Raw genomic sequence first — 72089 nt, forward strand, 5'->3', positions numbered from 1 at the left:
TGATGTTGGTATTCCAATTATGGAAACTTGCTCTAAACTAGAAAGGAAACTGTACCTAACTGAAGATGAGATTAGTTGAAAGACTTGGAGTATTATCTGACTTGGTTCGAAGGCATTTCTACACCCTAGGTAAGTCACTTGATGTGTGTGTAAAAGCCCTTTAGGTTTGGTGTTCATTTGATCCTCCAATTCCCTGTTTGGGCTTTGCTGATCTGATTGGTCGATTGATTGGTCGACTCGGCCAGTCGACCAACTGTGTGTTAAATCCGAGAAAATCCAATTTTAGGGTTTTTCACTCTCTATTTAAACACACTTCATGTTTCTTAGTGTCCTCTGCCTCCAAAACACTCAAAGAACGTGGGAAGACTCGTTTGTAACTCTCTTCGATGATTCGAAGAATTCTCCGCTAGATTTGAAGTCTCTCATCTCGGATCTGCCAATACAAGGTTAGTAATCTCTTCGGTGTTGTGAATTATCCTTCTTCAATCTTATTCTTGTTTGAGATTGGGAAGAAGATGATGTATTCTTGCAACCATCTCTTTCATGATCTCATTCCTTTCTTTAGGGTCTATGATCATCATAGTGATCTCAACCCTAACCCTGAAAATTCTTTTTGAAACCCTAATCCTTTTTATGGATCTAATTTCTTAGCCGACTGAATCTAATGTTCATGACATACTTGTATTCTGATTACCTTTTTCTTGGATGAGATCTAAATCATCCCTAGTCTTTTTCGTGATTTCATAGTATATTTTTCATCGAATTCTAGGGTTTTCACCCAATTGGGGAAACCATGATTTCAAATTGGAAGGTAGTGTTTCTAATCATTATTAATGCCTAATCTTTGCTCCCTTAGTGTTAGAATACTATCCTAAAGTTTTCCTCCAAGTTTCGTGAAATTTCGAACCCAGTAGATTGAGTTTCGAATCAAATTTCCCATATTTGCTTCTTACTGACTCTGTTGGTCGATTGATTGGTCGACTGGGTCAGTAGACCAATCAATCGACCAATGAAGTCAGAAGCTCTGTTTTTCGCTCTGTTTGATTTGTTTGCTTTCCAATCTTTTAGGCTTCTTTCCTAATGTTGTATCTATGATTGTTAGGGGTTTAATTGCTAAGTTTGGAACCTCTCTCTTTGATCTTTGGATTATCTTCGACGATAATTAAGGTAAGGACAGTTATTTCATAATAACATAAATTGCGTATACTTTGGATTCTAATTTAAGAAACTCTGAGTTTAACTATTGTTATTGTATTTTATACTTATGATGTACTACTGTAAGTACAATAGCACTTCACTTATGTTTTCTTTTTCATTATTCAAGCTTATATGAAACGCTTATTATTGCATATTGTTTAATGATTGGATTATGCTTTTACATTCTCTTTTGTATGATGAGGTGTTGATTTTGTATGCCATGACCGATCTGAGAATGTGATTGATTAAGTATGGTTTGGGATTAAAAGGTGTCATTTTGACACTTCTGTCCTTGGACATCAACGGAAATAGTATGGGATGTTTCCGGGGTTGCCCATTGACACCTTCTTGAACCATTGGTTGTCATATTTAGGGTTGTCTAGCAGTGTTTGGCTAGGATGTCCCCGTTATGTCAGACCCTAGTCGGAAGGGTATTGAGACCGAACGACCCGTGGTAGCAATGGGGATTCTTGGGCGCTCAAGATCGGTAACCAACCCGTGAGAAGACAGGAATCACATTGTGGGGGCCATTTATTGGGAGGGTTGCATATGGCTAGACTTGGGCTCATGGGCACTCAAGACCGGTAACCAACCCGTGAGGGGACATGAGAGCTTCCCGTTTACCATATGTGGATAACCAATAGGGTTGATGAGTCCGTAGTCAGGGACTATGAGGACTTTAGTGTGAAGGATATCGGAAAGAATCGCCAGGGGCAAGGAATGGACGTACCTGGAACTGAGTTGATATGACTGAGTAGATGACTTGCATTTGGCTAGGCTTAACCTTGATATGCGCTAATACTTAGACCAATGGTGATATGAGAGAGCGGTGACCTAACCCCCAGCCATGGAATGTCCCGAGAGATGCCGGACCCATTACCAACCGATGATGAGTGATTTGAGACCTTCCCAAAGAAGTATGGTGTTATGACTTAAAGCATGTCTGCCAATAGAGACCAACATACATAGAGTTTAGATGCATACATACATTATCTGTTTCATATTTCATTGCATCTTGTTATGTTCTACTACATGTTATTTATGTTGTTATGAGTTAACTTGCCTTGCTGAGTTCATTCGAACTCATTCCTTTTTTGTGCAATCTTTTTGTTAGATTATTCTACAGGTACTGACTACTATGAAAGACAATACGATGAAGTGCAAGCCGATGAAACATACTACAGCAAGGTGCTGGCAACAATGAAGATCACACTGATGATCCCATGAGGGATTACGTTGCGTACTACGATTAGACATAACGTAGAATGGGAACATCTGTGTTGGATTGATGAAGTCCACTATTTTGAAGATGTTATCTATAGAATAGAAAACTCATAGTTTAGTTTGACTTTCTTTCCTTACTTTCTTTTAGAAACAATTGTAATTCTTTTTAGACTTACGTGTTATATTCCGCTGCAACTGTGGAGTAAGGGTGTCACCCCCACCAACCCAACCCCCCCCACCAACACCACCCCAACCCAACACAACCCAAAACCAACAAACACACCCCCCCACCAACCCACCACCCCAACCCTTCAGTATACAACCAAAAAAACCAAAACAAACAAACAAAACCCCAAACAAAACACAACCCAAACCAAATAAAAAATTATTAATTTAAATTTTAAACACCTAACCCCTCCCCCCCCCCCCCCCCCCCCTTCCCTTTTCCCTTTCCCCTCCCCCCCCCCCCCCCCTTCTTTTATTTTCTTTTTTTTCTTCTTTTTTTTTTTTTTTTTTTTCTCCCCCCCCCCTTTTTCTCTCCGCCCCCCCCCCCCACTAAAGGAGGAGGGTTGGTGCGTCAGGTCGGCAGCCGGCACCGGAAAAAATCTAGCCAAACCTTTTTTCATGGATTCGACCCTATATGATAAAAGCTATGCTAGGGAGTTCCCCGACAAAAAAAGCGCGAGCGCTACACTATGGCCCGGGTGTAGTGATAAGTGGGCAAGGGTTAGCTAGGGCGTCCCCCTAGCGACGACGCGTCGCATCGGCGCCCGGATGCGGTGATAAGTAGGCAAGGGTTCCCGCGCCGTGGACGAGTGCGGGTAAAGAAGCTAGTCCATAAGCGTAGGATTCGATTGGCATCTTGGAACATAGGATCTTTAACTGGTAAGAGCTTAGAATTGATTGATGTTATGAGGAGAAGAAGGATTAATGTAGCTTGCATCCAAGAGACTAGATGGAGGGGTAAAAAAGCCAAAGAGTTGGATGACTTTAAACTTTGGTATCTTGGGGATAAAACAAATAAAAATGGAGTGGGTATAATAGTGGATAAAGATTTAAAAAATGATGTGGTGGATGTTAAAAGAGTGGGTGATAGGATTATTGCTATCAAGCTGGTAATGGAGAAAGAGTGCATAAATATAATTTGTGCATATGCACCTCAAGTAGGATTAGATGAAAGTCTAAAGCTAGAATTTTGGGAAAGTATGGATGGATTAATGCAAGGAATTCGTCAAGGAGAAAAGATTATCATAGGAGGTGATTTAAATGGACATATTGGAAAAGATCAAAGAGGATATGAGAGTGTTCATGGAGGATATGGTTTTGGAGAAAGGAATGAGGAGGGGATTTCAATTTTGGATTTTGCTACTGCTTTTGATCTATCTATATTAAATACTTACTTCAAAAAGAGAGATGAACATTTAATTACTTTCAAAAGTGGACAGCATAGAAGCCAAATAGATTTCTTCCTAACTAGAAGGACTGATAGATTGTTGTGCAAGGATTGCAAGGTGATACCGGGGGAAAGCTTGACTGCACAACATAGACTTGTGGTCTTGGATATGTGCTTAGTCCCAAGAACACATAAAAGGTCCAAGGTAAACTATCCCAGAATAAGATGGTGGAATTTGAAAGGAGAGTACTCTAAATCCTTCATTAATGAAGTAGTCAAACAAGGAAAATGGGATTTTAAAGGGGATACCAATGCAATGTGGAATGAGATGGCTATGTGTATTAAGAAGGTGGCTAAAGATGTTCTAGGTGAATCAAAAGGAAAGACTCATTCTTATAGAGAGACGTGGTGGTGGGATAGTGAGGTTCAAGTTGCCATTAGGAATAAAAAAGCTAGTTTTAAGGCATGGCAAAGAACTAAAGATGTTGAGGATCTTCATAGGTATAGGTTGGATAGAAATGAAGCTAAGAAAATTGCAGGAAAAGCAAGGGAAAGGAAATATGAAGAGTTGTATAATAAATTGGGCACAAAGGAAGGGGAAAAATCTATTTATAAGATAGCTAAGATGAGGGATAGGAAGAGTAGAGATCTTGACCATGTTAGATGTATTAAAAATGGAGATGGTAAAGTATTAGTTTGTGAGGAGGATATTAAGAAAAGATGGGAAACCTATTTCTCTAGTTTACTAAATGAGCATTCTTCAAGCACTTATGTTTCGGACGATTACACTTTTCACCAAGGCACCAAGGTCCGAACTTATATACGTAGAATTTCGATGTCCGAAGTAAAAGAAGCTTTAAGGAGGATGAAACTCGGCAAGACACAAGGTCCTGATGAAATCCCAATTGAAGTATGGAAGAGCTTAGGAAACCATGGACTAGTTTGGTTGACTAAGTTGTTTAATAAGATTATGAGCACAGGGAAAATGCCAGATGATTGGAGGAGAAGTGTTGTGGTTCCAATTTACAAAAATAAAGGAGATATTCAAAGTTGTAATAACTATAGGGGCATTAAATTGATGAGCCATACGATGAAATTATGGGAGAGAATAATTGAAACCCGTTTGAGACACTTAACTACGATTACGGAGAACCAATTTGGGTTTATGCCGGAAGATCTACAACGGAGGCTATTTACTTAATTAGGAGACTTATGGAAAGGTATAGAGAATGTAGGAAAGATCTTCATATGGTATTTATTGACCTAGAAAAAGCTTATGATAGAGTCCCTAGAGCGTTAATTTGGCAAGTACTAGAGAAAAGAAGTGTTGCAAGTAAATATATAGATATAGTTAAGGATATGTATGATGGTTCGGTGACTAGTGTTAGAACAGTGGGGGGACAAAGTAATGAATTCCCGATAACAGTTGGGCTACATCAAGGGTCAACTTTAAGCCCATATCTATTTGCACTAGTAATGGATGAATTAACCAAAGACATTCAAGATGAGGTCCCTGGTGTATGCTTTTTGCGGATGATATTGTGTTGATTGATGAGACCCAAGTGGGGATTAATACCAAATTAGAATCATGGAGATTAGCTTTGGAATCAAAAGGCTTCAAACTTAGTAGATCGAAGACAGAATATTTAGTTTGTAACTTTAGTCATGATCGGCCAGATGATGAGGTGGTGATACTTGACAATAAAGAGATTCCTCAGAGTGATTGTTTTAGGTACCTAGGTTCAATCATAAGTAAAAGAGGTGATTTGGAAGATGAGGTTTCCCAAAGAATTAAAATAGGGAGGATGAAGTGGAGAGGTGCGTCCGGGGTCTTATGTGATCGGCGTATTCCATTAAAGCTTAAAGGAAAATTTTATAGGACCGTTGTTCGACCAGCTATGATGTACGGTGCGAGTGTTGGGCTGTTAAAAAGAATCATATAGATAAACTCAGTGTAGCAGAAATGAGGATGCTAAGATGGATGAGTGGCAAAACTAGGATGGATAAGATAAGAAACGATCATGTTAGAGTTGGGCTGGGGGTTGCTCCCATAAGTGATAAGCTTAGAGAAAGTCGTTTGAGGTGGCACGACCACGTTCAACGGAGACCTATAAATGCTCCTTTACGGAGAAGTGATATAATCCATATTGAAGGAACTAGAAGAGCTAGGGGTAGACCTAAGATAACCTTAGGAGAAGTGGTGAGAAAGGATATGTATAGCTTAGGCCTTGTATCTAGCATGGCCTCGAATAGAAAAAACTTTTTGGGGGGGGGGGGGGCCTGGGTGGGGCCCCATTTTGTTGGGGCGGGGCTTATTGTTGTTGTTGTTGTTGTTGTTGTTGTAATTAGATTTACTTGTTTTGTCTCTATTAATTAGATTTACTTGTTTTATCTATGTTAATTTCAAATTATATCGATTGGTTGATCACAATTTCATTAGGATCTTAATGAACTAATAACAAAAGTGACATAAGTTCATTCGTACCAAAATTGTACCATACTAGATACCGTGTTTAAACCGTTTTCCCATACCGATTTAATACCTAAACCGTACCGTACCGTTTAAATTTGGTACGGTACGGTTCTGGTTTTCAGTATTCAAAGTTGGTACCGTACCGATTGACACCCTTACTAGTGGAATGAGATTCCGCCTCACTCTACTTCTCTTTGATGTGCTTATATCTGGTATCATTTTCCGCACTCTGATTATACTGATATTCATTTCTTGATTTAGATCTTTCATTTATAATATTAAAACGTTGATTATTTTCTGTTCATGATTATGTTATTGCATATGTGGGAGGATGATTTCCTCGATACTTGATCTTCGGGGTTGTGGATCACACACCCGAGTATGCCAGTTAGGGTACCGGTTGGGGGGATGTGACAGTCTCAATCTTGTGATGCTACCAACCCTAGCATCTGTGGTGCTACATTGGTCCCTATTGCATGTCTTGTGCATTAGTACAATGAAGGTTTATTGTCATCAATTGAATGGGAAACTGCATTAGTCTAGCTAGGTCTATTGTCATTTTGGTCCATTTTGGCTTAGTGTTGTGCTAATGTTGTATTTTCTGGTTTTATTGTAAAGTTATGTGCTTCTCATGTTGATGCTCTACGCTAGTTTTTTATTTAGCCTGTCTCTGGCTTTGTATTATTTTCTTTCCCTTTTTCTTCCATCGAGTTAATAAATTTATTTTTCCATCCAAAAAAAAAAAGAGGCACTTTCTCTCTGATGCGTATCAATTATATTTCTGGATCCGGCTGAGCCTTCTCTCGTATCCGGGGTGATGAGTCCTGCAAGAAAGGTTAGATGCGGGCCGGCTTGTGTGTCGGGCAGCCGCCTCCGATGGCAAAGTCAGATGACGAATAGAGTGAGGTCTCGTGCAAAAGCTACACAAGATAAAACTCAGAATGTATTGGATGCTTACCAGAGTGGTGTGTCTCTTATCTTATATTGATCAACTTACCTTATATGCGTATGGTAAGTCTATCCGACAGGGGTCGTCAAATCTCCTGAGATCACGTCTTCCTGCCATTAGCCCCATGCAATCGTCGATGGGAGTTGACTTTCTTAAGAGAGAAAGGTTACCATATTAGTTGGGTGTTCATTGGTCCATGGTCAACTTAGTCGCCTACATCCCGATAACATGCGAAGCCCTATCCGGGTATAACCCGATGGTCGATGAGACGAGTGCTTAACTAGATGTGGGGACCAGTTTGGGTCCTATCCCGGTTAGGTATAAAACTTCCGTATCACTCTCTCCAAAGAAGAGGGAGAAAATGTGTCACATTCCACGATTAACTTGCAATGCTTATGGCTTCCAACCAAGTCATCCCTGGAAGATACTTAGAATCCCCACCTTAAAATTAATCAAGATCCACTACGATGCACCCTTCCAAGAGATATGAATAGTTATTAAATCATTTTAAGGCTTCTCCATTATGCAAGAGGGTTTGGGAAAAAGTCTTTGTCAATAGTCCAAACTTTGATTAGGTGAGGGAGGGTTTGGGAGAAGTCTTTCTCAATAGTCCAAACTTAGTCCAAACTTTGATTAGGCGAGGGAGGGTTTGGGAAAAAGTCTTTCTCAATAGTCCAACCTTTGATTAGGCGAGGGATGTCACTGATCGCAATTATTAAAAGTAGAGATTTTTATGTGTGGGTCCTCTTAGCAGACCATTAACTAATGTTGGGTATTTTTAGTACAATATATTACGTGTGGGTCCTAATCAGACTAACATCGTTAATTGCCATCAAGTGTATTTGAATTTCAAACTTGTAGTGACCAAAATACCCCTCAGGTTATTTAATACAATATGTTATGACTAAAATGCCCTTTAACTACATATAGTACACATATTTTTAATTACATGTTAATTAACGTTTTTTTGTAGATGTATTATTTAATTAATGTGCTTTTGTCATTAAGATTTAATTATTATGTCTTTTAAAAGGGATAATTACTGTTGCCCCCTGTAGTTTGATTTTATTACTAATAAAACCCTGTTCTTTACGAAATTACTGTTGCCCCCTTCCTTATAACGGTGTTAAGTTGCCGTTAAGTTTGAATATGTAATGTCTAATTTACCCTTCATTAAAATTAAGAAATCAAAAGACAATGCTACCCCATTTATAAAACCAGATTAAATGTCAATTTTACCCTAAACTTCATTTATTTTGAATTAATTAAATGGGCAAAATCCAAATCCGATTTGGTTTCCCACCTTCACAAAACTTCATCTATTTTGAATTAAAGAAATGAGCAAAATCCAAATCCGATTTGGTTTCCCACCTTCACTAAACTTCATTTATTTTGAATTAAAGAAATTAACAAAATCCAAATCCAATTTGGTTTCCCACCTTCGCTAAACTTCATTTATTTTGAAAAATTTTTAGGTGATATTCAGTTTCCAATTTGAGTTGAATTCGACTTTCCTTTCTCTTTCGTTTCTATTTGAGTTTTATTCAATCATTCTTTCTTTTTCTTTTTTTCTTTTTTGAGAATAAACCGGATAATAGTTTTTTTTTCCCACAGTTGATTAAGGGTACTACTGTAACTTGACAAAAGGGTAAATAAGTAAAGAGATAAGTATAAGGGTATTTTAGGGTTTTTGAGAAAATATAAAGATGCCACATCATCAGTTAACTAACGGAACTTAACGGTAGGGGGGCAATAGTAATTATAGACAAAGTTGAAGGTTGGATTAGTAATTTTGAAAAGTACAGGGGATACAACAGTAATAAAATCAAAATATAGGGGGCCAATAGTAATTATCCCCTTTTAAAAATATATATTGTAAAAAGTTAAATGGCATTTTAGTCATAACACATTGTATTAACTAACCTGAGGGGTATTTTTGTTCTCTCCCAGTTTAGAATTTGAATACACTTAACAACGGCTAAGAGTGTTAGTCTGGTTGAAACCAATACGTAGTACATTGCACTAAGGGGACCCAACATTAGTTTATGGTCCACTTAAATGACCCAATGTAAAAATCTCTTTAAAATTATTGTTGCAAACTACCAATTCTATTATCATATTTTAAAAAAAAAAAAACATTAGTATGATAATTTTGAGTTAAACTTAAAAAGTAAAGAGAAGCAAAGGGGAGGGAAATGAAAAGAATTGTTTTTCTTTTTTTATATTGAATTATTTTAAGGCTTGTCCATTAAGAAAGCGAGTGTTGGAGAAAAAATCTTGGTCAATGGTTCAAACTTTTGGTTAGGTGTGACGTGTCGCAGATCTCAATTATTAAAAAATAATAAAAAAATTACACGGTATCCAATATTTCTTGAGTGAAACTAATGACGTTTCACTATTAACTCTAAAATTATATGTCCCTTCATGCATAACTACAAGTTATTTATAACTAAATTTGCTGTTTAAATAGATTATAAAAATTATCTAGGTGCCTTTACTTTTAAAATTTAGATTTTAAATTACCTAAATGCCCTCTAAGCAAGAAAATTACGTAATTATCCTATCTAACTTGCATCATCATCAGTGCTCCTCATTTCTCTTCTCCGATGACCCTCTCTCTCACTCTCCACCGAGACACCTCCAACTGCAACCCATCTTCTCGGACAAACCACAGAAACCCTAGTCTTAACCTTCAATCACAAAGCTTATAAGTTGCAGGTTTCAGAGCAGCAAAGATAATCAAAGATGAAACAACATTTAGTGTTTTTAATTGTCCCAAACTATAATTTCAAAATCAATCTAAGAAACCGCCGGAGCCCAAGAGGATTTTTCTCCTTTCAATCTCAAACCGCTCCATTTTTTAAACTACCAGAGCCGAACAAGGAGAAGGTGGAGGAGACTAGAGACGAAAGAGAGAAGACAAGATTGGTTAGAGCGGTGTGAGCACAAACCAACCAGGTCAGGAAGAAAAGATAGCTTTAGTTCCTACTGAAAAACTCAATCCATAACTAAAAGAAGAGCAACGAGATCCAGGAATCAAACTTCAACCAAAACTTGGCTAAGGTGGAATTTTTTTCTTTGTTTTTGTTGAATATGTTTCGTTTCCCAGTGTCTTAGACTTGGTTAATTAGTCTACGATTCAAACAGTTGTTCAATCATCTCAAATTCTTTGGGATTTATAAGCCAGAGTTCTGATGAATCCAATCTTCTCCTTCTCACTGCCAACAATAATAAAAATCAATAAGTAGATAAAAGCTTAGATCTAAACTTTTAATCACTATGAAGGATGGATAAAATTTATGCCTTGGATTTTTCGAAGAAGATAAAAATAGCTTCGTATCATCAAAGAATCATCACCTCCATCCATTCCATACGATCTCTATCTTTCATCCCAAATTAAACCAAATCACATACAGGTTGGAGAAGATAGATTCCATCGTAGAAGAGAGGTTGCAGAGAGAGAGAGAGGTTGGGGTATTTTTGTAATTTATCTGTCTAGAGGGCATTTTGATAATTTGAAATACAAATTTTAAATGACTTACATAAAAATAAAGATATTTAGATAATTTTATAACTTATTTTAACAATAAATTTAACTGTGAGTAATTTATAATTATGCATATGGGTATCATGTAATTTCGGAGATAATAGTCAATGAGCAATTTATAGTTTACTTTAACATAGTAGGTGCCGTGTAATTTTCTCAAAGATAATTGTTGTAAACTATCAACTCTATTATAATATTTTCGATTTGGGCCTACATCATATTATTGAGTTTAAGATCTAGTAAGTTTATCACGCATGTCAAGATTCTAGGCTTGCTTTACCAAAAAATAATAATAATAATAATAATAGGCCTGCTGGGTACCAGAAGATTTCAAAGGCTAGAAACCCCATCCGCGGAGAAACCAAAGCACTTGGAGCCTTAGAACATGCAAAGTTTGTTGAGGTATTTGACTCATACCCAATTTAAGTTGAGGTACTCAAGTTATACCCAATTTATTATTGAGGTATTTGGGTCATACTCAACTTATGTTCTAATATGAGCCATCAGATTAGTTACGATCTAACGATGTAATGGGCCTTTGTAGGAGAGTCCAATTACCAATAGAATTTAGTATTTATAATATAATACTTTGTAGGAGTCCAATTATCTTAACAAAGTTAGCATTTTTATATTGAGAATGAAAGGATTTTGAAGAGTGGCTATAACGATTACAAATTTGGCAAAGCGAACAATTATGCTTAGAAACCCAAGTATAAAGAGAACCAACCGACCCACTAGGTTGCCGGTCATTAGAACAAGAACGAAACCAACCAGACTACCGATCATTAAAAATAGAGGTTCTATGCAAGTGATCAACAGCACCAATCTTTCAAGAAGAGCAAATGCTAGAGGGCACCAAGGCAAGCTATGCACTCACATTAGAATTATGAAGCAAGGTAGAAGATAACCAAATCCTTTCACTCAAAAGGAGACATGAACATCTCTCGATCGCAAAGAAATAGAGGAGACTTGAGTGGTCATACAGGTTACAAATGAAGAAAGTCTTAGCACCTAAGACCCCCATGGTAAACAAAACTAGATCATCATCTGACACTGGCCGATGCTAACTCATCAACTATAATTTTGATTTTGAGAAAAGAAAAGTAGATAAAAGAATCAGATCCTTTCTTGATAGGATCTTACTTCAGTAGTGTGCTTAACATGGTGGTGCTTGTAGTGCCCATCGTTGGATGCACACCACGTTGATTATATTCAATCTCAACCATGAATGTGTGCAGACCATGGCTGTTGGATCTTGAAAATGCCATATGTCACATTCAAGAATTACACAGGAGATACCCAAACCACAGAAAATAGATGTTTTTTAATACTAAATTCAATGTTATATCTCGTTTTAAATGAGTGATAGAATTAAATCATATATAATTATTATTATTTTGATACTGGTGCATTTTTAATAGTGGAAATAAAATGAAGTCCGCAAGAAATCATATAAAATATTTTAATCTAAGGATTGGAAAAGTTCAATGAGCACCCTTGAATTATAATATTTTTTTACATAACTAGTTCATATTACTCATTGCCACTCATTCAAAGATTTATCCAGTGAGAGTAGCAATTCTTACTTAAAAAACAAAAAGTGTTTTGAAACCGAGTCATGCTTCACTGGTGTGCAAGCATAGGGAAGAATAGGATGGAGATCAAAACTTGTGGTTGAGATTTCGATCTTGACCACTCATTTCACATATTATTACAGGATAATAATATGGATCAAAAGATTAGAAAAAAAAGCATGCGAAACTGTCAATGGTAGGATAGTTGAGCGGTTAATAACCCAAACTCCCATGAGGAGGTCTCGGGTTCACACCTATTCAGCGACACATATATTAGTAAATCCCCCACCCCATTAATATTAATTTGCCAGCCAAAAAAAAATACAAAACAAGTGGTCTTGATCGAAATAATCCTCACCGTTGACTGCACAAATGCGCAGCACGGAAGCAATTCGCTGCGATACCATGGGCGAAATAGGCAGCCACGATTCCGAACAGGTGGAAGTAGTGACAGTTTTTTTTTTTGGTAAAGTAGTAGTGACAGTTCATGTGCTTATAAAGTCCATGCCTTCTGCCAGAATCCTTATAGGTGTTCAGTTGTGGGTTTTTCAGATCTTTTCGCTTGGTGGTTGAATCTATTTAGTCTGCTTTTGAGTTTGCGTTTCTGCTGTTTCTGGGAAAACCATGGCTGCCAATCTCATGCGTGCTCTTCAGTACGATCGCTATGGTGGGGGAGCTGCTGGATTGAAGGTGATTTTCATTTTCCTTTCTTTTCTTTTCTTTTTTTTTTTTCCAATTATTTCCATTTAATTTGCCCTGTAAATTCCCTGTGTTCATTTTTGTTCAATTTATTTATGCTTGTCCAATTTTCGTAAAAAGAGACTTCAATTGGTTTATATCAGGACGACGCCATCTTTAGTTTCATCGAGAAGATGCGATATATGACCCTTTTTAATGGTTCAGCATAATGAATTTGTTTTCGTAATTCTGAAACAGATCCTTCTGTTCTTCGTAGTGTTCATCCATGTTTTGGTTTAAGAGTTTTATTTTGCAGAAGATCATAGAATTGCTCTATTTTGGAAAAATTACCAAGAAATCAGTAGACACCTAGGTTATGTGGAAAAAGCACAGTGTGTGTCTGAAAAGATACTCCCGAAGTGCGCTTTTGACTAGAAATCTTCTCATTTAAAACAAATCCATGAAGAGAACACAGACCAACAGTAGTCAAGGTTATGTTATTGACCTGAAATTTTCAAAATTTTTAATGTAAAGGAGAATAAATCAATTAAAAGAAAACCAACCAACGGTGGTTAAGGTTATGGCTATCCAACCAGCATTGATAAATATTAAGCTTTAGAGAAAAAGATTCTTTTTGGTTTACGTTGCTTGTACCAGATTCCTCATGTGTATCCAAAGCCACACGCTGGAAGAAAAGATAGAGAAAAAAAGAAGTAGAAGAAGACAATTCAACTTTCTCACCCTGCAAACTCTTTAATTTATTATGTCTTTGTCATGCTTCACCTAACCCTAAAGGTTCATTAAAGAGCATTTCCATTGGGAAAGCCTCCTTAGGGAATTGCTTTAATGAGGGTGATTCTACGGCCATCCATTCCATTGTCCCTTCATGCATAAACTTGCACACATAAGAAAAAAATGGTATCAAAGATGAAATCACGGTAATTAACCAAGTAGCATGAAACTTTACACAACTTTCTTCTTCTCCGGACAACTGCTGCATATTTTACTGCTGTATTTTGCTTGGTAAAATTGTATTTAACCACTGGTTCAGATTGGCCAAAGAAACTTCAACAACCATAGGCAGTTCCAGAATGAGTGATCTTTCTTCCCTCACTTTCCTTCATCCTTATGTGTTCAATATGTAAGGTCCATCAAATCAATCTTCTCTAATGAACTGGAAACTTTGAGATCAAGTCTGAAAACATTCTTGAAGTTCCTCTGATGCATGGTTGATTTCATAGTGAGGAATTTAGGGATACATCGTACAGCTTACATCTTGAAGTTCATTAAGCACTGAACCTCCAATATTATGTATGATATATATTATTTAGATAGTGATAGAAGAGTCACTTAAAAGTCCATTCAAGATCAGCTGACCTAGAAGCAAGGTAATTTTTTCAGATTCTGGTAACAGTATGGTGATTTACAGAGTTGTCCTGATGCTGTGAGAAATACTGTTGATCAGATTCAGGTTGTAGTATGATCCAGAAGTCTAGAACGGAAAGCTATCTGAGTGCTAGTGATGGAACATAGCAGAAAGAGTAAACATTAACAAAATCATTAATCAGCACTGAACAGAATAACCAAAGTCTTACCAAAAATAAATAAATGAATAAAGAATAACCAAAGGTAAATGCATGTCCAGATCTGACCTTTATCTCTGATAGAAGGATACATAGTAGAATGTATGGAAAGCTAAAAGGTTAGAAGGCTAGGTATCCACCTAAGCCTCACCCAGGATCTACTAGGTACATTTTTGAATACAGATAAAGCTTTCTTTAGAAAATCTGAACTTCTTATAGCTCATGATCGATGGGTCGTGCTTGGCCCACTGATCAAGTGCTCACTTGTTAAATGTTGGAATGACTGGTCACAGATTCAAGTCCTTGAAACAGGGTTAAAGATGTGTACATTTGATCCTCCGCAGACCGTGGTGCTGAGTGTGGGTGTCTTATGCACTGGAGGTTAACATTCCTGATGTGACCAGGTGATGTAACCCAAAATTTAGGGTTTCTTTATTTGGTTAATTAGCCCTAAAATCAGGGTTACTCCAAGATCCTCTCCTTGTGAACCAGCAATTGATGACCAACAATTGTAGTTGAGGATCAAATGGGATGGCTTTTGGAGAAGAAAAGGGAAAGCTAAAAATTAACCACTTGGGATGGCTTGGGAAAAAATTGTAATTTGATTATGGGAAGGGGCTAGGGTAAGTTAGGATTTTAATAAACCTAGTTGGTAATAGATTTGGTGCCAATTAATGGCTGTGGGATACACAGGGGTACCCTAGGTAGGTTGTGGGGGAAGGGAAATAGAACTAGGATGTTGTGGCAATGGGAAGGGAATGTTTAGGGTTTTAACAAACCCAAATGAGATGATTTGGGTAATCGATATGGGACCTAAAGGGAAAATGGGGACCTAGCGGTTGCTTATAGGGACAATTGGATGAAGGTATGGGCTTCGGCTGAGGTTCTTGATTGATCTTGAAGAGGTTCTTCAAGCTCTTGCAAGAATATAGAATCTTTCTTGCTTACTCTTTCTTTTTTCTTTCTTTCTTTTATTTTCTTCTTGCTGTATTTTCTGATTTCTTTCTTTTCTAATGCTGCCCAAGATCAAGAAAAGGGAGAAAGAAAACCGGCGGGAGGAGGGGAAGGGCTGGGGAAGGTCCAACGCTGATAGGGGAGGGGTTCTAGGACTGCTGCAGGTTAGGGGAGGGGTTGGGGAGAGTCTGTGATTGGGGGAGGGCTGTTGTAATTCCAGAATTAAAGTTAGAGTGGGTCGGAAGGTCTTGCGGTTGAAGAGGAATGGAGGGGGAACTCTTGCATGAGCTACGGAAAGGGGAGGGGGCTGGTACTTAACTTGGAATGAGACTTGAGCTGCTGTAGTTTCTTTGACTAGGTGCTGCCGAAGCTTGAAGAAGGAAAAACTTGAAACGAGTTGTAGAATTGCATCACACTCAGCCGTGGGATTCCTCCTAGGAACCCACGACTTACTCTTCCTTCAATTCTTCGATTTTATTCAATAACTCAAGACTAATTCAATTAAATATATAAAATTGGATATGGACTCAAGAAAATATAAAGAAAATGTAGACAAAAATAATAACCAAAAGAAGTGGGAAAATGACCAGACCACCCCTTGTAGGGTTTGGCTGGCCCACTTGGTTCGCCAATGGGCTTGGTTCTTGGCCCAATTTACTGTTCCGGGAAGGGAGGTAGCCAGGTAGGCTTGCTTTCATCCCCAGGGATCTGGTATATGAAACGATACATAAACTGCAACTGCAGGTTTTCAGATTCTGTCAGTCTGCTAGGATCTAGAATCTGAGCTGGTCTCCCTCCTCCTCTGGTACGTCTGCTTATACCTTGCATCTGCATCATATGCTTATCTTGATGGTTTGCCTCTTTGGAGCCATTTTGCTGGTCAAAATGACCTTTATATGGAGAGTACTGCTCTTTCAATTAGGGACATTTCAAGTTTCAAAATCCTCCATTAAATGGCCCACCATTTTATGAATTCTGTCATTTGTATTTAAAGAGTTAATTGAGGGGCAAGCCTTGGTGCAATGGTCAGCTGATCACAGTGGTAGCCTGTATCAAGGAATCGAAACAGCCTCTCAGCAAAAATTGTTGGGTAAGGCTGCACTGAAAAAATGCCTGCTCAGACTTTGCTTGTGTGGAAGCCTTCAGCACTAGGTCGCCCTTTTTCCTATTTGAAGAGTTAATTCAAGTTCCCCTGAACTTCCTAAAGCAGGATCTTCAACCAAATTTCAAAGAATATAAGCTTATGTTGGGGAAATTAGACTGGCTGAAATTAAAAAGAGATGTCGAGAACTCACGTAGAAAAAATTTGAACGTCATCAGAGCTGGTAGGTGGCAGATATATGCATCATCAAGAGAACCTTAACCATAAAGCATTCATGTTTTCACGGCAACATCAATCGGTAGAAACATATGGTGGGGCCCTGGACTATCTGACTTGTTTTTGCAGAGGTTTGATGGATTTCTCAATTTTGGTGGTTCTTGCTTAGGCTTTCTAACTTTTGTTTCCTCCTTTCATAGCATGTGGAAGTTCCAGTTCCTGCCCCAAAGAAAGACGAAGTTTTGGTGAAGGTGGAAGCAAGAAGTCTAAATCCTGTTGATTGGAAGATTCAAAAGGGCATGATACGACCAATCATGCCAGGCAAATTCCCTTACATTCCAGGTAAATGCAGAGGACTTTTCTGTTATGCATTTGTTTTAGATTATTTATATTCTGCTACTAGTTTTCATGAGGGTTGGAATGGCAATGACTGTCAAATATTTGCCATTTGTAGTAAACTGTATGTTTTGTTGTGAGCACTAGAGTTAGATTTCTCATGCAGAATGGGATCTGCATGATTTACTTCCTTCAATTGTGCACCGATCTTGCTTCCCAACCATTACAGATGCTACATGTCTGACTATTTTGAAACTGTCCAATCTGATTCTTAATTTTTGATACTTGGTTTCCAATGCATCAATGCAAACCCAGTTACCCAGGTACATCTGTTGAATGAATTTCTGGTGAAACGCTTAGTGGTTTCTCTTAATTTATGCTAGTTGTACTTTAGTCATGCTGGACTAATTGCTTTTATTTAGTGGCTGAGAAATGTCTACTTCACAATGACATGCAAATGCTAGCTAGACCTAAGATGTGGAAGATAAAACCAATCCTGTTTGTCTGGTCATTTGTTAGCCAAGGAATAGACACGTTAACTCTTTTAAGGCTCAATGTATGGAATTAGAGGCAGTCAGAGATGCTCTTCATATAGCATGCTCACTCCAGCTCTCTATATGTCAATCTTCACAGATTGTCAGGTGGCTGTTAGGGCTCTTCATGGGCATGTGCAATCTCTTGATTTGCCAAGTGACAGCTTAGGGAGATTCTCAAGTTAGCTTGTAATTTTTAGTTTGTTCAGTTTAATTATGCATAGATCAAAACAATCTTTATGCAGATTACCTAGCTCGTCGGTCTAAACAATTCAGTTTTTCTAGAGTTTGGTGGCAGCCCCCCCCCCCCCCCCCAAAAAAAAATATTTAATAAATAAATAAATAATAATAATAATAAAAGAAGAAGAAAAGGAAATCTTTTGAGGCTATGCTTTATGTCATTTAATACATTCAACAACTTCCTCTGTTCATGGACAGGGAGGTTTTAACTGTTCAAGTGGACATGCTAAGTAAAACATATGATGGGTTAATATTCATTTGGATAAAGTGGATGTTATTAGAATTTCAGCCACAACATGATTACACTATTGGATGAGCATCTGAGACTGTCGGTACTGTTGATTTGGAGGATCTAACGTCTGTCTCCAGGGTCATTATGTGTTCACTACTACTCCAAATATATAATAAGCTAATCATATATGAAAATAAATAACATTAATATTGCTAGCTAAAGATTTTCCTTATGTGTGGAATTGGGGTTGGTTGTTAACCCCTATGAAAGATTAGACTACGCAAACTTAGAAAAGCTTTGAGACAGGGTATGTTACTCTATGATTGTATCAAATTAGAGTTGTGTAGGCCAAGAAATGCCATTTCACTGGCAAATGAGAAAGTAATATGAAATTGGATGATGTTTGTCAGCTTAAGGGAAAACTTTTGAGCTTAAAAGTAATTCATAATTTCAAAGCAGTTGCTTGAGTTGAAAAGTATCTATTTGGTTCCTTGTATGACATTTTATCCTTTTTATCCTGGCTTTTATTCTGAAATTCAAAAATGAAAAGCACCAGAAACTTTGTCCTGATATTCACTCTTGATGAAACAGCTACTGACATAGCAGGAGAGGTGGTACAAGTTGGTCCTGGTGTCATGAATTTCAAAGCTGGTGACAAAGTTGTAGCTCTGCTTAGTCACTCTGTGAGTAATCACCGTCATTTTATGTACAAACTAACTCTTCATTTTGGAAGGATCAATGTGTAGCTGTCAAGATGTTGACCAGGTGATGTCTTGGTGCCACCGCAACAAGTGGCCAGACACATCCAAGGCGTCATCTCAGGCATCTGGGATACCCAAATCAGATTGTCCACAATAGAAAGAAGGCATGGAAAGGGTGGAGAGTGGGAAGAAGAAAACCTGAAGGAGAAAATGAAGAACGAAAATACAAAACCTATTTAGAGCTGGAATCAGCACAAGGCATGGGTTTCGGGAATATGGTGCTAGCATTCATGACTTGGCCTTGGCTAGGTGTCCCTTGGGTATCCAGTTGCCTGGCAGCAGCCATGGATTACCATGGCACCATTGAATTACCAATTTAACTTCAAATTGGAAAGAGGAAAAAATAATAGTACTTTTAGCATTATTTACATTTGAAAGGTCACTAAATGGGTGGTCTTGAGGAATGTCATGGACTACCTGTTCGGGAATAATTCCAGATATACTATGTCTAGCAACTTGAGCAGCTACCAGTTGGGCCTCTACACCTGACAGCCTAAGCTTTTTGAGGTGTATATTTCAATACTACCCTACTGTATGTTTTATCTGGAGGAAAAGGGTAGTTGGCCTCATAATTTGACCTGGCTCTCTTTTGTTTCTTCCTAGTTTATTATGTGTTTCATCCTTGTTTTAGTCCTTCCACAATAAGCATTGGATTATGTTGTTATTATAGTATAGCTTGCACTTTTGATTTCTTTCATTTTTTTTTTTTTTTTTTGGTTGTTGTTGTTGTGGGGGTGGGGGGTGGGGGTGGGGGTGGGGGTGGGGGAAGGGGGTGTTGGTGTTGGGTGGAGGTGGAGGTGGAGGTGGTCCTGAACCTGTACAGTTACCTAAGGATGTTCTCATGTAATGTAATGATGGTACCTTAATAATTCATCCCTCATGAATAAGGAAAAAGGTCCCTTTTCAGAGAAAGATGGAAAATTGATCCACTTGGCAGCTATTCTACTTGTATACTTCACTTTGTTACATGACCCCCTGTTGTATTTCCATCGTGAGGATGGAATATAATTGAGAGGACATGTTCCACATGGATGGAGAGTAAAGCTCCTTCATGATTTCTTGTATATTTGATGATTCTTATGAATCTTTCTATTGGCAGACGGGAGGTGGGTTTGCTGAGTTTGCTGTGCCCAAGAACAGTTTGACTGTGAATAGGCCTCCTGAGGTGTCAGCAGCTGAAGGAGCAGGTTTACCCGTAGCTGGCCTCACTGCACTGCAGGCCCTCACCCAGTCTGCTGGGATCAAGCTCGACAAGAGTGAGAAGCCAACAAACGTTCTAATCACTGCAGCATCAGGTGGTGTTGGTCACTATGCTGTTCAGCTGGCAAAACTTGGGAACACGCATGTTACTGCAACTTGTGGGGCTCGGAACATTGAATTTGTCAAGAGCTTAGGAGCAGATGAGGTTATAGACTATAAAACCCCAGAAGGGGTAGCTCTAAAAAGCCCCTCTGGTAAGAAGTATGATGCAGTAATCCATTGTGCAACAGGCGTTGCTTGGTCTACTTTTGAGCCTAATTTAAGTGAACAAGGAAAGGTAGTAGATATTACTCCTGGTCCTACTGCCCTGTTTACCTTTGCAGTGAAGAAGCTAACCTTCTCCAAGAAGCAGCTGTTGCCTTTGATGATGAATGCTAAGTGTGAAAACCTTGAATTTCTTGTTGGGTTGGTGAAAGAAGGGAAGCTGAAGACAGTAGTGGACTCAAAACACCCTCTGAGCAAGGCTGAAGATGCCTGGGCAAAGATCATGGATGGCCATGCAACAGGGAAGGTCATTGTTGAGCCTTAGGAGGAATGATGTTTGGCTTTGTAACTTATGGTATGTCACTGTTTCTGTGAGTTGAGAGTTACTTGTGTAGATGTTGCGTGTAACAGAGTTAGGTTTGCACGAAAATACTCTTCACATCCTATTGTAGAAACAGCATGTGCATATGGGTTTTCCGAGTTAGGTTGTGTCAGACATGGTTGATTTATATTTTGTAATATTTTGTTAATGTATAGTATAAATCTTTAAAGAACTGCACTATCATGGCCCAAGTAGAGCTACCTAGTTGGAAAACAGAGATCTTAAATGTTCTGTCGTGGGTGAAATGCTATGGATGTGCATCAGCAGATGCATGGCAATGCATGAGATGATATTTGAACGATTTAAAACCTTGAAATCTCATCACTTGAGTTTTGTATTGATAAAGCAATTAAAAGCCTTGTTGGTCAGAAGAGATTTTATTGCTGAGAAAAAAGAGAAGGCAATACTAAACTGTGCACGTAGTATACTATCATCACACGGATTACAAATTCTCCTCCAGCTTATAAAAATGAGACTACAAAGTAAAGAAGAATATTCGATAGAACCCAAATGACTAAGAGCAAACCTTGGTTGCAGCATCTGTTGTTAACTCTCTTTAAAACCTGAGCAAGTCTCCTGGTTTCAGGTTTACTCTTTTTGCCCTGAACGTTTCTATTTCCTTCCGTGCCTGCCGTCATAAGCCCGTGATTTTCCACTTTTTGACCCAATAAAAGATCGCTTTTGGCTACGCGCATCAAGATCTTTGAGAACTACAGTTGGTGATGTGAACCAGAAATCCAAACCCGTGAGAACAGAAGAACCAATTACCATCCCATGATCTCTGGGAGTACATCATTGACCAATCAAGGAGTTTCAAAGACGTAGACGATTTTATGTCTAACGGTCAGAATTTAAATTATGGTATCCAGTAGAACACGTAGGTCTCCCAGGTTGATTCCAGATGAGTGACGGAAATTGCAGTTCATGCAGTTTTTAAGTCTAAACTCCTGGCGGGTGAATTCATTTTTGAGTTTCTGTTTCTGCCTTTCAGGGAAACTATGGCAGCCAAGGTCATGCGCGCTGTGCAGTTCGATAGTTATGGTGGTGGAGCTGCTGGTTTGAAGGTGATTTTAGTTTCTGTTTCAGGCTTCATTCTATTTCTTAGTTTCGTTTTGCCATTTTAATCCCTGGATTTATGCTTGTTCATTCTTATGAAGATACTGTCATTGACTATTCCATCTTTATTGCTGTGAGAAGGTGTAGCCAGATCAAACTGGTTCAGATAGATTATTACATTCCATGTTTGTCTATAGAGTTTTCTTGATCTTGTATGTTGTGGTTTTCTTTTCTTGTCTCATGGAATAGTTATTATTTAGATTTCACAAATCATGATCTTTACCACCTAATAACTTGCTAGTTTTAGCTGTGGTTGTTCTTGCTTAGGCTCTCTAGCTAACCTTGTTTTCTGCTTCTGTAGCATGTGGAAATTCCAGTTCCTACTCCGAAGAAAGATGAAGTTCTGGTGAAAGTGGAAGCAGTAAGTCTGAATCCGGTCGATTGGAAGATTCAGCAAGGGAAACTACGACCAATACGTATACCAAGCAAACTTCCTCACACACCAGGTAATCCATATGTTTTTATTTCTCAACTCTTCTTGAAGAATTTCTATATGGACTAAGTTGTCGTCATCCTCCCAGAGAGGAGCTTCATTTATCACCATTCTACAGTCCACAAACCGCTACAGGAGGTTTGCTACAACAATAATAAGAAGCCTTATATCAACTAAATGGGGTATGGATCCCATACATTCACGCAAAGTGGAGATCTGTCCCCATATATACCCATATGGGTAGCTGATCCAGATTTAAACATGTATGGGGACTCTTGCAAATACTGACTACATAAATTAATAATTAGCTGTTTGTATTTGTTTTTGAAGTACTGTTTGAACCTTATTTTCGCCTAAACCTTAACCCATACCTAAAAATTGTAATTTTGATATGAAACATAATTGAGGCCTATTACACTCTACCTGTTCATATTAGATCTTAGAATCTGGTTCTCACTGATTTTCCATAAATTCTGGAGTACATTATTGATGTTTGTAAGTTTAGAGGAATACTTTCTGAGCATATGTAACTCATCATTTCTGAAGAGTTGCCTATGTTGAGTAAGCATCCATCTGATACCTCATTTACATTATATTTTCTGTCCTAACTTTTTGTCATTAGTTCTACCCAAAAAAAAAAAACTTTTTGTCATTAGCATTCTGAAATCCAAAGTGAAAACTGAAAAGCATTAGAACTGTATCCTGATATTCACCCTTGGTGAGACAGGTATAGACATGGCAGGAGAAGTGGTAGAAGTGGGTTCTGGTGTCAGGAAATTCAAAGCTGGCGACCAAGTTGTAGCTTATCTTCCAATGGCTGTGAGTAATCTCTGAAATTTTCCCTTCCTTTTCGAATTATAAACTGATTCTTTAATTTGGAATGATCGCATGCATAGTTGTCAAGATGTTCCCTAGGTGATGCCGAGGTATCAGACACGTCCAAGGCAAACTACCCATCTTAACCACAAATGGAAAACTAGGCACTGAAAGGGTGGGCGAGGAAAAATGATGAACAAGAATACAAAACATTAATAGAGCTGGAATTAGCAGCTAGCAATAGAGCTAGTTTCAATGGTGCTTGACTTGGTTACATACTCTCGCCTAGGTCTCACTAGGACTCACAAGTCGCGATTACGACCATGAGTTTCTCCTGAATTCAGTAAAGAAACTACGTGTGGAAAGAGTGGATCATGCCCTTGTACAAGAACAATGAATTAAACATGAGGTACACTGGAATCCATGTGATCCCCAGAGAGTCGCAGATGTCATTGTGTAAGGACATGATCCGGATCCATCTAGAAACTTGGGTTGTCATAACAGTTGGGCTTCCCCATCTTGGCAGCCTAACCTTCTGGGACGGATGATTCAATGCCACCCTACCTCATGACTTATCTAGAGGAGGAAAGGGTAGTTGGCTTCAAAATTCGATCTGTTCTCTTTGCTTCCTTCCTGGTTGGTTCCTTTCATCTTTGTTATAATAGTCTAATTTGCAGTCTCTTCTTATATATGAATGTAGAGAGGAGGTGCGCTTGCTGAGTATGCTGTGGCCAGTGAGAGTTTGACAGTGATTAGACCTGCTGAAGTATCAGCAGCTGAAGCAGCAGGCTTACCAGTAGCTGGCCGCACTGCACTCCAAGCCCTAACCCAAATTGCAGGGATCAAGCTCGACAGAAGTGAAAAGCCAACAAATGTTCTAATCACTGCTGCTTCAGGTGGTGTTGGTCACTATGCTGTTCAGCTTGCAAAGCTTGGCAACATACACATTACTGCTTCTTGTGGTGCTCGGAACATTGAGTTTGTCAAGAGCTTAGGAGCAGACGAGGTAATCGACTATAAAACTCCAGATGGAGCAGCCTTGAAGAGCCCTTCCGGTAGGAAGTATGATATAGTAATCCACTGTGCAAATGGCATCCCTTGGTCTACTTTTGAACCTAATTTAACCGAGAAAGGGAAGGTAATAGATATCACTTTTGGTCCTAGTGCTATGCTCACCTATGCAATACTGAAGCTAAAATTCTCCAAGAAGCAAATCTTGCCTTTGATATTTGATGGCAAGAGTGAGAACCTGGAATTTCTTCTTAAGTTGGTGAGAGAAGGGAAGATAAAAACAGTAGTTGACTCCAAACATTCTCTGAGCAAAGCTGAAGATGCCTGGGCAAAGAGCATGGATGGCCATGCTACAGGGAAGATCATTGTGGAGCCTTAAGTAAGATGTTTGGTTTTTGTCTATGTTATGGTGTGTTTGTTGGTTGAAAGACACTAGTTTCTTGATATTGAATGTATGTAGGGTGTATTCACGAGATATATATTCTCCAGTTTGGTTTCAAATTTTGATTTCCTTTTCCCCCCTAAAGATCATTAGTATTAAGAAAAACATGAAAATGGAACCATCGCAGTCCACACTCCAAATCCTCTTTCTCTGCCTATGGCAATGCCATCAGCAGGCTCAAAGATTTGATACTACTTGTACCCAAAAAAATCTGCTTGGCTAGATATCCACATCCTAAGTGCATCATATGACATTTCCTGCACAATTCTCTACTGATGTTGTTAAGAAAATCAACTATCAGGTTTGATACTCTAAAGCAATGCCAAATCTTTCAAGTTATCATGTCAAGGAAGGCCTTTAGATCTTCCCATCTTTGTTGAACATACCATGGCAACATATGCGACTGAGCCATTAACACCAAAGCTATAGAATCAATTTTCTCCCACAATTTCTTTAGTCCTATTGAGGCCACCATTTCCAAATCATGGACCAGAGCTTCAACTTCAGCATAGAAATCTAATCTAATCCTTAAATGCCTCCTAGAATGCATCATCATCTATGCATTCTCATCTCGAAGAATACCCCTTGCACCTGACAACCCTAGGTTACATAGAGAACTGCCATATATATTCAGATCTGCCCACTCATGCATTGGCCTCATGAAATCTATTTCATCCTATTTCTGTAACTTACATGGCATAGATTGATGCTTCTAGCATAGTGGTGGTAGCCTCTTATATAGAGGCAGTAAGACCAAAGCAGTGGTGGGTTGGGACATTCGTCTCTCCATTCTATCCCTCCTCCCTTCTTCCCCCCTCTAGGCCCATAGGCCTTCAATAGACCCTCTGGACAAATCTGGAGACAAGAAAAGAGTTATTAGTTACAACAAGAGGTGGAGCATGCCACCAGACTTTATTAAGCCCAAACAGACGAGCACCAGAGCAATATAGTTAGCGATCACATTATAGGTTCTAAGATATATAACTAAACATCACAAAGATAAACAAAGAACTCAACAGTTTAATCTCCCAGACCAAGCTAAGACTTGCCCAATCTAAAGAAGAGTCCTGCCCTTGTAGGGCCAAAATGATAGCTTGCAACACGTGCAGCCTAGAGGTATGAGAGTTACTAGCCAACAAAAAACCATCTCGAATTGCTTCTAACTCGATCACTAAAGCTGATATTCCCCTTCCCACTTTCGCCTATGCCCCCACAAAATCTTCCGTTGGGTCCTAAATAATAGAGCTATGACCAGCCATCTAGTTGTTGGGATCCCAAGACCCATCTATGAAGAGTTGGAACCAACCTTCCTCTTCAATGTGAGTAGATCCGAGAGTAGCCTCATCCAAGGTAGAGTCAACTAACTTGCAACACCATCTTTGGATTTCAGAAATTAAGCTTGAACTTGATTTTAAAGTGGCTAAATAGAGGGAAAATAACCATTAAAAAGAGCAAAATTCCGGGATTTTGAGATTGCCCAGCATAATGAACTCCAAATGACATCTACTTCCTCCAAGTTATTTGAGTTTCTAAATCAAGTATGTACAAACTTCATCTAATTGAAAATAGAAGAACCCCTCAAGTCAGACGCATCAATTCTAAGAGATGAGAATCTCTAGCATGTGGGCACCTAAGTAATACATGTGAAAAAGTTCATAATCATTAGCACAGACCAGACATAAATGGGAGATTACACCTAGCCAAATAAACAAAGAATTGCTTGATGGAAGAGCTTCATGAGTTGCTCTCCAAAGGAAGTGTTTTATTTTGGGCTAAGTGGGGATTTTCCAAATCCTTTTCCATTGTTGGGATGCACTAGATGAAGATGCCACATTGCCTTGCAAGTGTGTAAGAGATGCTAATAATAGGCAATTCTAAACAGTGAAGTTTCCAGGTTTTGTCTTATCCCAAATCCAAAAATCCTTTGTAGATGAGGATAGGATTTGAATTTTGAAAATGGCATCCATTTCCCGATGGAAGAAATTAAAGAGCGTTTAACAAAGAAGTTTTCCATTGTAAGAGCTGCCAATCAATTAAGTCATTTTCCATTGCGGCATAGCATGTCATTTTGATATAACGGATGAGCCCAATGAGAATTATTCAAATGGTTTTTTTTTTTTTTTTGGATAAAAAACTAGAAACTTTCATTAAGTACAAAAAAATCCCACAAAGTTATCAATCATAAAAAAAGGTGGAACAGTCCACCAAGTCCTAGAAAGGAAAAGCCTACAAGCACCCTTACAAAGAAAATTAGCCCACAAATTCTGACATCTAGGACTATAGTGAAAGTAAACATAATTGAAGTCTAAAGATAAGCCAACTATCTCACGAGCTAAGCTAAGGCTCATCCAATCCAATGATGAAGGGAAACCTATAATGCTAAAGCAGCAGACAAGTAATTAGAATTGACTTGCATGTTTGAGATCCTCAATGACCAACCAAGAAATAAAGCATCCCTCATAGCCTCAAGCTCCATAACTGATGAGGAGGTTCCATAGCTTGGATTGTATTGAGCTACAACAGAGTTCCCACTCAAATCCCACACAATGCAGCCCCTTCCACCCTTATTTGTCTTACTATCCCACGACATGTCCACTTTAACCTCAAAAAGATCTATCTCCTCCCTCAAGTTGAAAGCAAGACTCAATTGATTTCCTCTCGTTTGGACTAGTTCATTCAAGACACTTTGAATTGCTACACAAAGGGGGGGGGGGAATTAGTCATGGTATATCTTACACAAGCCCCTAATCCCCGATATAAGGCCGCATTCCCAGTAATTTGTATGCACCAAACTAAAAGCAATCTATAATTGATCCACCCTATCTTTATCATCACATCCTTTAAATTTTTCTTGGAAGCCATCCAATCGTGAAAATGAACTCCCTAAAACTCCAGTGTCTCAATACACAAAGGAGAGAGTTTTCAACATTCTCATGCATGTGGACAAAAGAATAAAGCATGACTCACACTTTCAATACCACTTTTACAAACCAACTTGGAGGAGCTAAGGTTGCCCTTCTTGCAAATAAGTAGCCTCATGAGAGGATCTCCATAAGAAATGATTGATTTTTTAAAGCATGGGATGTGCCAAATTTGGTTCCAAAACAAACTTGAAGAAAAAGATGAAGCAATATTACCTTGTGCAACAACCATTGCAAGACACTAGAAGAGTATGCAGATTTCACAGTGAATTGTCCATTCTTGGTTTTATACCATATCCAAGAATCATGATTCTTGGGTGTCAATTTCAAGGATTGAAATGGGGAGGATAGCCTCAATTTCTTCCACCCACCCAGCCATGTGAAGAGTGATTGGAGCAATGGAAGATTCCATTTAAACTCCTGTCATTGTATCAAATCAAACACGCATGCCAGGCTCTTTTTTTTTTTTTTTGTTGGGGGGGGGGATTACTTATGCACTTGAAAAGTAACGATAAGAGCCAAAGGTCTCTATAAATTTGTATGTTTTTTCATCATTTGTTGGATTTTTGTTTTAAAATAAAATAGTAATATAATATACTATTTAGATAAGTTTCAAAACATTAAAAACTCTATCTCCCTAGTTTTGTTTTAGGATTCTTGTTTAATTCTTACTCTATAGGACTCTTCTGGATGTATAGATTCCAATCAAAGGGTTTTGGCAATTCGACATATATATTAGGTAATTTAATTTTCCATATGTATTTAGTCCCACATCAGATGGAGCTAATGATTATATGGTTTATATATACATATATAGCTCCTAAGTGGGGTGTATGCCGGTAGAGAGCTAAGTGTGGATCATGCGCATGCACCGAGCTGGACCGAGTGGAGCGTGGTTGCTGTTATGGTCTGTAGACCCTAGTCTAACTAGGCCATGGGGCACTATAATATTACATAAATAATATTAAGTGTCTATGATGGGACTTAGGACTTGGGGACGTGAGTCGTGGATCCTAAAAACCCGGTTTTGGGTTTTGTTGTAGGGAGGTGACTGATCATACAGTCATAACTCTCTGAAGGTGACCTTACGTACAAATATAGCTCTCTGAAGGTGTCCATGCGAGCCTATAAATAGAGGTGAATTTCTGAACAAAAGTCTCACTTTGATTTTGGTGAAAAAACAGAAATTCGTATTCTAGAGTTAGAAAATTTATGTTTTGTTTTCTTCATTCATGTGATGTGTACTACTTTTGTATCTCCTTAGCAAGTAGTATCTGTTGGAATGCTAGCCTTTAGATCTAGGAGTTGTTGTATCTTGGAGGTGAGAACGTCAAGGTCAAACCCAGTCTGTATTAAAGGGGGCGTTCAAATACCGTAAGGAAAAACTCTACCAATCTTCGGATACCCTAGATCCACACTTTATCGAATGCCTCTTCCTTAGAATGAATTCTGGCAACCTTCCGCTCTCGTCAATCCCGGATTTGTTAGAAATTAAGGAGGTAGTTTTTTCACTTGGACCCCACAAGGCCCCAGGGTTTGATGGTTTCAATGGAATTTTCTATCAAAAATCTTGGGATTTCATTCATGAAGACATTGTGAAGTTTGTTTCAGATTTCTTTGCCTCCGGAATCCTTCCCCACGGGGTCAACCACACATTGTTATGTTTTATTCCCAAAAAGGATAACGCTTGCATTGTGTCAGACTTCAGCCCCATTAGCCTCTGCAATACGTCTTATAAGATCATAGCTAAAATCTTGGCAAGAAGGCTGAGAGGCCTCCTTTCCAGTCTTATTTTTCCTTGCCAAGGGGCATTTGTGGCCAACAAACAAATCACTGACAATATTATGGTGGCCCATGAAATTTTTCACTTCATGAGTAATACGCGCAGTAAGCAAGGAGTCAACGCTCTCAAGCTGGATATGTCTAAGGCCTACGACAGAACTGATAGGACTGTAATAACCAAGATTTTTCAGTTCTTAGGCTTCGACAACATGTGGTGTAAACTCATCTCTGAGTTAATTTCCTCACCCACCTTTTCGGTCAAGATTAGAGGATCGCCTTTTTCCTGGTTCTCTAGGGCTAGAGGACTTAGGCAAGGATGTCCCCTTAGTCCCTACCTCTTTTTATTTGTGATGGAGATTCTCTCACGGCTTCTCGACGAATACAAATCTCTGAAGTTACTAAGTGGAATCAAGGTTGCGAGAGGGGCCCCAGAAATTACTCACTTATTTTTTGCGGATGACACCTTTTTGTTCTGCAAAGCGGATACTGAAGAAGTGTTGGCTCTTAAAGCGGTCCTTGAACTTTTTTCAAACCTAACTAGTTAGGAAATCAACTTCGAGAAAAGTGGGGTGTTCTTCAACCGGAATGTTTCAAGGAGTAACAGAAACACGTTACTTTCAATCTTGAAGGTCCAGGAAATCAAACGAGAAACAGTATACTTGGGATCGAATTTAATTCTGAGAAGGGCAAAATCTAAGACCCTACAGACGGTGGTGAATCGGATGTCTAAGAAAATGGCAATATGGAAGGCATCTAATCTATCATTTGCTAGAAGGGGAGTGTTAATGCAAGCATCAATCCAATCAATGGCGCTCTACCAAATGCAATGCTTAAGATTCCCCAAGACAATGTGCAAAAAAATAGATGTGATCTGTCAGAGGTTTTGGAACGGACATCCGAATAAAAACAAGCAAATGAATCTCATCTCGTGGGGGAAATTTTGTCAACCAAAAGAGATGGGAGGAATGGGCTTCAAGAAAATGGAGGATTATAACTTGGCAATGTTACTCAAACAGGGATGGCGATTAATCAACAACCCGGAAGCTTTACGGGCTAAGACTTTCAAAGCCAAATACTTCAAGGACAGAAGCATCTTTGATCCAATGATCTCAAAAAAAAAGGGGTCGTGGGTTTGTAACAGCATCGCCAGTGTTATCCCTCAGCTAAGGGTAATGGTGGTTAGAAAGATAGGGGATGGACGAAGTACTTCCTTCTAGTTCGATCCATGGGCTCATTCTCAAACACAAAGCACTGCAGCAAGTCAAGACTTTGGTAGATGGTCCAGATAGGCAACAGTGGCGGATATGGCAGAAGCATTCCAAAATCGGAATCAAAACAGGGAGATATTTTCAAATCCTTTATCCTCCTTAATCCTTTATGCTCCTCTATCAAACTCTGAAGACTCTTGGTCTTTGCTAATCTCTCCAAATGGAGATTTTACTGTTAAACAGGCCTATAAGGAGATAGTTAAACAAAGGTTAGGGAACCACGACCAACTTTCAGTGAAGTGGTGGAGACAAATGTGGAAACTCCCCATACATTCCAAATTTAAAGTATTCTTTTGGAGGGTGTTAAACGCAGGATTACCGGTCCGGGCCAAGCTTGCTCATTGGTCAAATATAAGGGCGGATTGTGCTATATGCAGAAAATCCAACGAAACCATATGGCATATATTCATCTCATGTGACTGGGAAAAGAATCCATGCGGCTGGACCATTGGGTTTCCGAATTGAACTGGAAAAATTCATCGCTCCTAAATCAATGCATCAATATGCTTTCACAATTGAGTAAAGACAAAGTGTGATGGCCATGGGTTATGTCAGTATTTATAATTACTTGTTACTTCATATGGAAGGCAAGAAATGAGAGGGTATTTAATCATAAACTACCTAATCCAATGGTAGTGTTACATAACACGAACCATTGGATTCATTGGATTAAGGTGTTGAAGCTACAAACTAATGAAGATAGGGATTCATTAAATACTCAGGAACACCAAAATAACAACACTCATTTAGTTGATCTAGAAGATAATTTGTGTATGCATACTTTACAATTTAACAAAAATATTCTGATATGTGCAGGGGTTCCTTACCAGCAGCTAAGAGTAACAGGTTGGAGCTTTGGGATATGCAGAGACGGACATCTACAATCAGTCAATTTTGGAAAGCGAGAATTTAGAGGAATATTGGATACTATGCTTTTTGGCCTACAGTTAGGCATGCATATTGCGAAAGAGAAGAGGATAAGGATAGACGAGATCTGGACTAATCATCATCAAATTACGAAGCTCTTATCAAGGCCTTCAACAGAGAAGTGGTCTCTAGAGAAACTACCAAGGTTAATGGACTTAGCTGACACAAAAAAATTTGTGAAATATGTTGACTTCCCTAACCCAGTGCTCCATCTGTATTTTGAAAAGTATGCATATTTTGCAACCACACAGCTGGATGATTGTAGTAGTATATCACGTACAATATGTAGGTGCTATCAACACTGACTTTCCTTTAATTAAAGTTTTTTCCTTCACCAAAAAAAAAAAAAAAAAACCTTAAGGAAAAGTATTGTACGTACACCTCAACTCACCTTATTCAAGTTCGTGCTGGTTTTCCTTCGCTTCTTCTGCTACATTCGGGTAAGTGATTCTGACATAAGGTATACTTTATATATTTGTTTCTCCTTGATTCTGTTATTGGTCTGTCTATACTGTGCCTCTGGTCTTCTGGTTCTAACATCATTACCCACAAGTTTAATAGAACTGTCTATATGGAATGAGAAACTGTCTATATATAAACAAATTGATCTTTTTCCACTATGCATTTGGTTCTGAGATGATGTTCTTTACATAATGGGGATGAGAATATATTTTTAATTATTTGATGTCATTTTTTACCTATTCAGAGGGGGGTGTTGAATTGGACATCTACAACTGGTTGATTACTTATTCTATAGAGATGAGAGAAATTCAACCAATCTATTTGACATGTATCAGACAAGGTCATCCAAGATAAGGCATGGGCCAAATCCAATAAAATATTAAAATTAAGGTTGTAAATTAGAACAATAACTAATAATCTTTGGGATACAAAACATGTATCCACCATCTGACGAGTAAACACTCGGACAAACATGAGTCTCGTCCCATTGATAATGCAAACCATTAGTTGATAGCATCTCAGGTCCCCACACTTCAACTTGCAAGCTTGATAGAAGTCTCTTGCTAATGTGTAAACAACAAGAGTCAGTTAATGGAGAAACAGATCGTAGGGTTGGAGATAGAATCCAATTGGCTATCTGCTTGGAAAACTTACAATGTCATAAGTAGTCGTTCTTCAGATTAGGGACCCCAAGCGACAAGAAATGTTGAATCAAATTTGATCCAAATTCCAAAGATAATCGCACTAGACCAATAATCAAGATTGGTCGGTAGACAATACTCACCTCAGTGACACACCTAGATTGCAATTGTATATCATCATTGAATTACCAAAACGGTAGAAGACAACTAGCTTTGGCCAAATTTGAAGAGTTGGCTGAGACCATTTGTGGACAAGGCAGCAAATGTTGCAGCTATCCAATGGATAGAGCAGCAACCGACCAAGCAAACTAGTAGTCCATCAATTAATCAACCAAGTACCCACTCCAAAAAGATGTTTGCGCCAAGGCAAAAAACCCACAACCAGTGCACAGACCCATTGCGCTCCATGGGTTTGCAAAAAACTCCCTAGAAAAAATTTTAGCATGATCAACTTCATATCTAATGACTTGAATCCTTAAAATGATGTAAAAAATGATAGTAGTTTTCGTAGGGAAACATGTGAAGACTTCAAGGCAACCATATCCAAGAAAAACTAGGTAGAGATTAAAGAGTTGATACAAATTTGTGTGCATAGCCCGTGGCTGGTAGGGTCAAAATCACGCCATAGAGGCGGAGATGCTACATTTTGTAAAATAGTCAGTCGACTCGTTAGGCTTTCCACTGCTTGTTTAGTGTTTTGCCTCCTTGTTCCTATTTAAGGCTACATGATCCAATTAGCTTCATTTTGCATGTAAACATTTGTAAAATTTTAAATATATTGTGCCCAGCTATTGTTAATAATATTTATGTCTCTGCAATTTTGTTGTAGAAGATAGAATGTGGCACAAGATGTAAAGGTTGTAATCATCTTGCAATTATTATAATCATAGTCGTTGGATCTCAAAAATAACACATGTCATCTTTTGAGAACTATATGGGAGACATACGCACAATAACAAACAAAGACTACCTATTATGGGTATTTTCTGTTGAGATGGAAGAAGTTTTAAGAAAATGAATAATAGGCAGGCAAACTGTTTTGGCATTTGGATGTGGCGTACTGAATAGAGTTTGTGATTTTATGTTGCGTTCTTTCAAAACGTCACATGTTTATTCTATGAAATCTATAAATTAACTCTCTTTGTATCATTATCACATGTATTTTTTGAGTTTTAAAGTTAACTTAATTTTTTGTAGTCGATACTTATGATTCCGAATGCTCTACTGCAGGGGGTAAAGGATTGTGCTCCTCCACTACATATTTAAGAGGGGGTCTACCTCTTAGTATTGATAAGGTGGACCATGGGGGCTCATTTCCTAAATATGTGGTTTAAAAATGTGAGGGAAACCCAACCCTCTACCATCGTGGGTAGACAATCCCAATTCCTTATCTATTTACTTTTGTACCACCATTAGGAATGATACCTATCTATGGATGTGTTTCTAGCAAAATAGTGACAATCTTTTATTTAAAGACAATAAGAGCAAAGAGGTCTCTGGTTCAAGCTTTCGTCCCTCTGCACTTCTCTTGTCCCCCTTCCCATCCACTAGGCCTATGGGCCCCTAATCTTTGTGATTGGTTTGATGATTACACAAAAAAAGGATAGTAATAGAAGAAGACCCACACTCCTAGATAAAATACCATCATAAAATATATATATATATATATATATATATATATATATATATATATATATATATATATATATTTATTGGTAGCCCACTTAAGTGGGGGTGGAACTCTAGTCTACCCACTTAAGTCTGAAAAATTACTGGTTGTCCACTTTCAACAGAACAAAAAATGATTTGTTACCCATTGTTAAGTTTTCTCACCTTTTCTGTTGACTTTGAATTTAAAACGACATTATTTCCTGAAGATAAATAATATTACCAATTTACCATAACTCATCCCTCTCACTCACTATCCCTCTCCTACATACCCAACCCTTAGGTGGGTGAAGGGATTCTCCCTTCATCCATCTTCTTCCTACACCTCCCCAGAAATTGCCCATCACAGCTGGAAACCATCACAAGCCCACCCCTACGGCAACCAACGACCCATCTTCTTTCTTCTATAGCTTATAGTTGTTGGTCGCAAGTCGCTGGCAGGAGGTGGTGGTTTCCGGTGGAGATGGGTGGTTTTCGGCGAGGCGTAGAAAAAAGATGGGTGAATCCCTTCACCCACTTAAGGATTAGGTAAGAGGGACAGTATGAGTGAAAGGAATAGGGGCATTATAGTCATATTACTTACCTTAAAGACAATAATATCATTTTAAATTCAAAGTTAATAGAAAATGTGAGAAAACTTAACAGTGGATTGTTGAAAATGGGCAACCAGTAATTTTTTCCACTTAAGTGGGCAAACCAAAGTTTCACCTCAACTTAAGTGGGCAACTGAAAAACTCTAGAGGAAAAGATCTATAAATAATATTAGAAAAAAATAATAAAGAATGCACTTCCCCTTCTACCCTAATGAAAGGGAATCATAAAGTTTTATTTATTTATTTATTTATTTCTTTATAAGAACAACACAACATAGACAGTCTTAGAGAGATACAAATTAAAATAATTACAACAGATCCAATTAAATAGGATCTCAAAAAAGTGACATGCTCAAAATCTATACAAAAATAGATTTTACTCATGGAGTTTAGCATATAGTTAGACATAGATAAAACATCATCAAAGATTCCACCACCAAGGCTTCGTTGGAATAGTCAAAAGAAACTCCCCATCTACAAACTCAAAAAGGACAACATATAACTGAAGGTGAGACACTTGTGCCTACTAAACACCATAATAGAGAGCAAGAGACAAAAATGTACAACAGATCATTAGAAGTGATAAAAAAAACCCCATACGCATTGCTCTAACTTTGGCTAAACAAAAAATTCATCCCTTGCACTTCCTTGCTATCCCTTAGGCACTTGCCAAGACCAAAGTTGGATTAATAAAGTTACTCCAATTCCCAACACCTAAACTTTGTATAGAAGACATAGTAGTACAAGTCGAACTCTAGTTAGTATAACCTAGGATATCAGATGTTAGGAAAGACTGCATATTAAGGGAGCTATCTTTTGACCTTGAAATTTACATTTTTTAGATAACAAGTAGTTGTTACTATCAGAAAGATCCGGCAACATGGGTCCTACTTCCAACCATACATGTCGCATAAATAAATACATAGATCTATAGGTGCATAGCACTGTAGGCGGCATAGATGTACGAGGTATGTGGTTCGATCATCCATTCCCTCCACATCCCTCCTCCCCTAAACCCCCCCCCCCAAAAAAAATCCCATTCCATCCCCAAAATGTCCACTTGGTCAAAAAAAAAGAGAGACATAGATGTACTCCCAATGGCCCCGAAGCCCAGATTTTACCAACCAAATCACACTCCAAAAAATAGATGCATGATTGTTTCTTTAGACTTATTGCACAAAAACTAGTGCGGGCTTGTATCATAAGGGTATTCTGATGAAGGCATTAAAATGGTAGAGGAAGTCTTTTACCTAAAAATAAATTCAAAAGAGAAATTTTTAATAAAATTTGCTGCCTCATCCCTCTTCTCATCCCTTGGGTTTATGGGTCCCTACTCCTTGTGGCGGGCTTAATGGTGACAAGAAAAATAACAATAAAAAAATATTTATGCTCCTAAATAGAATATCTCCTCTACAAAATAAATGACCTACAAAAAAATGCACTTTTCCTCTGGCTATAATGAAAGGGAATCATAAGGGTAATTTGGTGAAGACACTAAAGGCACCTATATAATGGGTAAGAGAATTGTTTGGCATTCTATCATTCTTAAAACACACAAAAAATACCAAAATGCTTTGGCAAATTAGGTTGTTATATCGTTCTCAGCAAACGAGACGGCTCAATTTTTGTACTTGAGAAGGTTTTTTGCAAAACAATTTTGACATGTTTTGTCATTCTCAAGATCAAAGATAATTCTCACTGGAAACGAAAAAATATTATGCTCAATTTAAATTTCCTTCATACATAATTCAACTCCTTCTCGCTTTCACAAATAAATAAAATATATCAAAGACTTTAAACAAGAGATAATTAATGATGCCCCCCTAAGCGATAGCTTAATTATTACTTTATCATTAAGCTTTACTAATATTACTATTAAGCTTTACTAGTTAACGATGGCATGGCATTTTCACTTTTTTTCAAAAACACCAAAATAACCCTAAGGTTTGTTACTATTTATTCATCTCATCAAAGATTCAACTCTATAAAATCCAAAATGAGAAGAATATAAAGGTAATATTTCATATGGTTTTTCTAAATTAGAGTGATTTCATCTTTTGTCTTTTGAATTTTAGTAATAAGGCCAAAATGGAGATTACTATCCAACCTTAATACCCTCTAATACTCTGAGAATGAGGGGGAAGTACTAATTTTATAAAGAGTAGTGTTTTATTAGTAATTAAGCTATAATAGAAGTTTTATGTATTTTAAATATTAAAGCATGACTTAGTATATTACAATCAAAAAGATTGGACTTATTTAATATAAGTTAGAGGAAGAAAATATATTTCCTGAAATTTGCTGGCTATGGGGTTCGAACCCATGCGCACTTATGTGCAGAAGATCTTAAGTCTTCCCCCTTAACCTCTCGGGCAAACCAGCTGAGTGATCAAAAAGCACTCTATTTATTTATAATTCATAATTGTCAACTAAATAAATCCCTAGGAAGAAAGATTCACTAAGGAAACACATAAATAAGTTTTTTTTTTTTCTTTTTTTTTCTTTCTCTAAAAGATCAAAATTAGAATTATATTAACCTCTCTAAAGCAAGTCTAGAGGTATTAAAACCTGTTTGAGACATCAACGGAGGTGGAGACAATCACTAGACATGATTTAACTAGAACTTTATAGCTCCCCTCACAAGATAATCAGCAAGAGGGTTGTCTACACGATTAACAAAACAAAAAATAGTAGACTAAGACCGAAATTTAAGAGCGTTTATATCACTCAGAAATTGTTGACTAGCCCAATTGATAGACTGGGTCATCTCACTGAGGGTTAATATTGCAACTCCACTATTCAACGCTACTAGAAACTTTGAAATCTAAGGAATAGTAGCCATATGAAGAGCGTCGCTAATCGCTTCACACTCCATCTGAAGCACCAAGAATCCTCTACTTGATCTCGATCTAGCCACCACAAAATTGCCTCCCAAACCCAAAAAATGCAGCCATAACTACCTGAGTTTTAGGCTGATTCCCAAGCACGGTCGCAATGGAAAGTGAAGTAATAATCCAATTGACTTGGATGAGGAAGCGACACTGTTGCTTCCATATCTACAACTCCTTGCATAAACAAAGAGGGCAACAGGTTAATTTCATCCAATAACCTTGAAGTAAACTTCATTGAGCTATCTATGTTAGGATATACATCCCAAAATATGAAATTGTTTATGGAATTCCATATTTCCCACGTCATGGTGCTCCATAAGGAGAGCACCCAATATAATTGGTTGGATTGAAGGAATCTTGCTATAATAAAACCATACCACTCTTTCAGAGTCACCCCCATTAACTTGTGTTGTATCCAAACGCAATGCAGAAGCTCTCCACACTTCCCTTGAGATAAAGAGATAAAGAGAGAAATAGGAAGGAAGAGAAGGATAAGAATACACCGCAATTTAACGTGGTTTGGTTTATGCAAAGGAGAAACCAATTACATTCCTGATTTCTTAACTATTGAATTCCTCCAGGGCCAGAAGTCTATCAATCTTATCATGGCTCCCCCCCCCCAAGGAGTCCTCTCTTTCTATCCTAAAAACTTGAGCCTCCTATAACAGAGCACCTCCAACTCCTTCGCCAAATCAACCAAATACCCATCTGGTACTGCCGTATTCTCATATCACTGTAGGAATCCTCCCCCTTCTTCTTCAACAAATACCTCTTCAATTGCTAAACCAATTGGATCCCCTTCTCAGGTCCCTGCAACTATTCAGACCCAATGTACAATACAAACCCGATCTGAGTCTATCCGATCAACAAGAAAAAGTCAATTTGTGACTAAAGACTATATTGTTCCCCTCTTCCCACTTGAATCTAGTTGGACCAAAAATGGGATAGAACCAGTACAAATCGCCAGGTATCTTTTCCATACAGATTGGAACTACCACTCTGCAAGCCCGGCCAGAGATTAACAATTTTATGAGTATGTCCTTATTGACATTGATTATGTCATTCTGAAACAAAACTTTGATCAACATGACAAATCTTTGGTAACACATACAACTGTCACCATCACACAAATCATCACTCCCGAACAATAGGGAAACTATCCCCTTGACCTAAGGACATTCCCAACTCCTTATGGATCCATCCCCAAATATAATTACTATGATTATATGGAGGCATGGACTCATGCTTTCCTCTTTCAGAATAGGAAGGATCGACATTCATGGTTCTTCGCCTTTGACCACAAAGTCACAGGATTGTTTCCGTTGTGGTTTCACCACTGGTGGGAAGTTTATGGTCCTACAATAGAAATTTTACCAAACAAAGTAGCAGAAGCTTTCACCCTCTTCTGCCAACACACAACTGCAATCCCCATTCAACATGATCTCCTCAGGTTCTATAACCATTGCAAACTTGCATAGATTATGTACTGGGTCTACAACATCATTGAACAATACACACAAAATCTTGACTCTTCTGTCAACAGTTGGTCTTTCCCTGCTCTCGCCAGGAATTTCCACATCAAATAGTGGGACGCTTGCAACACTAGCAAGTGCGAAAAATAGGCCCTTATCAAATCTCTGATTGGGTTAGAACCAGTCCCAACAAATGCATCTTCCTCAAGCTCACAGAGATGAGCTCTTCTCTTAGCCCAACAGGCTCAACTCGACGCCCAACTAGCAACACTGGATTCAGCCGATGAAGATGATGAACAAGATAGCAATAACAATGATTCTCACTCCATCTCTGCATCCCTCAACCAATGCCAACTTGCGGGTTATGCTCAAGATCCCTTCGCTGAAATTGACCTACTCACCCAAAATCAAGAATCCGTTGCCTCATCTTCTGTTGTCTGAACATCAACAGAACGTCAAGAACGAGGTCGACCTCGCACCAAAAAATAAGTTAAAAAAAGAGTTGTCCAGTGTCTAGGACTTGAAGATGGATATACGTCAATCATGACGTCAACAAAAAATGGTATGCTAGCCTCGGCATCAACACATGCCACCTTTTGAAACATGGTGCTAAAACTGTTTTTCCCGTTAACTATTCCGGTCTGAGTAGTACGGCCATAACCTGGCCGGTTCAAATTGGGTCCAAAAAATCATTACTATTCCGAGTTGATGAATAGTCAAGCCATAACCCGGCCAAATTAAGTAGGGTTACTTTTGACCAATTCGTATGGGAATGAAATGCCCTAATACGGTTGGAGCAATAAACCAATCCAACAGTCAAGCACCCATCGACAGATCCAATGGACGTCACTTGACCGCATCATGCCATTATCAATCAATTTTCGGTGCATGTTTCATGATACTATTCTAGACACTGTTCATTAGTGGGCCCTACGTCAAATTGAACTTGAAAATTCATAAATCAGATGTTCATGGACCCTACCTCAAGTTGAATGTGAAAAATCAGAAATCAGCTAACTTTGTACGTGAGAAATCAGCCAACTTTGTACGTGAAAAATCAGCTTTCGTTCACTCTTCAAGGGATTTATTGTACGCTACTGTTCACCTGTGACACAAACAACACAACAACTCATCTATAAATTGAGAGCATCCCCTTTGGTTCAGGGGACGAATTTTGGATGACTTCTTCCCTCCCATTGCCTCTCCCTATATCTCGTTTCTCTTGCTTTTAAATGTAACACCAACCCTCCGTGGTTGAAGCAAAGTCGGAACCTGCATGTTCCACGGATCCTGTCTCCTGCAAAGTCGGAACCTGCGTGTTCCACGGATCCCGTCTCCTGGTATATCATATAATATATTAATATAATATATAATATATATAATATATACATATACATAGATTTAACTTAATAGATGGGTTTCGTTATCGGCTTGTAGACCCACTTTATTATCTTATGTAGGACTCACTCTGAGATGCAAATATTAATACCTTCGTGTTCAGAAAATTATGTTGATCATTTATTAATTTTTAGTTCAGTCTAATTATACCGTTGTGGGACCCACAAGCGATGTCCGACTTCGACCAAAATATCAATTGGAATCTAGCCTCATTTAAGCTATTCTTTAATTACACTCGAATCATTTGATTAAACCATCAAACCAACCATCAGGATCTTTTAATAATCTTAAAGACTAACACATTCACACACAATAATAAAATAATAATATAAAAAGATGCGGGGCATTACATCCTCCTCTCCTTAAAATAAATTTCGTCCTCAAAATTTGCATTCTTGATCAATTAAAAAGTTGGGTAGATGCCTAATATCCAAAAAGAGAGGCCCTAGAGAAAATATTCAATTGGACATCAGTACAAAGCCATTAGTAGAGTTTGCATTCTCAAAAACATTTTCAGGTGTCTACTTATACTTATTTTTATTCAGATTTTTCAACCAGACCCCAAAACTGATTAACTCTTCAAAACAAAAAATTCACCGGCTATAAGTTGATAGTTTCTATACTTCAAGTATTTTGTTAAATATGTACATGATGAACTCAGGTGGCAAAAAGTGCATACAAAAATTTGAACACATAACTGAAGGTTTTGAGGAGGACATCATTGTCATGGATGCTGAGGCAAAAGGAGAACGAGTTCTGTTCACTATCAGCAATCTAAAGTCGGCTGTACATTTTGCTTTCTCCCACCATCTCCTTTGTTATCCCTCCTATCTCCTTCTATGGCCAGAGATTCTCATGGATCCACTTGAAGTAATGTAGACACTTGCCACTTGATGAGGATAATGTGTGGTTGTGATGGTGAGTCCCAAATGAGCAACCTTGTTAATTCCATGTTAAAGCAATTGAATGGGAATCCATGAAATCATCTTTCTTCAAATTGTTTCAAGGAACTGTTGGAGGACACTGCGAAAGAACAACATCGTCAAAATGAACACCGGGTGTTGATTGGTGTCATTAGAACATTTTCTATCTTTAGCTTTCCCAATATGCCCAAAGCAACAATGAACTACACCAACTCCTCAATCATATTTGCCTAAAGAATCACCATCAACTCTGGTGGCGATTCTAAAAGAATGTTGAAAATAAATTATGTCCTATGCACACTTTTGACATCCAATAGCCACTAGGAAGGCTTTAATAACCTTACTCTCTTCACTAAGATGTATTGGTCATTGCCAACTAATCCAACCCTTTGATGATGCATCTATTGATCTTATAAACTCATACAACAATACAAAATATGACATTTGAATAAAAACAAAGGTACAATAGTCAAGAGAAAGATATACCACAAAAAAGAGAGTACATGCACTTAGATATTATTATAATATAGGAGTGGTGGCTATTACATATGAGTCCAGATCGTTTCCCCTGATGGAGGGTACTCTGTGCTTCCCTGACGGCTGTTGACTACAAATTACAGAGGGCACACAGGGTTAGGGTGATGAGATTTTTTTTTTTAAATGTTTTATTATTTTGTACATATGGCCCTATATAATTTGTAGTTGTAACGCCATCAGGGGTCAGGAGAGATGATCCACACTCATTACATATACCACCAGAAAGACTTGAACCTTTTACCCTTTCACTAAGATGTGATGGTCATTACTAACTGAGCCAACCCTTTGATGATGCATTAATTGATTTTATCAGTTGATACAACAATACTACAAGCTTTATCCCAATTAAATGGGTTTACTACATGGATTCTAAGCTTCTAATTCAACTCTATCTTACGCCATACTAGATACAAGGAAGGCCAAGCTATGCATATCCTTTCTTCTAATTCATTCAATTTGAATTAAATTGTTTTTCTGTATAAGGGCACTATAGGCCTACGTTGAATATTCTCGTACCAGCTCAAATGGTTTTCTCGTAATTTATCATTTATGTGAACTACTCCCATAAACAAGAAAGAAAAAACAGTAAACCCATTAAAAAGCTTCGTGTGAAAAGTATCCATAAGTCATTCTTGCGTAGTATGTTAGGTGAAACTTAAATAACAATTCTTCTTAAGAATAGAGGATAAAGAGACTAAATGGAAAGTGATGGAACTATAGACGAAGCTTCTAAAATTAAAAGAATCTACAACTCATTATACTTCTTTAACTAAAAAAAGCATTTAAATTTGAATTACGTACCTTTGCTTGGAAGGAACCTCTCTTTTTTAAGTTACAAAAGATAAAAGAGTTACAAACATTAATTAATTAGTCAGTTCGATTTCAGCCTCCAAACCGAATCCAATTAGATTACAATTGATTGATCCAAATCCGATCCATTTTAATTCCATTTTGTCCGGTTGATGAATATGGCTTGGAATTTGTTTTGATTCCGGTTTGGGCCTTAGAGGACCGATTCGGTTCGATTCGGTCTTAACCGGGCGGTCCAAAATTGACACATTGAAGTGTGATAATGAAGATACATATCACTTTTGGACTTGAAAAATCGAATAAAAAAAAGAATGTCACGCGTAACACGTTATTTATTTTTTCTTTTTGGAAGAACATAGCACGTTATTTGAATTGAATGGTTTATCTTTACCACCTCGGGACTGGAGTCATGCGCGATACCACAGCTGTGAATGGCTAGGATCTACTGTGTTTGTGGGGCCCACCCCTTGAGGCATTTCAAATATGATTCTATTTCCACCCCGATTCACACAGTTCACGTCTAGAGTGGATAATGTGATTCTTACCAAAAACAGAAAAAAAAGAAAAAGAAAGAGGGTGATAATGTGATTTGTCTTCTATCGAATCAACAAGATCTTCAAACAACGGGCCCACTACATGAGAGACGTTTCTTACTGATGCTTATTCGATGGTTCCAATTGAGTATGTGGGACACGTGTCATTATGTTGCTAGACATTCACAATACAATTTCCACCATAGTCGTACATAGGGTTAAGTGCGGCGCCTCGCTCCGTCTCAAACTCTCAAGACTCTCAACTACCCCCAACAGCGCAATTCCTCCTTACATTAAATGACAAAAGCAACCTTGATTTGTTTACATAATAACACTTACAAAGTAGATTCCTTTATTCCCCAACCACTAAAATAAAATCACAAAACGACAAAGCAAAGCATCTTATTAGATACCTTTATAATCCTTGACATTTTCGTAATTATGGACTAATTTCAGGGGGTCAATAGTAAATTTACTTTGAGGACCCCATTGACGTTTCCTTCCCCACCACCTCTTCAGCTATTCTCCATTGTGAGTTTTCTCGCTTTCTTTATGTATTATTTTTAGAATTATTTATTATTTATTCTCGACCTTGTTTTCTTCTTCGTTTCTTCTGCTGGAATTCGCTCTAATGGCGACACAGCAGAAATCTTGTTTGCTTCTTTCTTTCGATTGTTAACCTCTATCTTCAGCGGAAGCAAATTTATATCTTCACCTGCATTGCTGATCAGAAGCTTTATTTTGATTCTCTTTTCTTCGATCGATACTGTTCTGAAGTATCTGTTCATGTTGGTTAGCGTATATGGTGAGTTCATTCTTTTTATCAGTATTCTTTTCTAATTCTGAAGACACGACTGGATAGTTTTGATTAGTTTCCCCATGATTTGGGGATTCTTCATAGAATCGGAATGCAGGCAGAGTTTTGTCCCAACACTCTTTTTGCTTTCGGTCTTACATTTTCTTGGTTGAATTATCTCATGTCTTGTGTTCTATTGATCTTTTGTTGACTTTTTCCTGTTGATTTGAATACTTCATTCGATACAGTTCCGGCGAAAAATAATTCAATTTGTTCGAAAGATTAATTCATTAAGAAATATTTTACATTCTTCCAAAATTTTGAGATTTAGAGGATTGTTTATTTTTTTTTTTCATTTTGGAAAACCAGTCAGTTGTTTTCTGATGGTGTATGAGTGTATCATAAAATAATAATTCCTTTTAATCTTGAATTCCTGGTTAATTACTCGTAGGTTTGAAAGATTAATGCTTTAAGAAAGCATTTTACATCGTTCAAAATTTTTGGGATTTTTTTGGAGAATCTTCCCTTTGGAAACTGAGTCAAGTTGTTTTCTGATGGTGTAATGTAAAGTAAATTTGTTTGAATCTTCAATTCCTGGTCTTAGTAGTGAGGTGTGGTTTATTCTTGTTTCAATGAACGTGCCATGTAAATGGAAATTCATTTTTATGGAGATTCGAGATCGGTTTATTTGTGTTTTGAGGGGGCATTCAATACGGTCATAAATTAATGTATGTTACGGAAACCCTTTAGGATCCTTCTGTGTTTTTAGCGGTAGTTCTTTGTTGATGGTGTAATCTCCCTAGAACCGTTCATTATCTTTTTCTCATCCTACTTTTATTGTTTCAATCTGAAAGATTTTGTAACTTCTATAGAAATATGTTAGCTTGTTGAGTCTTCTTGATATATTCTCATTTTTCACAGCTCAGTCGACCAAGTTCTTGAGAGCTCTGCTGATCACTCCACAAAGTAGATGGATCAGATGTACATCAACTACTTGAATTTTCTGCGGATAAAATTGAACGTTTCCCCTACTGGAGCTTTTCTAGTTGTGTTGTGGATACCAGTGGTTTCTTGTAGATGATATCAATTGATTGCAGCGTAAAAAGGCTGCACTGAAGCATGTCGATCATCTTTTGGGTGATATTTAATCACTCACACCATGAACCGTTTGCTTTTCAGAACATCTTAAATTTCATGTTGCAGTTTATCTGTAATCTCTTCCTAAAATCAAGTGAAAGCCACTGCATTGGCACTGTGGAGCCTTGTGTCTGGAGACTAGAAGTTCACTGAGGCGTAGCAATTTCTTGCTGGATACATATCTAATAATGGAAAGGTACACAAAAAATGGGGAAATGTGAATTGGTAGTCTCCTGGAAATTCTTTTAATTGGATTTTCTGCAGTTTGTCTTTCATGGATTTACAAATGTCTTGCTAACAATTGGTTTCAGATATAAACTTATGAAAGAGCTTGGAGATGGGACCTGTGGAAGCGTATATAAGGCCCTCAATCTAGAGACAAATGAAATTGTGAGTACTGGGAACCACAAAGAAGAAAAAATGATGGTTCAAATGCACCTTTGGAATTTAAAGTAGAACCATCTGTGTTATGTTTCTTTAGCACAATAATCTAATTTTTTTTGGTTATTCTTGAACCCCAAGCAAAAGCCCTAACTCGTATTGTCTGATTATGATTGTCTTATCTGCACTCTTTCCCTACTATATTCTTTGAGTTCAGAATATCAAATTGTACCTTTTAGTTCTGGGAGTCCACTTTTAACTGGTGCATGTACTTTGTTCAAAGGTTGCTGTCAAGAAAATGAAGAGAAAATTCTACTTCTGGGAGGAGTGCATGAATCTACGAGAAGTTAAGGTATGATGATAAGTTCCTCTTTGATATTATTAATGTACTAGGCACTCCATGTTTCACGTGATCGTGATAAAGTATCTCTCTGGTTTTTGCAGTCCTTATGCAAATTGAATCACCCAAATATTGTCAAGCTGAAGGAGATTGTTAGGGAAAACCATGAGCTTTTCTTCATCTTTGAATACATGGTGAGGGCTTAGAAATGCATATTTCCCCCATTTTCTGCGGAATCGATTCATATTGTTGATTCTATGGTCTGTTCATGTGTTCTCTTTCTTTTGATCAATCTCTGGGTTGACAGAAAGTTGGAATAATGAGATTCTAACTCAACTGGTTTATATGAAATACAACAGAAAAATAATGTATTTGTAATCAGATTGTTTCCATGATGATTCGCTAATATTTTATCTACAGCGACAAGATACTTGTAAAAAATTAACTTTATGGACCTAGTGGCGTTTGTATATGCTTAGTGAGCATATGACATGGTGGCATGACTAAACCTTCTATTTGCAAATGTACGTGGCTACTTTCAAATGCAAAATGCAAAATGTACATTGGATTGCTACAAGATACAAATGAAACACTCAAAGACATTGACAACATAAATATTGGCATGTAGCCATAACCCATAAAGAGCATTATTGGTCACAAGGTTGTACATGCTCAATCAGTCATCCTTGTGGACCAGATCAAGCTGCATAAATCTATCAGGTGATCAGTTGAACAAACTTCTTCCCATTTGAAAGACCATTGAAACCATGGGTTTTGGAAACCATCCAGCGATGCTGCTGCCAGGATGTTTTGGCAAGAAATATGTTAGAAGATCCCATACATTCAGGGCTTTGATCACTTTTCCAATTTGTGAATCAACCCTTAGGGATGGCTAACCAAAAAAATTAGCTGGGCCAGGTCAATAGGGCCAATAGTTGTTGGATTTCCCAAACCCATATCAAGGGGCTATTTCAATCCTTATAATTTAAGTTAATACAACAACAACAGGAAGAAGCTTGTCCCAACTAAATGGGGTCAGCTACATGGATTCTTGCCTTCCACTCAGCTCTGTTTGAGGTCATGTTAGATTCAAGGCCTAAGCTATGCATATTCTTTCTCTTACTTTTCTTGAGGTTATCATCTTAGGTCTACTCCTAGCTTTTCTAATTCCTTCAATTTGGATTATATCACTTCTCCATACATGGGATCTACAGTCCTTCATTGAACATGGCGGTGCCATCTCAAACAATTTTCTCGTAGCTTATCACTTATGGGAGCTACTCCCAGACCAACTTGAAATGATCATTCCTTATCTTATCCTTCCTAGTTTTGCCACTCATCCATCTTATAATTAAGTTAATCAAGTCTTTAAATGAAGGGTTGTTGTTTCTTTTGAGTGTCTTAAATTAAGAGATAGCTGGGCAGAAATGAAGGAACCTATTTAAAGGACCACATTCACCTCTAAGAGAATCCACCTGTATGATGCTGTAGGCGGGGGTTACAAGATAGAACCTTCAACTCGACTTCTAGACGAGAAGTTGAAGACTTCAAGAGTTTCTAAGTATGTTAATTCTTGGTTTCCATTTTAATGTAAAATTTTCAAAATTAGTAACTTTATAAGTTTTGGAGCAAGCTTATGTGTTTTATAAATATGTAATAGGCTGTACACTGGCTCCTTACAATTTTGAAGGTAACCGAATGAAGCTTTTGCTTTGAGTCTTTTATTCTGTAGTCCATGTTTGAGTGATAACAAGGGCTAGGGCCTTGTTGTGAAAGCGAAGCACCTAGGGTTCGGGAACCTTGTTTGGAGAGGTGAATTACCTTAATAGCTCCTACTTTCTATTTCATATATCTTCTATTCTTCTCTGGTTGAGTCCTTTGGAGTTGAGTCCTTTGGAGTTGAGTTTGCACTACTGCTGTTGATTGAAAGAAGACCTTGAAACTCTGATCATCCTTAATCAAGCTGCTGTGCTAAACTGCTGCTTGAACTTCCATTCAAACAGCTGTATTGACTGAGGTTTTGTTGATTGCTGCAATTCTATGGACCTTTTTCTCCCTCATGCATTCCACAAACCCTTCCAGGTTTATGGACTTTCCATTCCATCTCATCTTCTTTTCATTTGGTTCATTACTTCCCTGCCCATCACTTATTTCTCCATTGTATGCGCACACATTTTTAACTTCTGTCCATCTTCATAACTTGAAGTCCAACCACCAGAATCCTACAAATATTGCATCATCTTTTATCCATTCATCCAGATCCAGATTTTCATTGGCTAGTTTGGTCTGCAGCCACCCAATTACTAATTTAGTTTTTCAGGTCATATAACACAATCAAGCTGTTGGAATCTTATGACACTTGCAGCAGTGTTTCATCTTCTTACAGGCTTCACTTGATCCTAGCTTGTTCTGGTTTTACAGCCCTGACAGGTTCTTCTTCATTCCTTACGATATGCTTCTCAAATGTCAAAATCTGGTCCTTCGTGATGTAGTCCACTTCACCAACCAAGAAGGAGGCCATGTCAGACACTGTTTGTCTCCCACAACTTCTGAACCACACAATGATTCTGGAATGGTTTTGGAACTTGTTCCTGCTGTTATACCTGTACCCCCTGATCTGCATCAAATACTTTAAAAATAGTGCCCTATGTCTGGTAAAGACAAACTGAAATCAATTCAGACCCATCCCTTTCTTTCCTTTATGGGCCCCATGTCACCAAAACGTGAGGAATAGGCTTGCATCATTAGAGGAGCTATTCCTTTGGCATTTACCAGTTCCCTTTCTATTAGTTTTCTTCAACCTAGTATAGACATTGTCAAAGTATATTCTATGCAAATTTAACTAATAGTTGCATTCTTGGAATGTCTCTTTGGATTACTACATCAACTCACTTGTTTTTTTAAATGGTTAGAATGTTTTACAGAACATTTGGAAGGATTAATATGCTTTACATGGTTTATCATTATAGAATCTTATACAAACTAGGTAAAAGAGCTTCTCACTTCTGGAAAAAGATCTCTAGCTTCTCTAATATCTATGCCCTTTGATGCCCGGGCAGGTTTTGCTGCTCAGATACCAAAGTCAAACCCCGGTCCTCCATTTCAAATGGCTCCTAGTCCCCAGCCGCCCCTCTTGATGGTCTCACGCCATCCTCCCTTCCATCCACCCCTTTACTTCGATAGGACATTCCCCTCCCACCTTAAATGGCCTTGTTTCCCTTTGTTCCTTTGTATCCTCTCCCCCACAACCCAACCCCTGCCCGTCCCCCCCAACTTTTTTTTCTTCCCTTTGTTTAATGAATTTATTTCTTCATCCAAAAAAATAAAAAAAAAGATAGATACTTTTAAATTGTCTTGTAATGTTAGGGTATAGTTCTTTGGTGTTATGTGTCTTCGAGTTCAATTTTTGGATTAATGATGGGAAACAATGCTAAATTCCAAATGTAAAAATATTAGGATTTGCAGGGATGTGGTTGGATATAATAATTGTGAGGTTTTTAGAACACTAACTCAAATGTATTCTCATTTTAGTTATAACTGATCCGTTATTTTTATTGCTTCTCATATATTCAGGAATATAACCTATATCAGATAATGAAAGACAGGCAAAGACCCTTTGCAGAGGCTGAGATACGAAGCCTTATGTCTCAGGTGTTGCAGGGACTCGCATATATGCATAAAAATGGATATTTTCATCGAGACCTAAAACCTGGTATTGAAACCCTTTCATTAGTATAATTATAGCATTCTTTGTTCTATGCTGAAAGCTGATTCCCTTGTACACTGAAATTGTATTTGACTAAACATTTCTTCTATCATCAAGAGAATCTGCTTGTGACAAATGATGTGATAAAGATAGCTGATTTTGGACTAGCAAGAGAAGTCACATCAAGGCCTCCGTATACTGATTATGTTTCTACACGGTGGTGAGTTCCATTCAATGCACAACCTTAGTTTCCTCAATGTTCTATACTGTTCATTCAGATGAATGCGCATGTTTAAGGGTGGCTTATTGTGTCTTACAAATATAATTACTTATGTTAGGTACCGGGCACCAGAAGTTTTGCTGCAATCAACATCATACACGCCTGCAATAGGTAAGTATTATCTTTTATAGTGTTTGAATGCTTAAGATGCTTAATTTCCTTGTATTTTAGAAACTGTGATGTGATGTTGACAAGCCACTGGCATATGAAGAACCAGGCCCTTTGTTCAACAGGTTCTTTAGGTCAGAACAAGCCCATGGCCTGCTTGTTAGGTGGTCAGTGGTCATTGAACACGAGAATCATGGGGTGGCACAGAATTCCACCTTTCTTCTTCTCAATCTCTGTCATCCATAAAACCTAAAATACTTCTTGTGCGGTTGGGATAGTCCTAGCTGAGGGGCACTAGCCTGGGGATTTTGTTCAGACTTAGGCTCCATTTGGTGTGGGTCCCTTGCAAAATATTTTCTAGTTTTGGTTCATATTCTGAATATTGAGTGTATTGGTTACAAGAAGCATCTAAGGAAAAGAAACAAATGGAACTCCTAACTAGAATATAAACCCAAACTGACTCAAACTCTGTCCCCTGTTTTCCATATAACCTCATGATGTAACCTAAATTCTAGGCTTTTGAGGTGTGAAATTAAATCCCCAAAGTTAGGGTTACTCCAGGATCCTCTCTCCTTGTGAACCAGCAATCACACAACTAATATGGGAAGGGTTAGGGAAAATTATGTATTCAACCGGCCTTGATGGGATAGTTATGGGATGGCAGGGGAAATAATAATATTAATATGCGATGGATTTAGTGTAAATTAGGGTTTAACAGTCACGGAGATGGGATAAATTTTGGGTTGATTAGGGTATTGGGGAAAGATTTGGGGAAGGTTTGGTTAATAAAATCTGAATAGGTTGGGTAATTAAGAAAGGAACGGATTTCGAAAATCAGGGTTTTAACAAAATCAAGCATGCAATGGTTTTTGGGAGAACTATGACTTTGGGTTAACCAGACTCACCTTGGGATGGAAAGGGAAGCCTGTGGTTGGGTCTAGGGAGGGTTTAGGGATGAATGGTTGAAGGTATGGGGTTGTTTCGAGGTTCATGGCTGATCTTGAATGGGCTCTTGAATTCTTGGATGGATCTTAGGCATTTTTGTTTCTTTCTTGATCTTTCCCTCTCCTTTGTTTCTTTCTTTTCTTTTCTTTTCTTTACTACTGCTGCAAGATCAAGAAGGGAAATAAGGGTGAGGGAGGGTGCGGTCTGCTGCCGCAAAGGTTAGGGAATGGTGGGGGAGGTAGGGCTTACTGCTGCAAGGTTCAGGTGAAGGAAGGGCTGAGGAGAATAGGATTGGGAAGGGGGCTGGGATGGTACTTGTTGGGAATGGCTGGTTGCTGAGTTTGAGTTGTAGAGGGCTATCACCAAGAGGAAGAACAGTGCCGAATTGCAGAAAACTCACAAACTTCTCAACCCAGGTCGTGGACTACGCTTCCCAAGATTCCAAGTCTTCAATTTTATTAATCTTCAACTGCCTTCTTAACAAGGAGGTGGGGGCTTTAAATAGCGTTACACTTGGAGGGAAAAGACTTGGATTCAAACAAGAAAATTATATTGGTCTCAACTAGGGAATCCTTTATAGATCAGGATCCCCTTTACTACTCAATGAATAAACAACCACTAAAAAGAAATCTTCAAGAAAACAACTTGCAAAATTAATAACTAATTATCTAGAAGGATCTTACTTTAAAATTGATTACAACTGGGACAGCTACTCTAACCACTAAACCAATTGTCAAAAAAAAAAAAAGTAGATACGGACCCACAAAAATATAAAGAAAGCTATTGGACTCTTTTAGTGTGCAAGGGAGGTGACAAAGAGACCAAATTACCCTCCTGAGGGTTCAGCCAGCCCACTTGGTGGGACTGGTTCTTGGACTCAATTTACTGGTTCCAGAAGAAGGGGGGGGGGGGGTAGTCCTGCTTACATCACCTCATCAAAGAAAAATATGATAGTATAGAAGAAATAAAAGAAAAACCACTATCATCCTCCACTAAACCAGAAACACAGGCCAGCTTGGTCTCGTGCAGATTTGGTTTTAGTTTCCGTAGTCAGTTAGATTCGTCCATCACTGCATAAAAATTAAACACATTGGTCCATTCTTCGTCCAATCCGATGGCATGGTTTACTGCTGGCCTTCTTGCATGAGTTCTCCATCCTTGAAGTTCACTCAATCAGATTTCTGGCCATAACAAGCTTCTTTTGCCCCTTTCAATTGCATCTCTTTCCTATCACTTTGGTTCTGGATTGGTTTTTCTGGACCCCAATGCCTAGGAGACTGGGGACTCTGTCATTATTATTTCCAAAAGATAGATTATTTATTGTTAAACAGGGTAGTAGATGACATATTTTCTTGGTTAGTAAATTTGCCAATGTTGCTCAAGGAAAGAGTACAATCCTGTAAAAGTTTAAAAGCTTGTGGGTTAAAATCCTCAGATATTTGGAGAAGCAGTTTCATGAATTCATTCTGAATTTTTTTTCCTTTTTATCTTTTGTAAGATTGTTTTGCTTTTACTAACAGACTGTTAAGTTCTTGCAGACATGTGGGCAATTGGTGCAATATTAGCTGAGCTTTTCACACAGTGTCCTATTTTTCCTGGTGAAAGGTGGCATTCGTAGTCCATTCTTAGTTCCTTATAAGAAATGATGATAATTGTAAATCATTCATTCTCAATTGCTGATGATTTCAACACTAATCTGCATTAGTGCACTTATCACATGGTAGAAACTTCATACCATATAGACTTGGATTAGATGGACTGCTCAGTAGGTTAGACACTGTAGGGATTCAATACTCACGTTTGGCAAGTTTTTGTGTCACTTTGGCTTTCTTATTCTCTACTTAATCCCTCCCCCTACGTCTACCATTGCATCCTTTTTTTATTTTTTTTGGGGGGTGGGGGGTGGAAATAAAGTTTAGTGTAATCATATCAATGGGAAGAAAATAATTTCTGGCCAGTTTGGTGCCGAGGCATCCAGGCTCTTTCTTGCATCCAAGGATACAACTATCGACACTTCATGAATTATTTAGATTGGTTTTTGTTTATCTCTTGTTGTTTTATGAGAATTGTATTTCATACTCTATGTTTGGTTTTCTAGATGTTTGTTTCTCATAGTTGCATAGTTGTATAATATTGTATTGATATTGCAGTGTAATCATATAAAATTATCATTTCTATATTACTTATGATTGTAAATTGTACACCTCTGCAACACTTGACTGAGGGCCTTGTTTCTAGGTGCCCCTTTAATGCGTTGGATACTTTGTCACCTTTACTACTAGATTATTTGGTGCATTCGTTAATTCTCTTTAATAGATAATAGCATCTTCAACATCTTAAGCACTTAACTACCTTAATGAAACTATTCTTGATTATTTGGTGCATTTGTTAATTCTCTTCAATAGATAATAGCATCCTCAACATCTTAAGCACTAAACTACCTTAATGAAAATATAAAAGAATGATTTGCAGGTTGTAATTGTATGATGGTGTTCCTTTATAGTGATTTCCATTTTTTAAGCAGGATACGACTAAGATGAAGGTATTTATTATTTACCATAGTATGACGTTTTTGTATCATTTTTCTTCTTTGACCAGTGAAACAGATCAACTTTACAAAATATGTTGTGTTCTCGGTACCCCAGATTGGAACACTTTTCCTGAAGGGGTGAATGTTTCACGCTTCATCAATTTTACTTTTTCCAAGGTGAGGTTTCTTTCAGATAGATTATTGAGCTTTTTGTGATCTCTTCTATCTTGTAACAACTCTTTATCTGTAGATTGAGCCTGCCAATCTTTCAGATATCATTTGTAGTGCTAGCTTGGAAGCGATTGATTTGATCACGGTGAGTGTTTTCAGTGCAGCTCTCTGTTTCACTTAATTTTATAGTTGCATTCGAGGAGTCTTTGCCACATGGTGACACATACAAGGCAACCAAGGTGCCTGGAGGCCTAGGCAAAGACTTGACAACTATGCTTAGTTCCATGATCCTGGGTAATTCCCTTCCAATTTTTCACATTTGGTGTTGCCTATTTGACATTTTTGTTTTAGCAACTGTGCTCGTGGGACCCACAAAGGAGACCAACTGCGGAGCAAGCTCTTCAGCATCCATTTTTCCATGTAACCTTCCTTTCCAAGTTTTTTCGAGCATATTTTATGCCAGTCACTCTAATTTGTTTGTAGTGTTCCTTATGTGAGTGCTCATCCTGCTTTGTATCATTGAAATAGGTGGGTATGTGGGTTCCTTACCCACTCCGGGACCCTTTTCAACCAAATCCAAGCCGCAGGGGTGAGTTTTTTTTGAGGGTTTTGGGAATCCCTACATTTATATCATTCAAAATGCTCCAAACATTCTTTGCTTAATGGAGCTAAATTTTCTCTTCCCTATGTTTCTTGAACTTAGTAGGATCTGAACCGAAGCTTGAGTTGAATCTTTGGGACTTCAACACTGAACCAGATGATTGCTTCCTTGGCTTGACCCTTGCAGTGAAGCCCAGTGTCTCGAACTTTGGTAATGGAAATATTTACCAGTATCTGGCTTTAGACAGTGTAATGTAATGATTTTTATATCAAGCAGCTTTTTATCATCTGAGTGCTTTGCATAGAACATCAGTCCTTGAGCAAAATTCTGTTGTTGAAAACACATAGAGTTGATCAAGACCCAACACTACAGAACAGTGACCAAATAATGACAGAATAACAAGTAGAATAGAAGGGAATGGAGGGGAAGTAATTGGGAGAAAAGAATCCCAAACTAAGGATCTAATGGTAGTTCCGACTACAACCCAAAACAAAATAATGATACAAAAGCAGAAAATATGGGAAGAAATTAGGGTAGAAAAATTGCTAGACTTAAAGATATAATAAAGCCAATGAAAGACGAAAAAAAGAAGAAAAAAAGCCATGGTAGAAAGGAAAGTTGGTTGCTGGATTATTAACAGAACCATTGGAAAGAAGAAATGGAAGATTGAGAAGATGGGAAATAGGAAAAAGAGGAAGATGGCAGGAGGGGGGGGGGGTTTGGAAAATATGGTCTGGTTTCACCACCCGCCCTATGTACGTGTCTCCACATTGGTTGCTTGATTTAACCAGCGTCAGTAGGCCTAGTAAGGCCCAAAACAACCCCCTGGGCTTGCGGTGAGCAGGCCTGACCGAATGCCCTAGGGGGGTAGTTGGGTAATTTTTCATACCCCCTTGGGTGGCCTAGGTCTGGTCAGACTCCCTGCCTCCTAAGGAGTAGAACTATTTTTAATTTTCTTGATTAGTTCTGTTTTAGTCAATTTATTTAGGAGTCCGAGTTGGAGTCTACTTATAAGTTACAAGATTCCCTCTAGATAATTAGTATTTTATTTTGTTATTTTCCATGGTCCTAGTTAGTTTGCAAGTGGTTAAAATTTTACAAGTATTTTGAATAATCCTTTTTTTGTAGTTGAGTCCAATTAGGTTTTCAAGTTTTAGTCCAAGTCCAAGTTCTTTCATGTAAAGCTATATAGCTTCCATATACCCTTGTAAAATTTAGTTGAAGTTGAATGAAATTAAAGCTTGGAGTTGTGGAAGCATCTCATGGCTTGGGTTGAAGTTTTCAGGTTAGTATTCTGACTTTCCAGCAAGATCATCAACTCAAGAGCAAGCAGCCAGTGATCCCCTAAACTTGTAAGTGCACCCTGCCCCTTCCCCCTCCCATCGCAAGCCCCAAAGCCTGCTTCCCCTACCTGCGGCAGCCTTAGAGCCCTTCCCCCTCCCCTCCTAGCCCTTGTGGCAGCATCCCCCACCCTCACCCTTCTCTCTACACCTTTCAGCAACCTTCCCCTTCCCTTTTCTTTCTCTCTCTCTCTCTCTCTCTCTCCCCCTCTCTCCCTCCCTCTCTCTGTCTCTCCTTTTTTCCCTATATTTTTGAGTCTTGTATCTGAAAAACGGAAAAGACAAAAAAGAAAGGAGAAAAGAGAAGAAAGAGAAACAAGAAGAAAGAATCAAGATTCTTGAAGAATTCCAAGGTCCCTTCAAGAATTCATCAAAGATTGAAACAAGAATCCTTCCCCCTTAGCTGCAAGACTCTAGAACCCATCTTTGTTAACCTTAACCATCCCAAGACTCAATCATTGACTTCCCTTACCCTAGTTCATCCCATAGGATCTTTTGGTAACCCAAACCCTAGTAATCTCAAAACCACCAGCCCATCTTAGTTGTTAAAACCCTAAACCTCCCAAAACTAAGATACACCATATATAGCCCATTTTGTTCACCAAAAACAACCCAATTATTGAGGCATCCCATAACCCAGAGTTTACCTTTTCTTTACCCAAAACAAACACATAAATAAAACCATAACCTTTTATTAGCCCATTCGGTAGCTGTTTCTAATAATAGAGGGTCCTGGAACTGGAAGGTTAAGCCAGACCCCGGGTTACATCATTGCTGCTACTATACCATAAGTGCTATTTCATCAGTGAGGAAGACTCATTTTGTTTTCCAAAATCATGGGCCTCCCTTCTTCCATTATTCTGAATTGAAGTTCAAATAAAACTATAAAAACCTTGAGTACCATGTAGCATGCGATCTAATAAAGTCTACTCAGTAGTTTACTCTCAAAAATAGAAATTTCTGATTACTTCAACTAATGAGGAAAAAAGTTACATTGACAATAAAACTACAAAGGTGCATATTCCCATGGTACCATAAGGTATGTAGACCAGAATGTAACTCGAACCTATGGGACCATTAAAAGAGGCAAAATATGAGCCATAATATAGTGTAAGTGTGTCATGAAAGGATATGGTTTGAGCTTAAGTGAAGTACAATGATACATAGTCATCAAGGACGGCAATTTGTCTGTGGCATTTTTGAGGATGCGTCTGTGGCATTTTTGAGGATGCGACTATGTGGCATTGGTGGGGGTCCAAAAGCCAACATTTAGCATTATTACCCAAGTAGCATGGAGGCCTAGGCCGCCTTGATAACTATGCTATGATGGAATATGGGCCTAAATGTTGCTTAATAACGCTATTCTATTTCTTCTCTCTACACTAGTGCATCCTTGGCAATGCAGCAGGGTGGCCCATTCTTATTTTATGATTTCTACCTACGAATTTTTCTATGTCATCATTGATGAAGAGATTTCTTTTCTTCAAAAAGATATTGAGAATGAAGTATTCATGGATTATATGGATAGGTCTGGTGCTTAGATTTAATATGGTTAGGTTCATCAATGTCTAACTTGTATCATCTTAGCTTGCCTGTTCAATATATATTTTCATGCTTAAGTACAAATTTCCCCTACTCTTTGTTTTCCTTTTCCATTGATATTGATTGTATGCTTAAGTACTAATGGAAACTTTAGAGTAACTTGTACGTGTATTCTTCATGTTGTTTGTGGTATTTTGCATTTTTTTCTGATGCTGTGTGCTGATTTTACTTTTTTGAGTACTATGCCAATGTTGATTTGATAGTCTTCTCTTGAATATATCTCATGCCGCTTGACTATTGGCTCACTTCATGCAGAAATGGTTCATCAGAGCTCTCAAAATGCTAGAAAGGTGAGTCTGCGGTTGTTGTAGCCGTACAGCTTGTGGGTTTGGTTCTGTAGATAGTATGCTCACCACCATTATCTTCTGTACTGTAGAATGTAGATAATCAAAAGGAAATACTAAAAGCTGTTCTGCTAAACTGAAAACTATAACTTCTTTAATGCAGGAATTTCTGTTTTGTTCTGGCAATCCAAATCATTCAGATGAGTCATGTAAGATTTTTACTCCTTAGCTCTTTACTCATTTAGGAAGTAGAAAAACAGCTGTTGCATAACTGGCGAAAGAGGGATACTTCTGTATCATTGGTTCTCTTGAACCAATCATGATATGTATGCAACCAGTGAAGATGATGTTGCATGATCTTTCGTGTCCCTCATCTTAATTTAAATTTAAAATCCTGAACTTTTTTTTTTTTTTTTTGGTAATTAAAATCCTGAACTTACCATCCTGTTTTTTTGGAAATAAGTTGATCTGGCAAGATTACATTTCCTAGTCCAGTAACCAGTTTTTCCATGTGGAAAGATGATGTCGCAATTTTGACTATGTAGATTTCTGGGAGATAGCTTCTTTCTGAAGTCGGGGTAGTGCTGTGGATATCATGAACCTCCTTAGACCCCAGTGTAATGGGAACCCATGCACGTACACTATCATTTGTTTATAAGAAAGTTTGACTTGTTTTTCGTATGACCAACTCCATGTTGGCTGACTTACTATACAAGAAGTGGCCTTTGTGGTCTACTCATCTACAAAAGTAAGTTCTATCCAATCTGCCATATTGGTGGATGTGCTTCTGGCAGGAATTGTGGCAGCCTCTTATATAAAGGCAGTAAGACCAAGGAAGTCTCAAGTTCTAGCCTACGTCCGTCTACATCCCCCCCACCCCACCCCACCCCCACCCCACCCCTCCGCTGGGACTATGGGCCCCTGACCAGATTGATGATGACCAAAAACAATTTTCTGCCATGTGGTAAATTGGTGCCATACGAGAGAATATGTAAGAGATGGTTAATGTTAAACATTTAAATCCCAGTTCTCGGAATTTTACCCCATACTCCACACAATCCCAGCCTCTCCCTCCCTTTTGTCCTTTCTCAAAATAAATAAATATATAGTGCTAATTTGTCTCTTCTTGTTTGGTCTTTTAGTGTTGTGGCCCCTACTTTCTCTGAAACAGAGTGGAGATGACGTAACATTGATGTCTTCGTTACCATCACCGTACATGATTAGCAGGTGAATACAGTTCCATCTTTTTGTAGATACATAATTTTTGGGTTTGCTTTGTTATCATTCTTGGCTGTCATGAATATATTAACATTCTTGCAACTGTTAGAATGGTAAATGTCATTCAAATGACTTAAAAAAATATTAATACTAGGGGTGATTCTGATGAATTCTTTTGATCACACTTCTATTCACCATTTTCTGAAACTGTGTGCAATGAAAAAAATTCTGTGGAAAGAACCTATTTTCTTGTAATTTTGCCTGTCCTTTCCTAGGACACGTTGTAAATAGATATTAATTCCTACAGGATCTGCCTAATTTGTTCTAGCATAGCGTGTGGTGGTTTATAATACTGGTTCATAGTCCATCAAATTAAATTGTCTGTTTCAATGCTGACCCATCCACAAATGTGGTTGTGTCGAAGGCCTAATTCCTTCAAATTGTATGTGATGTTATTACCTCTGTTTACTGTGGTTGCAGTCAAGTTTCTTGTCCAACAATTGGGGTTTCACAGCCAACAGGATTCTCAAAGGCATCTCTGCAGCCTAACATCCTAGACCAGTCACCAATGGTTGCTGCCTCCTCACCATTCCAGCAGCGCTACTACCTTTGATCGAATCCCTAGAAAGTAATTTGGGCTTTTGGTGAATCTGGTTGAAGATTCTTTCATAAGATTGTTGGAAATGGTTCAATAAAAATGGGGGAGGAAGTGGATATTCTTAACTGGTGCTCAATTCATGGGTTCTACCAGTGTTGCCGTCCTTTTTAGCTCGGTGCTACTGAATTAGCTTAAAATGCTAAACCTAACTCTCATGTAACAAAAAACATGCAAGCCCTCAATTTCCAGAACTATTTATGGCAGGAAAAGGAGGGAATAGAAATATCAGTTGCAGACTGGCCTTCATCAATCTTGGCAATGCAGAGTGGGATGCAATGCAGAGCCTGGGATTCAGATTCTGTAATGCAGTCTAGTTGTTCCTGTTAATAGCAATGCCGAAGGTGGGAATGACTGGACTAAGTGATGAGAATGCAGTTCAACAGCGACGTATATGCTATTGGGGACTTTCATGTGATCTCTGTGTTTTTATTTTTCTTACTTAAATACACAATCTTTTAAGTAAAAAACTACTTTTTTGTGGCATCCATTTGAAAGGTGGAATGGTAACAACCATGTTCTCCCTGATTAAGAAGTTAATTCAGGTCTTACATTTTATGCTGTAAAATATATATTTTTTTCTTTGCTAAGATACATTTGATGTAAATTATTGAAAAAGACAAGCTTAGATAAATTCTTTTTGTCTCCCTTCTCTTGTCTATTGCACAAGCTAAAAAAACTAGCCATAAATACAGTCTTAATGTCCTCTTAGTTACGATTGATTTCAATAATTCACTTAATTCTCATCCTTGTTTCTCTCAAGCTTTGGCTCCGAAAAGTCTAATTTCCTATACCGACGAGCTTCTTGCGATGGATTCAAGGCATCATTCTCGATTATCAAGAGGAAAGAGTCATTTGAGGATATTGACTCACAAGATTCATATTCATATTGTCGTGCATCATCAGTCACTCAAAGATAGTGTGTCGCACCCTTTGATAGGTAATCTCTATCGTATACATTTTCAAGTTGTTGATTGTATTAGACCTATTGAATCTAGACCATGTACGAGTACTCTCCGGTGTTATGTAATGAAAGATCATCATTAGGGCAATTCTCTCTAAACTTAAGAATAGCCGACGTAACCGCAAAAATACCTATTTCTCAAATAGGGCAATTCTCTCTTAACTTGTTAAGAATGTACATCTAATTGTTTCTTCATGGAAATAGTGATGTTATACTTCAAAATGATTTCTCAAATAAGGTTATCACTAATGAAATTTAATAAATTATATCCTCAAAACTTTGTCTTCCTGAATCATATTTCTAGTAGGAGAGATAGTATCTCCATCAACAAAGTGTATCAAAGGTCCAACAATCAACTTCAAAATTTGATGTGATTTTTTTTCTTCTTCTTTTCGTAAGACAATTTGGCTGAGATTGATTCCCTTCAAATCCATGATTTGAACCTCATAAGATACCTTTTAGAAAAAATGATATGGTTTCCCTTTGAATGCTTTACCTTAGAAAACTATTTCATAAAAATCTTTAATAAATCATAATCCATTTACCTTAGCTAGTCAAATTAATATCCTCTAGTGGCCACAAGTCCAAATTACCTCCTTGTAAAGCTTTGCAAATTTTCGTCCAAGTCACTTAATGGTGATTCTTACCAAACTTTGGTGGCTATCAGTCAATTGCATCGTGGTCATCTTCTTGTGGAAGATATGGAAGCTGGGTTTATGGTAATCTGTTTTTAAGAACAGCTCCTCAGTTAATTAGCACTATGAGTTCCTTTCGTGCTCAGCTTTCTGAGGTTACATCTCTATCTAAATTATCCTCTTATGTCTTTAGGGAAGATCTCACTCCCCTTCAAATGGAGCACCAGAATATTGTACATTGCTTCTCCATTTAAGATTTAACAAGTCTTCGAACTCTTTAGTTTATTTTCAAACTTGTGGATGTTATAAGGACAAGTTAAATAGGGTCTAGTGGGTCGTTCCACCAGACTTTGTAAAGTCCCCCTTTGTTTGGTCGAGCGACTACTCCTTAGATGTTTTTTCTTAAATAAGATTTCACTCTATCTGACCAAAAAATGAATTTCCTGAGAAATAGGTGGTTCAACCTCTTAAACCTATTAAAAGTAATTCTTCATGAGGTTTTTGAAACCTCAAATTAAAAATTATGTCTCTTACAAGAGCTGAAATTCTGTAGAGAGGAGAGGTAAGATCTAAAATTATACAGCCCTCATTTCCTTCCTTTTTTCCTATATTTATAAATAATTGATATATCTTTTGCTCTAACAAATTTTTGATTACATGAAATTGCATCTTCCTTCTTTGGACTTGCATCTTTCTTTTTTTTTTTTTGGATTTGCTCATACTTTGAATGGTGTGCAGAAAAAAAGAGTTAGCTAGATTGGATACCCGAGACTTTTGAGGTGGCATGTGGTTCTCTTGCTTTGGTGCTTTTTTACTTTGGTTGTATGGCCACCGAGCAAGTTTTATCGATGGACCCTGATGACGGGGTGCCATCCCCGTGCTCCTCTCCCCTTGGAAGTTATGATCATATGAGGATATGGGTGGGCTTGTTTGAGGGGAGAAGGACAGTTGATGGGAAGGATGATTCAATTCCTTATGTACCTCTAGCATTGTTGATGGTGTGAAGAAGGGAATCTGTGATCTTGAGCACTTGTCTTATGAACGTGACATGTTGGAGTAGGCTCTTGTTGGGTATGTGCTAGGACCCAAACTGACTTTCAATACCATGAGAAATTTCATTTAGTCAAAGTGGGTGTACGCTGGATGAATGGAGGTTTATGGACTTGAGAGTGGCATCTTCATCTTCGAATTTCAGGAAACTTCACTAAGCAAGCAAATAATGTTTGGTTGGGGAGAGGGGAATACCTCGGGTGTGGTATTGAGTTTGGTGGAAAGTCGTCTGCATTGGCCACTGCAGAATGTTTCATGAACGCTTGTAGTTCACCAAGTGTTGTGGAGCTAGTAAGTGCAAAGGATGGATTGCTGAAGCAAGTTTTGTTGGAATAGAGGGGTGGTGGTTTGTTCCATCAAGACATCGGCTGCGATTAGATGTAAAAGTTTTGGCCATGACTATAGATGTTCTCCATATGTGGAGGTGGAGAATACCAGGAGGAACCTCATGAAGGTGACATGTAGGGAGTGGAATCGCAGGGATGGCAAATGGAAACAAACTGACAAAATAGGGGCAAGTATACCGTTAGCCAAAGGGATGATACTGGTGATGTCTAGATGATAGATGACATTGGTGATGGAAGTTATTATTGCAATAGCAGTCTTGAGGATGGCTGATGTGGCATTCTTTAATTTTCTTTCATTTTTAGCAAATAGAAGGTCCGACTCTAAGGGGGTTAATAATGGCATGATCGGAATAATGTTGTAGCCTTGTCAGATGTTATTGAATCCCATTCAAAATTACACTTACGATTCATGTTCCTATTGGAGATCCAATTACAGGTGTTGACCTTGTTGAGGATTCTTCACAAAAGACACCTTCGAATTCACTTGTAGAGAATTCCGCACCCTTGCCTTTAATGGGCAACGGTTATGGAATTTTCTCATAATGCATCTCAATGGTTATTGTGAGATGACATCTTTCCACACCCAAGCTAGTAGGGGAGCAAACAAAATGAAAAAACAAGCCAAGGGTGTGCAAAACGGCGGGTCAAATGGGAGAAGGTTTAACTTGCTATTTCGGTTAGAGGAAGAAATTGAAAGTGAGAATTCTCAGTTCCTTGATGGGTGACGAATGGAGAGAAGCCTGGGTAGGGGGTGACCCATGAGAAGCCCTAAGTCCTCCTTGTCCTAGTGATGTGTATTGGTGCATGGAATCCCCATGGTTTGGGTGATATGGGGAAGCAGAGAGTGGTGATGGATTAGGCCAAAGAGAACAAATTGTGTTTGCCTAGTCTTATGAAGACTAGGGTGCACTGTGAAAGTTATTTGGAGGTACACACTAGTGGTGTTGCCTTAATAATTATGTTTTCTCTTCGTGTGGAAAACTTTGGACCCTATGGGATGAATCAATTCTTCATGTCACTTGCAATATGATGACTTTGCAAATGATGCATTTGAAGGTTTTAGTTCATCACACTTCCAAGAGATTCCTTGCCATGATGATTTATGGCTAGAATAATGAGTAGGAGAGGGGTGTTATGTTTGTGGTTATCCTAATTGTTTCAGTCATGCACTTCACCTTGGATCCTTCTGGGTGACTTCAATGCCCATTGTCACCCTAAAGAGTGCAAAATTTACACTGTGGTTCATCCTCCCCCTTATAGCTTGTATGGCGGACGCTGGTTTGGTTGATTTGTGATGGACCGCTTTTAGATCTACATGGAGTAAGTACAAAGGAAGTAAGTGAATAATTTAAAAAATCGACAGTGTGCTAGTTGACTCAACTTGGTTGTTGGAGTTCCCCTCCTCCCGCTTGCGGTTTCATAACCTCAATGTCATGGATCATAGCTTGATGATATTGTCACCTTATCTGATTCAGCTCCTTTGGGTGGGTGGTGGTTCTTTTTCCTTGATCATTGGATTGACCGCCTTGGTTTCCTCCCATTGGTGCAGGCTGTTTGGAGTACTCCTGTCTAGCTTTCCAATGCACATTTTGCTTTCTCACCTGTATATCGAAAAAAGCGTTAAGAATTGGAGCATACACCATTTCCATAACTTAGACTAGCGAATATTGGACTTTTTTGCAAGAACAGGTTTAGTTGTGCATAGATTCAGGATCTCTAGACCCCCGATTAGGCAAACAACAATCCCCAATGCCGCAGGAGATAAGATCCCTCAGCGCATGGGAAAATCTAAGTTACATTGAAGGGCTAAGGTCTGATAGATGAAACTGGGGGAAGGTAATTCCAAATTCTTCCATTCCTTAATAAAAGGGAAGAAGGAATGTATAGATCATTGTAGTTTGAAATAGTGTGGGTGATTGGGTTAGGAACCCTTCTGCGATCAACAAGGAGGTTGTTTCCTATTTTGAACAGATGGCAATGGGATCTCTTCAAATTATTTGCATAGAGCTCAATCTTCCATTTGACATATCCCTTAACAAAGTTTCCAGGGTAAATATGCTCCATCCTTTCACAATGGGGGAAATTAAGGATGTGGTTTTTAGAGCTAATGACTATAGCTTGCAAGGCACTAAGGGCTTTGGTATGGACTTTAATAAAAAGTGTTAGGATATTGTGGGTCTAGACCTCTGTAGGGCCATCCTTCACTTTTTTTAGCGGCCATACCTTCTAGATCAAATGAAGCTCTCGAGACTTATCTTGATACCTAAGGGTAACTCTCAAGACTTTCAGTGACTATCCCCCTATTGCAGAGAGTGCACTAAACTCATGGGAAATTGGAAGAAGTTGTTGGCTTTAGTGTTGATTGGCACTAACCAAATTGCTTTCATTTCGGAGAGCCACATATCTGAAATGTCCTCTTTTGTTAGAAGGTCATGCAGGGTTGTCACTTGGACTTCGAGGCCCCTAGATTTCAGGCCAAGGTGGCTTTATAAAAGGCTAATGACTAGGTAAAGTGGTGCTTCTTATTTACACTCTTCTTGAGACTAAACCTCCACCCTCGTTTCATTAGTTGGATAACTCAACATGTAATCCAATCTTTGTTTGTGCTGTTGATTGACAGGGTCTGCTCCTTCCCTTTATACACTAATTGAGGGCTTTGACAGGGCTGCCCTCTATCATTGATTCTATTTAATTTGGTGCTCCAAGTGTTTACAGATTCATTAGCCCCTCCGCTACTACATTGGGATCCTTTGAGTATCATTCTTTTTGTAAGAAGCCAGATATCATATTAGTTTGTTTCATAGATGATCTTTTTACTTACGGTCAGGCTTGCAGGGAAAATGCTATAGTTATTCGTAATATGCTTCATAACTTCTCCAACCAATTATGGCTCTTTGCCAATGAGGGAAGTCAAACTTAATTTTTGGAAATACCCCTATGGAGAATTGAGCCTTCTTCTGTTCTAAATTGGGCTTCACCTTGGGTCTCTTGGTGAAGTACTTAGGGGAGTCATTGACTTCAAAGAGACCATTGCCCTCGGATTATGCTGGGATTGTGATCAAGGTGGAGGATTAGCTTAGTCCATGAAGGCAAAGACTCTTTCTTAAGTAGGGAGATTGACTCATGTTCATTCAGTGTTGGGGGGCATCAATGGATCTTGCCTTAACCTTTTTCGAATTTTGCAATGGGTTATCCATACTCTTGAGAGGATAACGGCGAAGTTTCTTTGGTGGGGATTTTCGGATCAAGGCCCTTTTAAGGTGACTTGGTGAACTATTTGCACTCCTAAAGAATAAGGGTTGGTGAGAATCTATGATTGGAATAGTGCTACTCTAATGCGACAGTTTTTGTCACACCCCACCCATCTAGTACAGGACTCATCCGAATGCCCAGGGATGTGATCCACAATCATATAGACCACTACTTTTCTATAAAAAAGTATAAGTGTTGTAGTAGCACTCCAGACATGCACACAAGTCATCGTGAGCATCATGATAATGCTTAGCTGGAATTTTGTACGTCTCTGTCGATTCTGAGTATTCCTATGTCGTCTAGTCATCATAACCTACAACACAGTCTAAGAAAAATGTTTTGGTAACGTATGAACTCCAACGAACATAGCAAGATCAACAAACTCACATGGCCATGTATAACATTTACAAATAAGTATGCTATGCATTGTGGGAATGCTTCTACTTGTCTTCCGTGAGTTGGAAAACCACATTCCCAGTCTATTTGTGTTTGAATAAGATATCCTTCTAAAATCCATCAAATTGGGAGAGTCACCTTCTTCACCATCAACATCCATGGATTCGGATTCCAATCCGATGGTATCAATCTATGGCCCACAGTTGTTTCCTACTAGAGCTTCGGGTTCTCGAACTTGCAAGAAGGGTTCTCGAATTAGGATGCTAGGGGATTTCACAGTGAGTGTTGTCATTGGAGAAATGCTTTGTTTGGGTAAACTTTGTTAAGCATAGATGGCCACAACAACACTCGATGTGGTCTCTTCCAGTTCCATCTAACTGCGCTCTCGGGCATATCTAGGTCTAACCAATTCAATAACCAATTCAACAACCAATATCCTAAGTGTCCAACACAAACCCTATTCATAATAAGTGTAGACTCATTGATTGGCAATGCTCAAAATTTCATATCACATGTGATTATACGAAACCATAATACATAAACGCTAGCTTCAGCTTCAAATAAATCATGTTTGACGGATTGATGGATACGTTAAGTCAACAAGTAGGGAGTTAGGAATGAGTTGAGTTCTTCAAACCTTGAGTCAAGGTTAGGGCAGACTTGGGCGAAGCTCAGGGTTCCAAGGTTAGCTAGAAAAGGGTTTTAAAGCCCATGCGACTTTACTTCACTTAGGGCAGACTTGGGTGAAGCTCAGGGTTCCAAGGTTAGCTAGTAAAGGGTTTAAAACCCATGCAACTTTATTTCACTCCTAATCATCGAAGGCTTTGGCTCCAAAGCCTCTCCCCCACTCAAGTTTCCACTCTATGCTTCCTCTCTATGATGTCCCCCTGGCTTAACATTTCTCCTTTCTATTACTCTATAATAGTGTCTTGTAAAACGGCTCCGGCTACCTCCGTTAAGACTTGGTATATATCACTACTCTGTTTGTCTTCTACATGGTGGCAAACTCTATGCTTCCATGGGAACACAAGGCCATAAGTCACTTGGTCATTCCTCCTCCTTTGCTGATCTTGCTCAGTTGATAGCTATCATGCACCTTATAATCCTTCGTTTCCTAGCAGCCAAGCTTGTAGTATTTCTTATTTACTTCATATCTGAGCATCAACTATCCACTTTCGAATTTATTTGAAATTTGAAGCTTGAGCAGGGTGTTGGAAATGAGTTTCGATTCTGGATTGTGCACCTACCCCTCTACCATATTTAGTATGAGGATCTACTTCTGAGCGTCGACAAGGTAGATCAGGAATAGATCCACTTTTAAATATGTGATGGAAAAGTATGAGGAAAACATTATTCTTTAGAAGATAAAAGATTCCAACACATCAATAATCCATCCACATCTTCATCTTCTATTTTTCATTCAAGATAATCCATCCACATCAGGAAGCAGACGTGAGATGAAGCTTTCAACAAAGAAGGTCAGACACCTCCAAAGTCATGATACAGGGACGGATGAGGCATCACAATCTACCAGTTATCTCTGGTCTGCAACTACAACTTGAGGAAATACATATCTATTGTTCGTTACGAACAACGAATGACGATTAACAGTTTATCTCATTGACAATGAATAAATATTAATGTAGTCATGAGATATTATTTAATAAACTTATTTATAATCGAACCAGCAAAATTTTTCAGAGATCGGTGGTTATTTAATTCAAATGCAGCGGACTACTTCTCCTCCGTTTCTTATTGAAGTTTCTTTTATAGCTTCCAGGATTTTTGTTCCGGAGAACGTCATGCAAGTCTTTTCGTGATAAAAGAAAAAGAAATTATTTAAATTTCAAAGTGTCTCAATCGGCCAATCTACTTGATTCGGCCACAGTCTTATCTCATTCCTGAAACGAGTCTATATATATTTATTATAAGGCAAGAAAACATTGTCAAAGTGCCTCTAGCGTGAGCAAATAAAATATAGACCAATGAGTAAGATTTTTGTTTTCTTCACTTAGAATTTAACACTTCTTCTTTCCATTATTTTATCTCTAAAGTCTTGTAAACAACCCTGGCTATCTCCAGCTGGAGTTTGTATATATCACTATTTTGCTCGCGTTCTATTATGGTGGCAAACTCTATGCTTCTAGGGAACACAAGGCCATAGCTCACCTTGTCATTCCTCCCCCTTTGCTGATTTCTCACAAGGAACCTTCTCACTTGGCCTTCGACATTTTCTATTGATGGAGAATAATTGCCCAACAAATTCCCTGTTATCTTCTACTCCATTTAAAATTCTCTTCAACTCTTCCCAGTTGTTTCCTCTGAAAGATGGGGAATATTATAGTTATTTATTTATTGGGTTTGATCTTCTTTGGGATTTGCTTATATTTGGTCCCATCTAGGGTGAGATGCCCCCCCTTTTTTTATTTTTTATTTATTTTTAATATCAATATGGCATTGTTAGGCCAATTTAGATCATATCAATTATATTCTATTCCAAGGTATAGTTTGGTTGTTAAAAAGATTAATGTGCAATGTCATGATGTTTAAGTTCAAGTCTCATGAATTAATGTGCAATGTCATGATGTTTTAGTTCAAGTCTCATGAGTTATCTTTTTGGTGGGCAGGCTTTTGAAGCAGTGATGACAGCCTCTTATCAAGGCAATATGACAAACAATATCTCAAGTTTAAGCCGAGCTCCGTCTCCCCACGTCTTCCCACCTCCCCCTTTTCCCCGTTCTAGGGCTTATCAGCCCTGCCTATCATGCAATTTCCTTTCGTTGTCAACTTATGTTGTAATATCATGCTCTCGACATGGGTATCATTGTCATTTTCTGTTTAGCTTAGGAAATGGTTGTTTTATGTAGTTGTTTCAGGGGCTGTAATGTAATATGTCGTGTTGTACAAATACCCTTATTAGGGTTTAGGGTTCAATTTACTTGATCATTTCTTCTTGCGTCTCCGAGCGTTCTCTCTTGACAGAGCTTTGTTTCTAGGGTTTTCTAAGTTTGTCTCTCTGGTTGCTCTCAAGATGGTGGAGCTTTGAATTTGGTTAAGCATGGTAAGATCTCAACAGTTAAGAGTGTACGTGGTTCTCTTTCACTGGCTGTGTCTTTGTATGCTCATTGTTTTAGAGCGTTAAGAGAGGTATGTATCCCGTTGTAAACATGGGTTTGGCTCCTCTTTAGGGAGAATATCTTCCAAGGAGTGCCCAGTGAGTTCTGAAAATCTGACACATGTCTTATAATGATCCAACGGTTTAAGTCAAACCCAAAAGACTTGATTTTAACCTAAATCCGATTTGGGTTCCCATCATTTTTCTTTCTTTCAAATCCACCTTCTTCCTCCTTGCAGTCTATAAGTATAAAACCTGCTCCGGGAATGTCTTCTTCCTCATTGTAAAGTTCAACAAAAGCACATATTACACAGTTACAATCTCCTTAATTTGGTATATATGTGCACTGTTGTGCACAACAGAGGATGCTTTCCCACATATCACACAGTTACAATCTCTTTAATTTCTTGACAATCTCAAAGAACCCAATTCCATGGTTATAGCCTAATGTCTAGCAAGAAAGAGAAATTGAATGTAACTCTCATAAGAGCGAGCCCTTAAAATCCTCCACAATCAAAGTAGATCTCAAACAAAGACAATTAAGAAGAATGGAAGGGGGGGGGGGGGGAAGAGAAATGGAAACAAAGGGTTCGATAAATCTAAAGGAAATAGAAAATCAGAAGTGAGAGAGATACCAACATATTTGCTTCACCGAAGTAGGATTCACACTTGCAATCCACTAGAAGAAGAAGATGATGGATTTGAAAGAAAGGAAGATGACAGAAACCCAAATCGGATCTAGGTAAAAATCAGGTCTTGTGGGTTTGATTTACACTAAAACTGAAAATTTTATTTTAACCATTGGATCAATATAAGACACGTAGTAGATTTTCAGGGTTCATTGGACACTCCTTGCGAGACATTCTACTTGGAGAGGAGCCAAACCCTATAAACCTTTCTTTAATATTGGTTAGTGCAAGATACTCGAGTTGCAAGACTCAACCTTAGATGTAGGACCTTTGGTCCAAATCAAGTAAACACTGTTATCTTTCTTGTATGTGCAATTTCTCTGCATATCAAATAATATTCCTAACAACTTACTATATTTCAAAGTAGCAAAATTTTTCCTTTCCTCCAATAATTTCTATGGCAAAAAGAATTTGGTGTTTGTCCATCAAATATTTAAATTATTTTAGAATAAATAAATTCTAAGTTTTAATTATCATTGCATGAATTTCCGGGTTTAGATGATTGTAATATATTGTCATTATACAATTTTGTCATGAACTACGGCAAGAAGGTGACGCAAAAGAAACCCGGGGAGATTCCAAGGGGACTATGGGAGATTCTTTGTTGTCTATGAACTTGTGTAACAAATGCTTGTACCGCTAAAAAATTTCCATCTGCCTAGAAAAAAAATTAATAAACCTTCATTTATTTCGGAGAATTTTGGAATTTGATGATAACATAAACTACCTCCGACAAATTTGATGCTTGTAAAGGATAATGATGAGAAATTCTACTCAAACTTGGTCTTTACAGATGCATTATTAGGATCCCACTCGAATTCAAACTCAAAGAAGCACAACTCTAGGATGCATGCTAAACTCTAATCCATCTTAACTGTTTTTTGTCTAATTTCTTCTTGGAATTGCATTGGTGTGTCAGGGTCTACAACTGATGGAGATGTGAATTATCAGGTCGTGTGAGCTCTATCTGACTCAGCGTATCAAGTACTCCAATGCCTTTTAGGAGAATCCAACTAAACTCGTTGGATTCCTTCTTGGTGAACTTGTACCATTGCCACGAAAGCTAAGGAAGAAGAAAAACAAAATCTAAACTAGATAAGTGTAATTGTCATTTGATTGATGATTGATGTTGTAATAAGCCACATATTCCTAACTTGAATTGCAAGTCCAAATATCATGAGCATTGAATCGAAGGAAGTTGCGGACCATCCAAATTAAAGCCCATTTTTTGATTTCAGAACCTATGGAACTAGATGAAATTGGTGGAGAACCTGCCATCCTTGGAACCAAAAGAATATCCAATCAGAACCTGGACTGTTTCAGCAGGTGGATATCCAGTGCGAGAAAGGTCGAGATGGAAGATGTCCATGAGAGAGGTAAGAGCCCTCTACATGTTGATTAAGGTTGTAATGGTATTGGGGATCATTCGGGAGAGCAAGGCACCCAAGTACTGAAAGTACTAGGGGGTAGTTTTTTGGGCGGTTGATTAACCAAGCGATCGGTAACCCTGGCGGTTGGTTAGACTAGTACGGACATAATGTCTATTTTGCCCTCCGGCACCCTATTTAATGTCTTCCACGACCTAATTTCGTATTCCTGAAGACTGCTGTGGATTGAGCGGAGTCAAAAAACACACGGTTGGTATAAGAGAGCCTCTTTCCACGGAGAATTTTTTGAGTTTTGCTTGACTTTCAGATTCTAAGTAAAGGTAAGATTAACCACTCTCTTAATCTCTTAATCTATTAAATTTCACTTTATTAGAGAGTAGTTATTCTTATTTTAGCTTTGCTGTAGTAGTTTGGATTGATTTATTTGTTTTTCATCGATGATCACGATTAGATCGTGCCAAGAGGAATGGATTTTATATTTGATTTAATGGTAGATCTTTTCGAAGAAAATGATGTAAATCTAGATCTTTCTTTTCTGTGATCCGTAGTTTTGAGTGGCTTCTCTGGTGTTCTAAGGACGTGATTTAGACTTAGATTACCCCAAATATAGATCGAAGCTAGGTGATCAAAAGTTTGAATTTTGGATTTGAAAATTTTCCCATGACTTGGACGATCAT

The 72089-nt window shown here is 38.2% G+C and overlaps 3 protein-coding genes and 1 non-coding gene across 6 annotated transcripts; 3 read left to right on the forward strand and 1 right to left on the reverse strand.

Annotated features, from left to right (window-relative positions):
• The first annotated feature begins 12954 nt into the window (after window positions 1-12954).
• LOC149018887 (chloroplast envelope quinone oxidoreductase homolog) lies at window positions 12955-21139 on the forward strand. The gene is made up of 4 exons (XM_089153013.1): window positions 12955-13047; window positions 17091-17232; window positions 18823-18914; window positions 20092-21139. Exons 1-4 carry the CDS (start codon window positions 12982-12984, stop codon window positions 20779-20781), a joined length of 990 nt encoding a protein of 329 aa, XP_089009139.1. The 5' UTR covers window positions 12955-12981; the 3' UTR covers window positions 20782-21139.
• A 681-nt stretch (window positions 21140-21820) lies between these two features.
• Window positions 21821-24681, forward strand: LOC149018888 (chloroplast envelope quinone oxidoreductase homolog). The gene is made up of 4 exons (XM_089154444.1): window positions 21821-21902; window positions 22256-22400; window positions 23115-23206; window positions 23904-24681. Exons 1-4 carry the CDS (start codon window positions 21837-21839, stop codon window positions 24591-24593), a joined length of 993 nt encoding a protein of 330 aa, XP_089010570.1. The 5' UTR covers window positions 21821-21836; the 3' UTR covers window positions 24594-24681.
• Window positions 24682-37217: 12536 nt separating this feature from the next.
• On the reverse strand, window positions 37218-37300 carry TRNAL-UAA (transfer RNA leucine (anticodon UAA)). The gene has a single exon. It is a non-coding gene; the product is annotated as a tRNA-Leu (tRNA).
• Window positions 37301-44047: 6747 nt separating this feature from the next.
• LOC149018890 (serine/threonine-protein kinase MHK-like) lies at window positions 44048-60281 on the forward strand. Of its 3 annotated transcripts, none has more exons than XM_089153014.1 (18): window positions 44048-44287; window positions 45200-45611; window positions 45727-45805; window positions 46080-46148; window positions 46241-46330; window positions 49710-49848; window positions 49960-50062; window positions 50181-50233; window positions 52714-52780; window positions 53774-53882; window positions 53956-54021; window positions 54228-54296; window positions 54405-54465; window positions 54580-54687; window positions 57675-57709; window positions 57867-57912; window positions 58846-58930; window positions 59402-60281. In XM_089153014.1, exons 2-18 carry the CDS (start codon window positions 45604-45606, stop codon window positions 59532-59534), a joined length of 1320 nt encoding a protein of 439 aa, XP_089009140.1. In that variant the 5' UTR covers window positions 44048-44287; window positions 45200-45603; the 3' UTR covers window positions 59535-60281. The 3 variants fall into 3 exon arrangements, with proteins under 3 accessions (XP_089009140.1, XP_089009142.1, XP_089009141.1); XM_089153016.1 differs by having other exon boundaries at window positions 54583-54687; XM_089153015.1 differs by having other exon boundaries at window positions 45205-45611.
• Window positions 60282-72089: the final 11808 nt, after the last annotated feature.

This window comes from Hakea prostrata, chromosome 4 (genome assembly GCF_041222555.1).
Source record: "Hakea prostrata isolate BN-2017 chromosome 4, UWA_Hpros_2, whole genome shotgun sequence".
In the NCBI taxonomy this organism is placed as follows: domain Eukaryota; kingdom Viridiplantae; phylum Streptophyta; class Magnoliopsida; order Proteales; family Proteaceae; genus Hakea; species Hakea prostrata.

Coding starts and splice junctions, on each gene's coding strand:
- LOC149018887 (XM_089153013.1), top strand. CDS start 12,982: ATGGCTGCCAATCTCATGCGTGCTCTTCAGTACGATCGCTATGGTGGG. Junction 13,048..17,090: donor GGGGAGCTGCTGGATTGAAG/GTGATTTTCATT, acceptor CTCCTTTCATAG/CATGTGGAAGTTCCAGTTCC. Junction 18,915..20,091: donor TAGCTCTGCTTAGTCACTCT/GTGAGTAATCAC, acceptor TTCTATTGGCAG/ACGGGAGGTGGGTTTGCTGA.
- LOC149018888 (XM_089154444.1), top strand. CDS start 21,837: ATGGCAGCCAAGGTCATGCGCGCTGTGCAGTTCGATAGTTATGGTGGT. Junction 21,903..22,255: donor GTGGAGCTGCTGGTTTGAAG/GTGATTTTAGTT, acceptor CTGCTTCTGTAG/CATGTGGAAATTCCAGTTCC. Junction 23,207..23,903: donor TAGCTTATCTTCCAATGGCT/GTGAGTAATCTC, acceptor ATATGAATGTAG/AGAGGAGGTGCGCTTGCTGA.
- LOC149018890 (XM_089153014.1), top strand. Junction 46,331..49,709: donor TCTTCATCTTTGAATACATG/GTGAGGGCTTAG, acceptor TCATATATTCAG/GAATATAACCTATATCAGAT. Junction 50,234..52,713: donor ATCATACACGCCTGCAATAG/GTAAGTATTATC, acceptor AAGTTCTTGCAG/ACATGTGGGCAATTGGTGCA.